At 38.4% G+C, this 72,089-nt stretch overlaps 1 protein-coding gene and 2 pseudogenes across 3 annotated transcripts; 1 reads left to right on the forward strand and 2 right to left on the reverse strand.

Moving 5' to 3' along the window:
• Nucleotides 1–9,057: 9,057 nt before the first annotated feature.
• LOC123250966 lies at nt 9,058–10,956 on the forward strand (annotated as a pseudogene).
• Nucleotides 10,957–15,605: 4,649 nt separating this feature from the next.
• Nucleotides 15,606–16,140, reverse strand: LOC123250973 (annotated as a pseudogene).
• Nucleotides 16,141–26,581: 10,441 nt separating this feature from the next.
• On the reverse strand, nt 26,582–47,914 carry C1H5orf63 (chromosome 1 C5orf63 homolog). Of its 3 annotated transcripts, none has more exons than XM_044657608.1 (4): nt 47,671–47,914; nt 31,178–31,296; nt 27,675–27,731; nt 26,582–26,882 (listed from the first exon to the last, which is right to left on the reverse strand). In XM_044657608.1, the coding sequence occupies exons 2-4, from the start codon at nt 31,289–31,291 to the stop codon at nt 26,712–26,714; spliced, it is 342 nt and encodes a 113-aa protein (XP_044513543.1). In that variant the 5' UTR covers nt 31,292–31,296; nt 47,671–47,914; the 3' UTR covers nt 26,582–26,711. The 3 variants fall into 3 exon arrangements, with proteins under 3 accessions (XP_044513543.1, XP_044513542.1, XP_044513541.1); XM_044657607.1 differs by having other exon boundaries at nt 47,649–47,914; XM_044657606.1 differs by having other exon boundaries at nt 47,855–47,888.
• Between the last annotated feature and the right edge of the window lie 24,175 nt (nt 47,915–72,089).

Raw genomic sequence — 72,089 nt, forward strand, 5'->3', positions numbered from 1 at the left:
TTTTTAGTATTTCTAATTTAGTTTTCATCTGGGGATTTTTAATTTGCTCGCTTTCTAGTTTTTTGAGTTGCATGTCCAATTCATTAATCTCTGCCCTCTCTAATTTGTTAATATATGCACTCAAGGATATAAATTTCCCCCTGAGTACTGCCTTGGCTGCATCCCACAGAGTTTGGTAGGATGTCTCATCATTGTCATTTTCTTCAATGAAATTGTTGATTGTTTCTATGATTTCTTCTTTGACAAATTGGTTTTGGAGAATCACATTTAATTTCCAATTAGTTTTTGATTTGCCTGTCCAGGTGCCCTTACTAATTATTATTTTTATTGCATTATGATCTGAGAAGGTTACATTTATTATTTCTGCTCTTTTGCATTTGTTTGCAATGATTCTATGCCCTATAACGTGGTCAATCTTTGTGAATGTGCCATATGCAGCTGAAAAGAAGGTGTATTCCTTTTTGTCCCTATTTATTTTTCTCCACATATCAATTAAATATAATTTTTCTAGGACTTCATTCACCTCTCTTACCTCTTTCTTCTTTATTTTTCAGTTTGATTTATCTACATCTGAAAGAGGAATATTTAGATCTCCCACTAGTATGGTTTTACTATCTATTTCCTTCTTGAGCTCTGCCAGTTTCTCCTTTATGAATTTGGATGCTATGCCACTTGGTGCATACATATTGAGCAGTGTTATTTCCTCATTCTTTATACTGCCTTTAACCAGGATGTAATGACCTTCCCTGTCTTTTTTAATCATATCTATTTTTACTTTGGCTTTGTCAGCAATCATAATGGCCACTCCTGCCTTCTTTTTCTCATTTGACGCCCAAAAGATTTTGCTCAAGCCCTGAACCTTAAACTTGTGTATGTCTACCCATCTCATATGTGTTTCTTGTAGACAACATATGGTAGGATTTTGGTTTCTAATCCACTCTGCTATTGGCTTCCGTTTTATGAGCGAGTTCATCTCATTCACATTCAGAGTTATAATCTTCAGTTGTGCATTTGCTGACATTTTTGTATCCTCCCCTATTCCTACCCCCTTTTTCTCATACTATTTCCTTTTAAACCAGTGGTTTGCTATTAAGCTGGTATCCCTTATCCCCTCCCTTGATTAACTTCCCTTTCTACCCCCTCTCTTATTATTTCCCTCTTTTTATTTTTAAAAGCCTTAATGAATTCCCTCCCCCTTCTTCTCCCCTCCCTTTCTTGACCTCCCCCCTCCCCTGCTCCCCTTGGTTTATCCCTTCTGACTTTCTCAGTAGGGTTACATAGAGTATTATATCCCAATGGATAATATAGCTACTCTTCCCTCTCCGGGTTGATTACACTGAGAGTAAGGTTTAAATATTACCTCTTAATGCTCTCTTCCTCTCCTTCTTATAATAGTATTTGTCCCCTCCCCTTCCCATGCTCTCTTTGTGTGTAATAGAATATCCTATTTTTCTTATTCACTCAAGTTTCTCTTGGGGTCCCCTACTATTCACCCCCTCTTTCCCATCCCCCATGTCATCTTAGATTATTTAGTGTTCCACCCTCTCCCTGTGATTATTCTTCTGATTACTATAATAGTGAATACTATAATAGTGAATAGAGTTCACTACAGAGAATTATACATAACATTTCTCTACATAGGAATACAGATAATTAGATCTTACTGAGGCCCTTAAAAAGGCAAATTTAAAAATCATGATTTTTCTTTCTTTCCCCTCTGTTTCTTATTTACCTTTTCATGTTTCTCTCGATTTTTGTGGTTGGATATCAAACTTTCCATTTAGCCCTGGTCTTTTCTGTGCAAATACCTGGAATTCTTCAATTTTGTTGAATGTCCATACTTTCCCCTGGAAATATATAGTCAATTTTGATGGGTAGTTGATTCATGGTTGCAGGCCCAGCTCTCTTGCCTTTCTGAATATCGTATTCCAAGCCTTGCGGTCTTTTAGCGTTGAGGCTGCCAGATCCTGTGTGATCCTGATTGGTGCTCCTTGATATTTGAATTGTCTCTTTCTGGCTTCTTGTAAGATTTTTTCTTTTCCTTGGAAGCTCTTGAATTTGGCAATTATATTCCTGGGCGTTTTCTTATCTGGATCGAATGTCGCGGGTGTTCTATGGATCCTTTCATTGTCTATATTGCCCTCTTGTTGTAGGACTTCAGGGCAATTTTGCTGAATAATTTCTTTTAGTATGGAGTCCAGGTTTCTATTAATTTCTGGTTTTTCTGGAAGACCAATGATTCTCAAATTGTCTCTTCTAGACCGGTTTTCTTGGTCTGTCACTCTCTCATTGAGATATTTCATGTTTCCTTCTATGTTTTCAGTCTTTTGACTGTTTTATTTGTTCTTGTTGTCTTGAGAGATCATTAGCTTCTAATTGCTCAATTCTAGCCTTTAGGGACTGGTTTTCGGCTATAATCTTTCGGTTTTCGGCTATGATCTTTTGGTTTTCCTTTTCAATCTGGTCATTTCTGGTGTTCAATTTGCTTATCAGTTCATTTGATTTCTGAGCCTCACTTTCCAATGGCAAGATTCTACCTTTTAAACTGTTATTTTCTTGCCAGATCTCTTCCATCTTCATCAAAATCTCAGTTTTGAACTCTTCCATAGTTTGTGACCCGTTTTCCTTATTTGAGGAGGGTCCGGGTGCTTGTTTGTTCTCCTCCTCTGTTTGCTCGGTTGTCTGGATTTTCTTCTCTATGTAAAAGTTGTCGACTGTTAAAGACTTCTTTTTCTTGTTGTTAATCTTTCTCTTCTGAACTTCCTGAGTCTGGGTAGCCATCATTAGCCCAGCAGCTTCTCAGCTTTATCCTTGAGCTCAGCGACTGTCTGTGGTCCTTTGGCTCCTGAGGTCTAGTTTTTTCCAAGGTCAAGCCCCCTGGTGGACCCCCTTGCTTGATCCTCTGCCGGAGGTTTCTTTACAAGTCTCAGGGCACTGCTTCCACAGTCATATACCCGTCTGCACTGGTTCCCCACTCAGGGTTTCAGAGCCTTAGCTTGTGGCTGTGTCTGCCTCCACCCGCTCCTCCGCCCTGTGCCTGTGCCCACGCTCAGAGTTCGTGTATGTTCTTTAGCTTTTTGTGGACCTAAATCTTGCTGCTCTCAGGAACAGGCCCTGAAGCTGCCAGTGACTCGATGGGTGCCCCAAACTTGCTCTATTTCTTTTTAGCTGGCTTCGACGCTATAGGTGGTGTGTGGAGGGGGTGGGGGGGGATGGTTGCTCAGCCCGCAATTTAGTGAGAGCTGTTTCACCCCTTTATAGCATGGAAATGTCCCGATTCCATGTACCTTCCACGCTGCACCCTGTTGTGGGGTTCCTCCGTTCGTCTGGACTTGTTTTTATGTCCCCTTGAGGAGTCTTGTGTGTTTCGGTCAGGAGAGGTTAAGAGCTGCTTTTTACTCTGCTGCCATCTTAACCCGGAAACCAGCATCCACATTTTTAAAGAAGTTAAATAAGCTACTAGAAGAAATAGACAGCAAAACTATGCTAGTGGGAGACCTGAACGTTCTTCTCTTTGTACTAGAAAAATCTATCCAAAAAATAAATAAGAAAGAAGGTAAGGAGATGGAAGAAAATTTTAGAAAAATTAGATATAATAGACCTGTGGAGAAAACTGAATGAGAATAGGAAAGAATATACCTTTTTCTCAGTACTACATAATTTTACACAAAAACTGACCATTTATTAGGGTATAAAATCCTTACAATCAAAAACAGAAAAATATAAAGATTAAATGCATCCTTTTCAGATGATAATGCAATAAAAATTACATTCAATAAAGGACCATGGAAACATATCTTACTTTTTCTACTTTATCTGAAGCATAATAGATTCTTTTCCAGGTCCTTACCTTTACTCTATATATGTCTCCTACCTTGAGATGTGTTTCTTATAAACAATTTTAGGATTCTGGTTTGAATTCACTCTGCTATCTGCTTCTGTTTTATGGATGAGTTCATCCCAGTTACATTCAGATAAGATGATTGTGTGTTCCCCCCATACTGTTTTTCTCCTGTTTATCTTCTCTTTCTCCTTTCACTCTTATCCCTTTTCCCTATCACTTTCCTGTCATATAAGATTTTTTAAATTAATTAATTTATTTTTAATTGATTAATTAATTTAGAATATTTTTCCATGGTTACATGATTCATGGTCTTTCCCTCTCCTTCTCCCTCCTCCTCTCAGAGCCAATAAGCAGTTCTACTGGGTCTGACATGTTATAAGATAGAGTTCTATATCCAAGTATACATGTTATTCCCTCTTTGAGCCAATTCTGATGAAAGTAAGGTTCAGATGTCGCTAGCCATTCAGTCTCTTTCCACTGTAATAGCTCCTTCATTCATGAGAGTTTACCCCATTCTACCTCTCTCTTCCCTCTTTTTCATCTTTTTTTTTTTTTTGGCCATCATTCATTATAGTCAACCTATTCCCATATACATATGTGCATATACACATATATGTATGTATATATTTATACCCATATCCATATGTTTGTATGTGTGTGTGTGTGTACTCTTTCTAACTGCCCAAATAATGATAAAGTTCTTACAAGTATCCTTTTCCCATGACAAAATGCTAACTTTATTGAATCCCTTAAGTTTTCTCTTTCCTGTTTACCTTTTATGTTTCTCTTGGGTCTTGTATTTGAGATTTTCCTTTTAGCTCTTGTCTTTTCATCAGTAATTCTTAAAAGCCTTCTATTTCATTAAATATATTTTCCCCAAGAGATTATACTAAGTTTTACTGGGAAGTATCCTATCTCCTAATACTTCTGGAATTTTATATTCCAAACCCTCTGATACTTTACTATAGAATGTGACAAATCATATGTAACCCTAACTGTGGCTCTATGATAGCGCTGGCAAACCTTTTAGAGATTACATGCCCAAACTGTACCTTCCAGCCTCCTGGGAGCCTCCTGGGGTAAGTGTATGAAGTGCTTGCATTGGTATGCAGGACAGAGCATGCAAAAAAATGTCCTTGGGCTTAATGGAGAGGGGAAATGGCATAGCCCCCTCTATGCCCCTGGTGCATGTGTGCCACATCTTTGCCATCACAGCTCTATGATATGTAAATTATTTCTTTCTGGCTGTTTGCTGTATTTCTCATTGGCTAGGAACTCTGGAATTTGACTGTAATGTTCCTGGGAGTTTTCATTTGGGATTGGTAGATTCCTTCATTTTCACTTTTCCCCTCTTATTCAAGATCAGAGAACTTTTCCTATTTTCCATGTCAGTTGTTCTTCTAATGAGACAGTTCACATTTTCTTCTGGATACTGCAGTACCTTACTGAATGGTCTTCCCTAAAGAACTCCACTCAGTTGTTAAATTGATTTTCCCAAAACATAGGGCTGATCATGACACTCCCTATTCAATAAATTTAAGTGGTTTCCTATCGGGATCAAATATGAAATTGTTTGAATTTTGAAGTCCCTTATAACTTGGACCTTTATTACCTTTCTGGTCTTAACACATTATTCCTCTTTGTGTTTTAAGAGGTAAAAAGGGGTTTTGGTTAGGTGGATATTACAAGGTTTGGTTGCCAGGGAATTGAAGAATTATCAATCCCCAATTAAAGAATAACCTTAAGTCAAAATGACTTTTATGGAAGTTTATTTACAAATGAGGAGAGGAAGAGAAAATCAGAAAATTAGAAAGAGGATAAGATAGGATAAGTAACCTAACACACTAGGTAATTTGTTCTGGTCCCCTACATTAACCCAGGCAGATCTAATTAGTCCTCAGTCGAGCAAGGCCCAGCCTTGAGCCCAAGGCCAGAGGCCCCAGAGGTGAAAGAAGCAAAGGCTTCAGTCACAGAATCTCTTTTGAAAGGGAAGTTCCTTAAGAGAAGTTCAGGAAGATTTAGTCTTTACACTCACCACATGAAATTCCAAAGGAAAGATTTAAGAACAGTCTCTCCAAAATCTCAGGGTCCCAGGTCGAGCACTCCTCCAAGTCCAACTCACAAACAAGAAGAAGTCCTTCAGGTCTAAGACACGAACAAGAAGAATCTTTCACATCTAAGACACAAAAAAGAAGAATCTGGCTGAAATCACTGAACTCTGTTTCAAAGGGGCTTCTTTTGCATCACTTCCTGTTCCTTCTTCCTAGTTTACATGTCCAATCACAACAGATGCTTTTCTTAGGACTACCCAGGAGGCAGTCAGTAAATTCTGATTCATCACTTACTCTAGTGCATGTGGGTCACAGACCTCCCAACTTGTGAGTTAAGTGGAGTTGTTTACACTTGTGGTAATTAGATTTGAGAATGGGCAAGGTAGATTCAATCTCATTATCATCATGTACTCTTTCATCCTTGCTATTACACTCACAACATACTCTGTCTCCTGATTGCATTTTCACTGGCTGTCACCAGTGTTTGGTATTTTCTCCTTTATCTCCTTCTCTTGGCTTCTCTGACTTCTACAAAAAAAAATCTTTCCCAAAGATCTCCAGGAACTGATGCAGAGCAAAAGGAGTAGAATCAAGAGAACATTGTACACAGAGACTGATACATTATGGCACAATCGAATGTAATAGACTTTTCCACTAGCAGCAAAGATCCAGGACAATACAGAGGAACTTATGAGAAAGAACGCTATCCACATCCAGAGAAACTGTTAGAGTAGAAACACAGAAGAAAAACATATGACTGATCATATAGTTCAACATGAATATAATTAGGGTTTGGGCTTTAAAAGATCACTCTATTGCAAATAGGAATAATATGGAAATAGGTTTTGAACAATGATACATGTATTACGCAGTAGAACTGCTTGTCTGCTCTGGGAGGGGGGATAGAAGGGAGGGGGTGAATCGTGTAACCATAGAAAAGTATTTGAAATAAAAAAAGGAAGAAAAAAATCTTTCCCATTCTCTCTCTCTCTTTCTTTCCTTTCTTTCTTTTTTTTTTTTAGCCCTTAACTTCCACCTTAGAATCGCTTCTAAGGCAGAAGAGTGGTAAGGGCTAGGCAATCAATATTCCCCCTTTCTTCTTTCAGTATTCCCTTGTTTGGGTGGGAGGTTCTTCCTGTCAGCTGCTGTTGAGGAGATAGAAGAAAAAATCTTTTTGATGTGCTCTCTAACTGCAAAGCTGTAAACTCCCCCTGTTTTGGTGTGTGTAGCAATCCAGGTATACATTAATCTTGATATTATTTTGAGAGTGCTCAAAAACTGACTCATGTATTGCTGTATGATTGATTTCTGTAACCTTGAGTAAAATTTAACCTCAACCTTGCCAAATTCCTAGCCCTTCCCTAAGGCTACACTTGGGAAGACTGGCCAGTTATCTCAGTCTCCTTATTTTACCTAAAACAATCAATTAACATATGTATCAAACAACTGTAGATGCCTTAGGCCATATGAACTCCTGATCTAGGTGTTAGCTCTACCTATTGTTTTAGGTTCCAACAGTTTGTATCTCCTGGTGATTTACCTCATAGTGCCAATGTATCAGACCACTTGTTTTTTCCCTTCCCCCTATACTGTTGTAACCCCAGTAAAAGAGCAGTATGTCAGCTAAGGGTTAAGCTCTGAACCATCTAAGCTCTTGACCATCAGAACTCTGAACCATGTAAGCACTTGACCACCAGAGCTTACATGCTGTCTGACTACCTTATACCAGAACTTTCTTTGTCTGTGTGTCTTCATTCTCACCTTACGTTCTCTTTCCATTAGTCCTTAACCCTTAACCCATTTTCTCTCAGTCCCTGGTTCCCCTTTCTGAGTGTCCTACCCACTAGGAATCTTTGTGGAGTTGGTGGACAGCTTTATTTGGAACCCAACGTGGGGCATGAACCCACGACCCTAAGATTAAGAGTCTCTTGCTCTACCAACTGATGTATACCTGGATTGCTACAGTGTGTAAAAGTAAGGACTCTGTATTACAGCCTCTTCACTAGCTTTGGTGTTAAGGGGATGAGAGGCTAGTAGGAATGTGACCCTTGTTGAAGGGGAGCCTGGCCCCAGAGAATCGAAGGATGCAAGGGAAACGATTCTCTTGGAAGATTGAAGGGGCAAGAGCGATTCTAGAGAAAAAGAAGTAAAAATGTGGCAATTTGTGTTATTTAGAATTTTCCTCAGGAGAGTAATGTATAATTCTCAGAAGGAAATGTATGTTTTATAATCTATAATGTAAAGTTTAAATTCTTTGAGAGTAATTTCAGGATAAGGATTGTGCCATCTCCCCACACCATGAAGATGCCTGAAGAGCCTTCACTGGATCATGAAGATCCAAATTTGAACTTTGAGGTGCAGTTGATTTGAACTATGGGGAGTTGAATGAGTTGAATGCATTTGTTTTGAATGTACACTCTTATGCCAAGAGGGGACTGCCCCAAATTGGCTTTTTGTCAATGCAGCTAGTTTTTATCGTCTTTTCTTTTATCCCCAATTTTCTGTAATTTAGAAGTTGACTATGATTTAAGATCCACCAAAAAAAAAAAAAAAACAAAAAAAAAAACAGTCTTTTTTACCAGATCTCAGGGGGGTAATGTGTTATTTAGAATTTCTGGCGGTTCCATTTAAAAGTATTTGACAAACTTCCTGTGGACGTGTGGGGGACTTTGAGAATACATTTTCCATGATCCAATGGGTTTCCGGTTTCTGACATGATGATGTCAAGCAATGGGAACCAACGTAGAGCGTGACTTAAAATTAGGGGTGGAGCTTGGGCTCTCTCTCTTGTGTACAAGACAGACAAGTTGGGAGAAGGTACCAGAGGCGGGATTTTTAAATTGCCAGGCACGTGGTCCGATTTTATTCTATCAACATGGGCCTAAATAAAATATTAGTTTTCCTCATAATATCAGCCTTTATCATTTTTAATCATTACAAGTTGTAGTCTTCAGCTTTTTACTATATTGGGATTCATGCCATGCAGGCGTGGAAGGAAACTAAGTATTGGAGAAGTCTCATTTACTTGAAGTTATGCAGAAGATGGTGCCGAAATATAGGGCATCTTTAATATCTGGGTTGATTCTCCTTCTCTATGTGCGGCTAGAGCAGAGTAGGTAGGGTGGATACTTTAATTGCTAGTACTGTGGTTTTGCTAGCACCATGGCAACAATGATAATTCTCTTGTTTAAATTCAGGGAAAAGCTTCCCAAGATCACAAACTGGATGGTAAAGGATACTCACAGCATTCACAGCACGAACCTGCAGTACCTGGTAGAGAAGATCATCTGGACTCTAATCTGTGAGTCCAAGTACTGGAAGGAGGAGTGCTTCGGGCTCACAGCTGAGCTTGTTGTGGATAAAGCCATGGAATTGAGGTTCATGGGTGGCATCAATGGTGGCAACATCAAGCCAACTCCTTTTCTGTGCCTGCCCTTGAAGATGTTACAAATATAGCCAGAGTAGGACATAATAGTAGAATTAATAAAAAATGAAGATACTAAGTATGTCTGCATGTTGGGGGCCCTATACATGAGGCTGTTGGATTCTGCCATTGACTGTGTTATGGGCAGTATGGTGCTTCTGGATTGGGCCTGATAGAGAGATGGCCTAAGGTCCTCAGATGGTATAAGGACCTAAGCTGAGTAAGGATAGGAAGCCTAAGTGAACACCAAGGTTGAGGAAGTGAACACAAAGTCCCCAAATATTTGTAGCTCAACTAAGCACCAGTTCCCACCTACAGTGCCCAGGACTAAGTGACTAGGTGAGAAGCTATGAACTAAATCACACAGCTTCCCTGGTTACTTGTCTTGGGGTTGAGTTAATGGATAGATGTTAATGATGAGGATAGATGTTTATGATAAATGGATAATATGGTTGACTGCAATTTAGCTAAAGTATTCCCTTTCCTCTTAGATGCAAGAATGTTAAACTGATCTTTAGGATTAACCCAGCCTTCACCTAAATGAGCTTTAAGAATTTAATTATAATAAACTCAGGGGAAGGATCAAGGTTGAGGAATGAGGTGTTGGGAATCAATTAATAATCAGGTTGTGTCAGTTAGCTGGAGAGGTTCCTCTCCCTCTCTGGCCTTGGTCAGGCCAGGCACCTTGGTCCTGACCAGATGGACTGAGGGTTGATGGTGTTTTTCTTGATAATCATGTAATTGGCATATGTCTCACAGCTCTATTCAGTAGCTGATGATGTGGTAATCAATGAAAACAGGATTGGAAACAGAATACAGGTAACTTGAGCAGGTTGCTTGGTCTACCCACCCAGCCACCCAGGGTCCCCTTCTCACAACTGAGAGATGGTTTGATTTAGCTTCTGCCTTTTTATAGGGCTGGCAGCAACTGCCTTTTGCTCCTTGGCTCATGGCATCTGGGTAAGTTCTAAATTCCACTGTTGGTTGTCACTCATCCTGTTCTCCATTTTCTTATCAGAAATTAATATTACAACTGTTATAAGTATCTAGAACCTCTTTACAATGACAATCAGGAAATTAAGAGCCAGAACTGAAATGGGGAATTTGAGCTGATGCAAGTAGATAAATTTATTGACGAGCTACTACACAGAGAGTGGGTTTGTGACACTATCCTGCCACGGCTTCAGAAGCTTTTCGTGTTGGAAGAAGCTGGGCAGCTGGAGTCCTGAGTCAGTGCCCTGGAGGAGGACATGGAGGATGTGGAGTCCATTGAGGAGGAAGAAGGGTACAATGATGGCAAGCTGGAGACAGCCCCAACCCCAGATGACCATCAGCAAAGTTACCAAGAATAGGACAAACTCCATCACTCCCCAACGCTGTGCTATAAGCGAAGCCAGAGCCCATTTCCCCGGAGATGAAGCCATTCTCCCAAAAGGAGGAGTCTACCCCCCCCACAACCCCAAGAAAGACATCACACAAAGAGCCAAAGATGCCACTGGAGCTGATCCTAAAAATGGGGCACCACTCCAGATCTGAATCTCCAGGCTATCATCTGGAGCCACAGACATAGGAGTCACTCAAAGGCACCTGAAAGGTTGAAGAAAAGCCACAAGCAGAGCCAGCTGGGGAACAAGTAGGTAATGCCCACCTGCCTGCCAGTATCCTAGGATCCAAAGGCACAACCCACAAGCCTGGCCTCACCACCCCTGTGGCAGTGGTCTTTGTGTCTTCTGCAGCTCTTCCTGCACTGCCCTGGTTTTTATGACTTTATTTTAACTTGTCTAAGCCAAGCCATGTTGAGTTTTTGTGACATGAAGACTTACTTTGGATCCTTTCCCATTCCTCTAGTGGGAGGAACAGGATGTTTCACCCTAAGGGCTTCCATGACTTCTTTTGTACCCCATTTTCTTTTTTCTGATCACATGAGGTTTATCTGCAGACAGTAAACTGTGATTGACTGTAGGGAATGATGTCCTGGCCCTTTCCTTTGGTAATTTGTCCTTAAGCCTCACATAGCCTGTTTGGCTAATTAATAGTGTCTTAGAGCATATTTTTACATGACTATACAGAGCTTTAATTACTTTGTCTGAGAACAGCCTGTTCATATCCTTTGACCATTTATCAATTGGGGAATGACTTGTATTCTTATATATTCAACTCATTTCTCTATATATTTGAGTAATGAGACCTTTATTAGAGAGACTTTAAAAAAATTTTTATACCATTATTTTTTTAAACCCTTACCTTAGAATGAATACTGTGTATTGGTTCTAAGGCAGAAGAGTGGTAAGAGCTAGGCAATGGGGCTTAAGTGACTTGACCAAGCTTACACAATTAGGAAGTGTCTGAGACCAGTTTTGAACCTAGGACCTTCTGTCTCTAGGCCTTGCTCTCAATCCACTGAGCTACCCAGCTTCCCCCACCATTATGATTATTGTGTATTATTCTCTATTCTATTCACCCTGTTTATGTTCTGACATCCTCCTCCCCCGACTTGCCCTTTTTTCTACCAATCTTACCCTTTTCTCTTCTCCTCCTACTTTCCCCATAGGGTGCGATAGCTTTCTCTATATCCAATGATTGCCTATGTTTTTCTCTCATTGAGCCAGTTCTGATGAGAGTAAGGTTCTGTGTGGTGAAAGTGAAGGGATGGAGGTAGGATGGTAGGATGGAAAGGAGAGAGGAAGGTAGAGAAAGGGAAAAGAAGAGGTAGCAGTCCCCAGCCCAGACAGGGGTGTTGTGAGGAAGATTAATTTAGTATTAGTGTTGGACCTAGCAGGAAGGGCTGGAGGATTCCAAGATGGAATGAAGGAGCAGGAAGTGGGGCTTGCTAACCCTGGGAGATCTCAGAGTTAGGGAAAAACTGCATCCAGATTCGCTGGGATCCTGAGAGGTGGAGGCTTTCAGCAGTGGACAACAGACCTGCAGAGCAGCACCAAGTGGAGAAGTGGTTTGTGATCTGGTGGACAGCATTGCAAACTCACTCTCCCTACCTGGTACCGTGGATCACCTGGTGGAGTTGGTTCTTGGCATCCTGTGACCATCCTTGGATTTTCCGTGAGACCCCAATTGAAAGCTATCCTCAGGCCCTTTAGCTGAGCTGACCAAACCTGGCTGGAACCAGGTTTGGAGGAGCTTTCCCTGTGACTTCAGTACTGCTTCCTTTGGGCCCTGCCTGGCTTAGGTCAATAGAATAGTGTAGTCAGGTCCTTCCCTTGCCCCTGTGGTTTGCCCTTAGGTTGTAAGTATAGAATCCCTTATTCCCATCCTTCATTATTATTTCCCTCAATTAAACTGTTATAAACTTTTACCTTTTGTCTGCTGGTTCCATAGACCCTAGGTGGGCTGAGTGACTGTTGGGCCTGTCATTCCTATGACAGTTAACAGCTTGGCAGTACACCCTGGTCTCCCTATCCTGGTTGGTCATGCCTCTCCTTCAACCCATGTGAACCCACAAACCATGTAGTTACATTTTAATAATAACATCCCTAGTGCCCCACTATTATAGGGGGAAATAGACTAGAGCCCTCAAATGAATGATCAGAGAGCAACTTTAGGGTTTGAATAGCTAGGTTTTATTTTAATTAGAAGGGGAAAGGTCTAGGGAAAACTAGGAGGTAGGAGGAAAGGGGAAAAGGTGCCAAGAGAGACATCAGGGTTCAGGATAGAGAGAGCTAGCAGGTTGAAAGAGCCCAGCCAGCCTCCAAGGTCCAAGAGCAGACCCTCCTGGGTAGAAAGAGCGCCCAGCCAGCCTCCATAGTCGAGAAAGCTCAAAGGTGCCAAACTTTCCCTTTTATACTTTCTCTGACACCTCCCACAAAGGAAGTGGGAGGTGTTGGGAAGTTGTAGCAGAGAGAGTCCTGGGAGTTGTAGTCTCCAAGGGCTTAGGATAATCCCAAATGACACACTTCCCTCCTCTTTTCACCCCCTTCTATTTTTCCTTTATCCCTCTTCCACTGCATTCTTTTTTCATGCCTTAATTTTATTTTATATCATCCTATAGTCAATTCACATCCTTGCCTTCTAGGTATACTCATAACTGCACTAATAATGATATCATTCTTAAGAGTTATTAGAATTATATTCCCATGTAGGTAAACAGTTTAACCTTATTGACTGTGTTTTGATTTCTCGTTTACCTTTTCATGTTTTTCTCTCCTTTTTCATTATTTTTCTATATTATTTTTTTCCTAACTCTGATTTTTAAAATCCTTTTTGAGCTCCTCTACTCTTGTTGGACTTGAGTCCAATTGCCATTTTTGTTGGAGGCTTTGAATGCAACAGTATTGACTTGATCTTCTCAGTTTGTTTTGATCTTCTTATCACCAAAATAACTTTTTATGTTTTTTTATTTTTTGCTCATTTTCCAGCCTTTTTCTTTTATTTTAACTTAAAAAAACATCCTGTTAGTGTTGGGCTCTGTACCTGTCTTGGGGAGGAAACACTGTTCCAAGCTTTAAATTCTTTTTACAGTTGCCTTCAGAGCTAGCTCTGGGGATCTATAAGTTTTCAGTTCTTCCAAGGTGGTCTGATTTAAGGAGAGGTGTATTTAATACTCTCTCAGGTTATGATCTGATCTATGAGTAACCACAAGCACTCTTTTCCATCTTGTAATTGTGACCAGGTTCCTCTGTGGCCATAAGTGCTGGTGTTAGTCTTCAGTATGGGCCCTTACCCCGAAATTTCAACTTAAATCTGTGTATGGGCAATGTAACAACCTCTTTCTGAGCACCTGTTTGTCCCCTGAGAACTACTGAAGCCTTTGTTACTGATTCAGTTGCCCCCAAGGCCTGTTGCCAAAGTGGGGTCTGCCTTAATGTGCTGCTTTGCACTCCACTTCCATCCCAGTATTATAGTTGTTCTAATAGTTCTAATGATTCTAAGTCGTTTTCAACCAAAAAATTATTTTACCTCATCTTTTTTTTTTAAAGATATTTGAAATACAACTTTATTATGATCTAAATAAAAAAAGAATGGGAATGACAGTAACAAACAAGATTCACCACTGAATGTGATGGGACTACAGCAGTTTTATATTTGAAACTCAAGGGGACATAATTGTATTCCAAAACAGCTAAATAGTGAAATAGGTATCTAAATGATACTAGGGTGGTATTGGGATTTTAGATGGTCAAGGAATGATTGTTAGGACCAATAATCAGAAGTATCTCAGGGTTTGAGAAAGCCAACAGGATAAATTTTACAGGATACCCAAATGATATAAAACAGGGTTTATTTTAAGGTAAGGGAAGGAAGGGAAGGGAATTGGGATGATCTAACTAAAGACTATAAAGAAACCGCCCACCAAATCCAGTTGTTATCTTCTTAAAGTTGGTAACTGCACTATCAATAACCTCTCTACCTAAAAGTCCCAGTTCCTACAATACATACATCTCACTATCCAAATTCTCCACCCCTACATGGTGAATAGAGTTGGAAAGGTTGGAGGTTAAGCAGGAACAAGGGCTCAAAGGGAAAGGATCTCACTGACAGATGGCTTTAGATGTCTAGCAGATCTTTAGGAATATCTGTCAATTAGAAGCAACCAGATACACACATAGGAACACATGAACACGCTTGTATCAGAAGGACAGCCACAAGAAAGGGCTAAGTGGTCAAACTCACATGGTCCACCCAAGGAGTTCAGACATTCCAGATTTTATCTGCTTCCAGAAAGAAGCTCACACTGTCACTTCTCTAGAATTTTGGAATCTTCCTGCTTCTCTGCCCTTCAGCAGCTCCTGTTCTTGTTCATTTCCTTATTTCCTTATGACAATACTCAGGTCCAAAATATGAATTATATATTTTTTAACTACCACATTCACTCCAAAGCCTATTCATCTCCTTTAGCATCCCAAAGATTAAGCACATGTTCTGCTCAGCTATATGATAAAGTGGCAAACATGCTGCACCACTGACATCACAGGACAGTTCCCTATTGTAAAGAGGAAATTGGAAAAAACCATCTAAAAATGTATATATTTCTATGGACAAGGGAAATGTATCAAAACTACATTTCCCTTGATCCAACATGGTCCAACTGGTTTCCGTTTCCGACGTCTTGACGCAGGGGAGCGCTTAAATCTCGTGGGTTAGGAGGGAGTGGGTCTCTTTGCCAGCAAGCTCTCTTCTTTGGCGAGTAGGAACTTGGCTAGGAGGCAGTATGGTGGCGGCAGTTTTGAATGCTTACAAGCGCGTGGTCTAATGATTTTATCTATCAACATGGCTTTAATTAAAATACTAATATATATATTTATACCAGCCTTTATCATTTTTCATATTTACACTATAAAACTAGACTGCTGATGCTGGGCTCTAGCTTCATTCCCTTACAGTTATTAGGGAGCTCAGTCGTCTGAGGAATGTGTAAGTCCTGCTCATACTGTGCTGCCAGTGCTGGGTCCATGACATCCTCTGGAGGTATAAGAGCAGGCATGGCAACAAACTCCAAACAACAAACTCAAATAAATTTTCTAGCAAGCCAAAATAAGGGCTTCCCAAAGTTGTAATTACTTTTGGCTGAAATGTCATAATACTGAAGATTCTTCTTCCTATGGAAGACAATTGATTTTGCCTTAACCTCTCTGTCCTTAACATCCACTTTGTTGCCACACCACACTATAGGGATATTTTCACATTCTCATACCAGATCTCTATACCAGTAGATACTCTTGTAACTCTTGATTTTATATCAAACATAATTGCACACTGAGCTTGGATGTAATAGCCATCTCTCAGACTGCCAAATTTCTCTTGGCTAGTATATCCCATACCTTAAATTTAATAAGACTTATGTTAGTATGGACCACAAGGGTATCATAAATGAAAAGTGAAATTATTAAATGTGATATTAATAAAATATTGTGGACAAACTGAACTGGACTCAGGAAGGAGAGTAGGCTGGATTACTTTGGGGAAATTGTACTTTTAATGGGCTCAAGATTTTCACGAAAGCAAAGGCAAAAAAAAGATTTTTAGTGCCAACATCTTAGTAGAATTGCTATGTGACAGGCACATGGAGAGCAGTGGAGAGACACTACTTAGTGGTTATGGGCAGGATCACCAATTGCCAAAAAAGTACAGGAGTAAAAGTGCATCATCTTGGCATATGACAAGAAGAAATAGTGAACTAGTCATGTAGCAAGATCAAGGAATGACAGGTGGACACTCAGATTTACTTTCTGGAACTCTCTCAGTATGGGGAGAAATAAAGGAAGGACTTCCTATAATGAACTTTTAGGAGATTATAGACAAGTTCCATAAGATGGGAAAACAGAGATTAATTGTGATCTGCATCAATGGAAGGAACTTCCAAATTAATGAAATCACAATGAAATCTCATTGCATCTTTTGTTTTTCTATTATCTATATTTCCTAGTCTTATTCTTTCCTTCTAGAGGAACCTTATTTATCATGAAGAAAGAAAAAGTTTAGCTAAAATAACACATCATCCAAGTTATTCACTCCATTGTTCTTCCTAGTATTTTTTTATGCATTTGCTTAATTTGCATCAATTTGTATTCTTTGTGTCAGTTTTCACTTGCTTCTCTGTATTTATACATCGTTTCTTTGGGGTGTTCTATCATTCAGTTGTGCCTGATTCTTTGTGACCTTGTGGACCCTTGTGGACTTTTTTCTTGGCAAAGATACTGTCATGGTTTGCCATTTTCTTCTCCAATAGGCTGAGGCAAAATAGAGGTTAAATGACTTATTTAAGGTCACATAACTAGGAAGTGTCTAAGGCTAGATTTTAATTGGTTTACCAGACTCCAGACCCAGCACTCCATCTATTAAGCCATCATTTCTTGTGCAGTGATATCTTATTATATCCAGGTCCATTTTGTTATGGGAAGCCAATAAGAGAATAGATAAAAATCCGAGACTCCTCTTTTGACCCCTTTTGTGATCCTTGTGATTTCTTGTTGAAAAGTATTGTGGCCTTATTGAAAAGCTTTAAGTTCCTATCAAACCTAAATTTAAAGGGCTAACACTGTTAACACAGCAAAGAATGCTGCTGCCTGTTATAGCCAAGGCCAAGATACTCCCCAACTTGGCTTTCTGATAAGAACCTAGTCAAAATTCAGCCTTGGCCTTAGTCTGTTCTGAAGCCAATGTTTTGTCTTTTGATGTGACATAATTTGTAACTTCTGCGCATCTGCAAAGATTCAGGGGGGTTCTTTTGTGTGAAATGAGTCTTGAAATATATATAATAAACTCCATGCTCCTGGAGCCAGAGCTAGAAGCATGAGGTAAAAGACAACTCCCTTGTCCTGTCCTTATTTCCTTATCAACTAAGCTGTCCTTATCAGATTATCAGAGATGATAAAGAGATCTCCACATTTTGTTACCTGAAAGAATTTAAATTTAGGTTTTATGCTATGTTTTTATTTTTGTTTTTTTGGCTTGGATAGATTTGCTTGCCATCCTTGACTTAATTTTTAGGTTAATTATTTCTGCTTTGAAAGCTATGAATTCTGACTTTTTTTCCTCTTCCTAACTTTTTTTGATGGATTTTGTTTCTTTTTTGAACCATTCTGGAAATTTTTATTGTTCCATTGTGTTGTAGAAATATGTAGAGATATATATTTAGCTAGCAGAGAGAGTGGACTTGGCTGGCAAGAGAATTTGGAATCTTAACACAGGGGACCCAATGACTCTGGCAGGCGGGCAGTTTGAAGCTGTCTGGGAGAGCCTGTGGACTTATGGTGGATCTGGTCAGACTCAACAACTCTGAAGCTGTTTCCTTGGATCTTGAACTGTGATATCTTCAATCAAGCCCAGTGAAGTAGTAAAGTTGAGAAGTGGATTTAATCTGGTGTGGTGGACACACAGATTATCTCATCTCCCTCTCTTCACACTTGGATCTAACTTGTTGGGGTTCCTGTTTTCCTGTACCAGCTTTGAAGAAATCATCTCTGAACATCTTTGTGAAATTCCCTGTTTCCCAGCAAGACCTTGCCCTTGTCTGCTGACAGTTTAGCCCAGTGATTGGCAAACTATTCCCCTGCAGGCCAGATCTAGGCCATAGTTTTCCCATCACATCCAGATGTACTACACCCCCACATCCAGATGTAATGATTAGGGAATTGCTTAAGGCAGTGATAAGCAAAATACTGCCTGGATCTGGCCTGCAGGGAAATAGTTTGCCCATCACTGGTAACCTATAGAGTAGTTTGATCTAGCCCTTTACCTGGGGTGGAGATTTAGAGATCTTAGTGGCAGTTTACCTGATCCCTTTCATTTCCCATCCCACTTATTCATTAAACAGTTTAGTTATTACAATCCTGCCTTGTATGTCCTTTCCAGATACTAGGTTGACACACTGAACCCACTGTGTATTGAAGTTACTTTCCCTGGTTGTTATTCTGTTTTCAGTTATCCCCAGCTGAGTATTGTTATCTGTTAATTTATTTACCCTTTTCAGTTCTCTTTAGTCAGTTCTAACTGACAACCCACTTTTCCCCACTTTAGTAAGTGACTTATTTAGTCACTCACTACACTTGTCTTTTGATATTTCACAGAATTCTATGCTTCATCTGGCATTGGTTCACTTTAATTTATACACAAAATAACCAGTAAGGACAATGATCAGTGTGTGTGAGATAGTAAATCCAGGACATTAATAGTTAGGATGAGTTGGGCAAATTCCAAATCTAATACACCCCTACAATACCTGGGTATGATTTTGAACCACAGGTATGGGATAGTTAACACTCCTTGCCACAACCCCAAGATGACATAATCAATCCAATCCTCCATCATTGTTCCCATCATTGCCCAAACCGACCAGCCACATACATTATCAGTGGTATTATTAGCCACAATTACTGACTAATAACAACTAATAACAACAATCAATAACAATAGACAACAACAATTACAATTAAGCACAAACAACAGAGAACAAAACACACACACACACACACACACACACACACAAATGATAAAAAACCCTTTCCTGGGGCTACTCCAGGCCTGATAGTATTTTGCCTTCCCACAGAGATTTTATGAATGACCTGGGGTGGGGGGTGAGCAGTTCTGAGCAGCTCACCACTGGTTAAGAACTTTCAGCTCACAACCAATGGCTGAACCCCTCTCACGGAATGTTCAAATCTTCTCAGTTTCCAGTGTGGCTCTGGCAGCCCAAGAGACACTTCCTGTCTACCTCCCTGTTACCCAGCCATCTGGGGTGTCAAAATGTTAAGGGAGAAACCAGGGAAAGGTGCCTTGAACAGTAAATATGGGTCCAGGTGGGTGTGAGATACAGGAATGACAGGAAGGGGCCCACAAGTAGGGAGACTAAAGTTTAACAGCAAAGGGGTGTCTGTTACTGAATTGGCTGTTAGGTCCAACTGCCACTCTGAAGCACCAAGATAGGCCTATGGTAATCAGCAAAGTAAAGGCCGGAGTTTATAAGTTAAGGCAGCACATTTAATCAAGGACAAACTAAGATTAAGGATGGGAATAGGGTTTACTACACTTAAAAACTAAGGGCAAACCACAGGGGCAGGGGAAGGACTTGACTACACTCTCCTATGATCTAAGCAAGACAGGGCCCAAAGAAAGCTGTACTGCAGTCACAAGGGAAAAGTTCCTGCCAACCTGGTTCCAGCTAGGTTTGGTCAGCTTAGCTGAGGACCTGAGAGTGGGCTTTACTTGGGATCTCACAGCTAATCCAGGGATGGTTTCGGGATGCCAGGTGTCAACTCTACGAGAACAGGCGATCCAAGGTATCCAGGCAGGGAGAGAAAGTCCACCAGATCACAAACCACTTCCCTACTCAGTGCTGCTCTGCAGGTCTAATGTCCTCTGCTGTAAGCCTTCACCACTCTCAGGATCCCAAGGAATCTGGATACAACTCCCCTAGCTCTGAGATCTCCCAGGTCAGCAACAGTTTTTGTCCCAACCCCCAAGGAGTCTCTCTCAGGCACAAGCCACTTCCTCCTTCCCCTGCATTCCATTCAGAATGTCCATGACCTCCAGCTAAGGTTTTTCCTAGCCTGCTTACACACCTACTTTTAAACCTATGCCTCTTACACCTTTCTATGGTAATGTTTGACAAGAGATCTTTGTACTCTTTTGGAGATTAGTACTTCCTTCTAATTTTAAGATCCTTTCTGTATCACAGTGTTGGCTCTAAACTTAAAAAATATATTTTGAAATATATTTTTATGTGAACTATACTTCCCATTATATCCCTCCTCCACCCAATCCTAGAGAGCCATTTCTTACAAAAAAGTATGAAAGAAAAAAATAGTTGCACCTGTTGGATTTAAAAATCAGTCTGGCAGTCTACTGAACTATTTCTGGCCTGGGCAAGCTACCCCCCAAGGTTTCCCAGTACAGTCTTCCTTATCTCCCCCTATGATAAGCCTAAAACTGAAGCCATCTTATCTGATGAATATTAACCTTCTTGAGGAATGTTTTGTCTATGTTTGCCTGCTTAACAATATTTGCCTACTTAATGTATGTTTGCCAAATGCTTCCAGACCCCTGACCCTGAAATCCCCCCTCCCCAGAGGCTTCCTGACCACCTGTCCCTGACACTACCTTGATAATTATGTATGTACCAACCCCCTTCTCCAAACATTTCTATATAAACTCTTGGCTAAGAATTCCAAGGCCTCGTTCAGGCATGCTTCTCTGCCTAGCGACCCTAGCTATTATTGCTAGTAAAGAATGAGCCTCTTCTTGCATATTGCATTGTCAGTGTGATTCTTCCTATGGCCACGAACCTGGGTTAGGTATTAAAATTTGGGTATAACATATGGGGGCTCATCCTTCATGGCCAGGAAAGGATCCACTGCCAGAAGAGCCAAGAGGGTGAGGAGATCTGGGATTGAGTGGCCTGTGCATGTGGTTGTGTGAATGTGTGCTTGCATTTGTATGAGGAGGGAGCCTGCCACAGGCTCCCTTCTGCATGTGGGTGGATGTGTGATTGAACTGATGGGGGAGGTGATGCCCTGGTAAGCATACAGCTAAGTGGTTCGGCTTGCCCCGCTGCTCCGGGATTGATACGGAAAAACCTAAGTCAAGCTTACCAGCCATGGGCACCCCTTCTACCTGTTTATGAGAAAGGACTGGGGAAAGTACGCAGTTCCTTTGATCCATGTGGACAAAGGTCGGAACCCCTGGGAGCAAGTGCTGTGTCTGACTGGCAGGCCATGTAGACCAATTGATCTCCCTATTCCCTTGGAATTACTACGGGAACTGGTGAAGTTCGAGGTCTCACAGGACCCCAAAGCAAAAGGTTCGAGTCCTGTCTTTGGAGTCCGCCTGGTTGGTTCAAGTCCAGCCGGATTTTCTTGGGGATTGAGACCCCAAGTCAGGGGTTCGAGTCCCCTGAGGAAGGCCAGTGGACGCACTGGAGGTGGGGAGGAGAGAGAGGACTGAGGCAGGATCCCCACATTAATTGTTTGGGATCTGTCTGGGCTCCCCCAGGCAAGTGAGTGTGAGTGTGCTCACCTTTGTCTTGTGTTGTCTTGGCCAGTCAGGAATCTGTCAGGTTTAAATCTTCCTTAGTTCGTCTTTTGTGTGTCCTGGTTGTGTCTGTCTTTGGTATTATTTCCGTCCTTATCATGAGCCAGGGAGTCAACCTGGTGCTTGCTGGTTTCCAGGCTTCAAGGGGAGTTCAGAGGGGAAAACTGCAAACATTCTGCAATTCCCCTCCCCTAGTCTCCATTTTCTAACCTTTCCTTACTGGAGAAGCTGTGCTGCTCAAGAAGCAGACAACATTTGAATAGGGAGAGGATTTTAAACAAACCTCCCAGACCTGGCTGCAGATTTAACATCTGAACAGGAGGGGATTTGAAAGTTCAAAGTTTTCCTTAAGAAACACAGCCAGCCTAATGAACAGCTCACTTCCAACCCCCCACTGTAAACAGATAGCAATTTGTTTAGGTGCTACAAGAAGCATTTTGTTAGAAATCACAGCCAAAAAGAGAGACAGGTTTGGTCAATCAGAGTTGTAAAGCACAGGGAGAGTTAGGGGACAAGGAAGTCAGCTCAGCCAATCAGATGGCTGATTGCTGTACCTGCGTACCCTCAGTTGAAGAGGCAGTGTGCTGCAACTGTTTTAATGAGCTTTCTCACTGCAAATATTTCTTTTTTAACCATGGATCCTAAAGAACTGATTTTTTCTTTTTAAAGCATGCTTGTCCTAAGGTTGTATTTTTTTTTTATTTTTTAATTATTTTTTATTGTTTATTGTTGTCTTTGTCACAGTCTCGTCTCTATGTATTCTTAAATTGGATATTACAAAAAAAAGAAGAAAAAAAAAGAGGGGGAGTTGAAAGATTGAACTTTCCACAGTCAAAAATCCTCAGCAGAGGACAAAAGCAAATATCTGTTCAATGATTTTTCCTCTTTCTTCCTTTGGATGGGCCCCCAAAGGAGTGAAAAAAAGAGAAAAATTCAGAGCAAAAAAGGGAGATTTTACTCCACAATTGGAAACATTTTCACTTAAGATCTGATTTTAAGGGTTGAGGATTGCTAATGATTTTTGATATGGTATAATGTAATTTTATTTATTGTGGTAACTGTTTTGTCAGTCAAATGTGAAATATTAACCAGATTTTATTGAGCACAAAAACTCATAGTTAGAAGTTTGTTAAGTCTTGGTTTCAGTGAATTGAGAATTGTCTAAATGTGGTTAATAGCCAGTCTAACACAGAGAGGAAATGTTTATTCTATAAGGTCAAAAATTGTATTGGCTACTTTGTAGATGTAAAAGTCATTCAGAAAAAGTTGTAATGTTATTATTGAGAACTTAATCTAGAATTTAAACTTGGGATTTTTCAAATGAGATGTTCTTTTGATGTATGTGCTGTCAGAACTAGCAACAATATGACACACAAGAAGTTTTTAAAGTGGTTAATCTGTGCCTGGGATTTAATAATACAGGTACCAAAAATTTGGTAAAAATGTGTGCAATGTATAAGAAGGAATTTGTGATCTAGAGATTAACATATATTTAGACTCAAATTGCTAGAAAGCAATGATGAATGAATACAAAATATGTATGCATTTGGACTATAAAAAGAATTAAGTTTTCCACTTGAATAGGTTAAGAATATATGATATGTAAACTGTATGAAATTAACAAGAAAAAATTTGACCAGCCCAAGAAGCTAATAGGATTTCATGCAATTAAATATAGTGCCTTTCCTCTTTTTGCAAGGAGGAGAAGCCAGAGGAGATCAGAGTGGGTATGCGTTCTAGTGCAAAATAGATACAACAAATGGTAAATCAGAATAATATTGATGGGATTTAATCAGTTATGTAAGCAATGCCTGAGGTAAAAGGAAACTGAACTAGAGGTTCTATTCTGTTTAAACAGAGGTCTGAAAGGAATAAAAGTAAATGGCTTGGAAATTCAGTTGTTTACATACTGAAAGATTACTAGAGGACTTAAAGTTATTTGGAAGTTGTGGAGTTCAAACTAAAGTTTGTTGAAAATAATTTATTACGAAGATTTTGGTTCATGCTAAATTTTAAATTGCAGGTGATCTCTCTTGGTAAAGAGAGATAAGAGACAAGGTTGTTAAGTCATAAAAACCTAAATCAAGCCAGGCAGCCTTAGGGTAAATTGCCCACAAGCTATTAAACTCTTCCTTGCAAATGGGAAGGAAAAAAAAGAAATACTTTTAATTGTTCCACTTTGGTACTTAGGAACTGATATAGCAACACAGTACATAAGTAAGATCTTAAAGAGTTTAAAGATGAGTATATTTTAATTGTATACTTCAGAGTTTTAAAGAGATGTTCAAGCAAGTAAAAGTTGATAGAAAAGTCATAGATATCTTGTAAAACAGGTTCTTTTTTTAGCAGTACAGTTGTTATAGGGGTACAAATGGTGAACCTCTGGGTTCGGGAAGGAGGCCCTTCTCAGGGATGAGAGGACTCCAAGCTTAGCAGTATCCTTTTCAAAGAGTATGGACATGACTCCTTGCACTCAGGCATTTAGTGAGTGGGGGGTCTGTCTGAGATCCTCTGGGCTTAGGCTATCAAGGTGTGGCCAGAAGTGTATCTCTTTAAAGTGTTACAGGGGCAGGAAGGGGAAAAGGAGTTTCCCTGTTCACAGCCTGCCTCAGTTAGGGGAGTTTCCTTATTCACAGCCTATCTGAGTTAAGGGGTGTAGGGTCCTTGCCATCTCTGCACAATGCCCATGTTAGTCTCAAGAATACTATTTTCCTCCTTATTTATCGTTCCATCATAAGAGTTTTAAAAATATAATAAGTTTAAGTATTTAAATTGATAAAAAATATTTTGGGGGGGTTTAAAAGTTATCATAAATGGTTTTCCATCTCAGTGTATTAAAATTGACTAACTTTATTATTAAATTTGATACCCTGGTCTTGAAAATAGATAAGCAGCCTGCTGGTCAAAAGGCTTTCTTTAAGGTTTATAGTGTTTAAAAGGTTTCAAATCTAGTAATTGGAAATAGACCATTTAATACTACATGCTTTATGATATTCCTTTAAATATGACTTTTATGTAAATTGTTGCTAAAACATGTGCTTTAAGTGTTGTTTGAATGTAAGCAAAAGCTCATTGTAAACCTGACGATACCATGGGTTTTGTTCAATACTCAGTGGTTACCTCAGTTTACCAATTTGTACTATGAACTGAATCTTATAATGAGCACTATGCTAAAGACATAGTGCCTCAATTCTTGGGAGTTATTGATTAGCATTTGAAGGGATACCAAATGGTATGTTTATTTTTGTGATGGTAATAGAGTCAGAGAAAGTGAAGAGGTAAGGTGTGTTGTGTTTGAATACAGAAGAAAGAGAGACTTGGATGCCCTGAGTATGCAGATTCGTGATGGGTAAATGGAAGTTGTGTTTTGCTTTTTAAGCAGAGGGTTTGAGGGAAAAAGAGAGAAGAAGGAGAGAAGGAGAGATGAAAGAGAACAGATAGGGAGGTGAAAGAGAATAGATCGATGTTATACTCTTATAATTGGATCCTTGACCTAGGGACAATTTCTAATATTAGTATATATGGTATTGGGAAAAGTCACAAATAGTTCTGGAATTCTCTTGAAAGTTACACAGAAGTAAGTATGTATGGCTTGTCTTAGTCTTTCAGATGGCCTAGGTACAGGAGACAATACAGCCCTGATTTATATTTACTGTGGAGCTACTCAGTCCAGCACTCCTGTTCCTTAATTCAGGTTTTGTGACTAAAGTGTGATATGTTAATTATTGCCAAAATATGTAAGAATAACTGAGTGATCAGCCTGGTAGGGATGTGAAAGGTTTGTTTGAGGGTATGGAAATTGTTTTCAGACTGCTGCTTAGCAGAATTTCTCTGAGCTGTAATGGGAAAGACTTGTCTTTTAAGGAAGGAGATGGCTTCTGGGATCCAGTAGTGATATAGTGCAAAAGACAGAGAATGTTCTGTGGTGGTTAGAGAGGCAATTCTAGGGCTCAACTTGGACTGGACCTCTTCTGACCATCTAGGCTACTAATGCTTGAGTGACACAAGGATGGCATGAGCCAGTGACAGCTTTGGCCTGTACATGGAGCCCCTCACTATGTGTCCCTTGGGATGTGAGGAAATGCTTTCCTATCTGCCTTCCCTTTTTAGAGCAAGTTCCCATAATCAGCACTTAATGCAAATTGTAAATTAATGTTTCCATCTCCCCAAACAACCTATTGGGTTAATAATTGAAAATTATCAAATTGTATGGGAACACACTTTGAGAAGTAGGTGAAGTTTAGTGATAGATGACTTGTAGCTTGCAGCCTTAATTTACCACAGCTGAAGTTTGGATCTTGACCCTGGAAATAACCCAGGGCTTTCTGGATTTCCTCCAGAATTTGGGATAAAGAAATTTATCTGTAAACAGTTGTTATTCAAGTACTTATAGATGCCATATTAATGTGGGCTTTGCAAAAGGATATTTTTTTTTAACAGAAATATCACATGCCAACTCTGCAAACAACTTAGGGATCAAATTTCCTAAAAGGTTTAATTCCTGTCAGAGGATGATTTCTGGGGATAAAATCTGTTGGCTAAGATACCCAAATGTTAATGTTTAGTATCAGTTTCTATTGTGCTAATTTTCTCCTTTTGTATCTGGTGTTCTAGTTTTTGCCCCGGTCCTAGGTTCTATACTTCTTGCCTATTGCATTGTCATTGTGATTCTTCCTCTGGCCACGAACCTGGGTTAGGTATTAAAATTTGGGTACAACACACAAAATAAATAATATATGAAAAAGTTTACATTTACATATATTAAAACTTTTTGTATTTTTTTTACAAAGCAATTAGAGGAATTATCTTGTCTCTTCTTGGTCATTTTACTCTTAGAAGGTAATCCTGCTCACATTCTTGAAGACTTTTATATTTTCATAGTGTGGGAAAACCACCTTGATATGAGTCAACCTCAGTTACTTTGCTGTTCAAGTTTCCTGAGCTGTTTTTCAAGTTTTGAGAAATTTACTCGATGCATCATCAAGAACTGACCATTCAAATGAAAGACAGGTATATCAAACTTGTATCTATCATACCATGCCGAATTCTCTGGAAGGGTAATATCCACCTCTTGCAAAATAAACTGGAAGAAATAAAAATACAAAAATACAAAAAATAACCTTTATGATTTATTACATGATAGCTGGCTACTATGAATTAGCACATATCTCATGCAATTGGTTTCTTTGGTTTGCAATTTGATAAATGTCCTTCATCTCCACACTTTGGTCAGTTTCACCCTGAATCAGTTACATTTCTAGTTTACTTGTTCCATATTTATCATTGGGGCTCATAATTTCTTCTTAGAACAAAATATCCCCTGAATAGAGTATCTCTTGAAAACTAGTTCAGAAATGTTTCTGAATATAAATTCAGGAAATGTGAAGATTTTTCGACCAGAAACATCAAAGGAATAAAGAGTTTTGAAAAACACTAACATTGTCCCAGCCAGTTCATTTTAGAATTTTTTAATAGTAAGCATCGATAGGTTAGAAAAATCAATACTTCTTAAATTTTATGAATTTTATGAAAACAGCAAAATGTGTAAAAAATAACAAAGGAAATTAGGGGGAAAAGTATTTAATGTCTTTTCTCTAAGAAAGAAATAAGGGGCAGCTGGGTAGCTCAGTGGAGTGAGAGTCAGGCCTAGAGACAGGAGGTCCAAGGTTCAAACCTGGCCTCAGCCACTTCCCAGCTGTGTGACCCTGGGCAAGTCACTTGACCCCCATTGCCCACCCTTACCACTCTTCCACCTATGAGACAATACACCGAAGTACAAAGATTTAAAAAAAAAATTAAAAAATTAAGAAAGAAATAAGACCATACTATATTTTATACACATACACACAGATACAGACATATATAAATATATTACCCTGTCTTTTAATGGCTTGAGAACTTCTTTTGCTTCATCACAAAGAGGACACAGGTCCTAGATAAAAGATTAAAATGAAGCTATTACACAAAAAGTCCAGCCTTCCTCTATGCTATATATGTCTTACTAGTCTTTGTCCAGCTATCAGATTTACAAATGTTCCATCTTTCATTACTGTGTATCTCCTTACTAAGGAAAATTTCATGACATCAGTTTCTTCTACTTTTCTTCAATCTTGATTTTTTTCTTAATATTTTTTGCTGTTTTATGGAATTATCAGTTTTTATTTCTAATTTCCAAGTAATCTGTTTCTAGCATAAGTTTTGTAGGTTCATCTTTATGTGAAGTGCACAATAATTTTCAAGAACCTGCACCCTTCAAAGATGTCATGAAAACAACTCACATATCATTCATATTCCATCTGTTTTAAAGATTGTTACACTAAATTCTAGTGAAAAGCCTTATGTAATTTTTTTGTGTTTTTTTTGTGATTTTTTTTGAGGAAGTTAATCCCTAAATTTATCTCAGATGTTGACAATAGAGATTATCTTTTCATACCATTACTTTTTTTAGACATTACATATATTCCAGATTATTTTATTTCTTTTTAAAAATCAAAGCATTTTTTCTGTCCCAACTTCTGTCTTCACCCAACTAAAAAGAAAAATAAAAACAAAATTCACATAGCCTACTCCAAAGAAATAAAATAAAGAGGAAAAGAATCTATATGTCCAAAAGATTGATAGCAGCTATTTTTGTGGTAGCAGAGACCTAGAAACTAAGGAGGTATTCATTGACTGGGGTTTGGCTGGACAATTTATGGTATATAAATATGATGGACTGCTATTGAGTATAAGAAATGATGACAGGCACAGTTTCAGAGAAATTTGTGAAGACTTGTATGAACTAATACAGTTAGGGATGTAGTTCTTCACAGGTCAAAGAAAACTCAGTAACAGAAATAGAGGTGGCAAAAGGCACCAGTGGGGTTAATAATCCCAAAATCATTTCCAGTGTCTAGAATTTGGAAGACTAGAGCTGAAAACTCTTGTCTTTAATTGTTGGATATACTTTTTCTTTTTCTTTTTAAGGTTTATAAATTTATTTTGTTTCATTTTCATTTCTGGCTATTCTCAGCTGAAACCTCTGCAACTCAGGTTACAACTGAGGACTGAAGAAATATACCTATTCAGTTTCTTTCAAGTCTCATTATAAATATAATCTCTTTCATGCCTTTGCTTCTATTTAAAAACCATATAATGAACTTTTGATAAATGACAACTGTAAAAAAAAATACACAAGATTAAATGGATTTTCCCTAATATGGTAAATAATATTTATTTAAAACCAAGAACCAGAATTAGATGTAAAGGTGATGAAGGAGGTATTTTCAGTTAGTTTAATGGTAAAACCAGGATGTCCACTATCACCACTATCATTTTGACAGGACTAGAATTAACTCCAACAATATGATAAGAAAAAGTAATTAAAGAATTAGCATAGCCATATAACTAACACTATATAAGCATAGTAAAAATTTAATTATTGGTCTACACAGATAATCATAGGAAGGCAAATAAAAAAGTTTTATTTGAAATAATAAATTTATCAAAATAGCAGCATATAAAATCAACCCACACAAATACTTTGCCTTTCTATATATTACTAAAAAATCCAGCTAGAAGAAATAAAGGAATTACAAAATCGATCACACTAACCAAATTCCTTACAAAAGAACTATATGATTACAGCCACAAACACAAAATACTTTTTATAGAAATATGGACAGACCTAGATAAATTAAGAAATATTAATTCCTTATGGTTAGGCTGTCAATAAAAATGACAATACTGTCTAAATTAATTAACTAATTTGGTCCTATGTCAAGTGATCAAAGTTATACTTTGACAGCCATAGGACTAAAAAATATTGAAGTCATTCTTTGATAAGAGCTAGAGAAAATATTAACCAAATTCATATGAAGGGGGAAAGTAGAGATTCTCAAGAGAAATAATTGGGGGAAAAAGTGGGAAGAAGAGAACTTAGAAATATTATCAAATTATACTACAAAACATTTATCAAAACTATTTGATACTAGACATGAAAAGTTGGTCAATGGAACAACTGTATGGTAGACAATATACAGGAGCAAAAGTACCCTACTTAATAGTCTAGTGTTCAACATACTCAAAAGACTATAACTATTAGTGTAATAAGTCACTAGTAGACAAAAATTGCTGGGAAAACTAGAGAGCAGTCTGGCACAAATAGATTTGGATGAAAATATCATGAACTCCCTGTTTCAGAACGGAAGGATATGAGATATGTGAGGAACATGGCATTGTTCCCAATATGCTGTGAATTAACATAAAAATCTCTGAATGGCAAAAATTTACTCTGCTATACTTCCTCTTTATGCTCTAATTTTTAATTCCAAAATGTGTCCATATTTTCTTTACTAGTACCTGTCATCCTCACAGCAGAAGTGAGAGTTCTTCAGTTCAGGGAGGGCCCATATACTCCATCCCCTGGGGAAGGAAATGGCAAACCACTCCAGTATCTTTAAAAAGAACCCATTCAGGGGAGCAGCTGAGTAGCTCAGTGGATTGAGAGCCAGACCTAGAGATGGGAGGTCCTAGGTTCAAATCTGGTCTCAGACACTTCCCAGCTGTGTGACCCTGGGCAAGTCACTTGACCCCCATTGCCTACCCTTACCACTCTTCTGCCTTGGAGTCAATACATAGTATTGACTCCAAGACAGAAGGTAAGGGTTTTTTAAAAAAAAAAGAACCCATTCAAGGTCATGAAGAGTCACACAGTATTAAACAACAAATATTAAAGTATTTTTAGAGGAAAGACAGATGGCATATATAAAACTATGGAGATAACTGTTTACAAGAATTCACTGGAACCTAACATCAAAGGAGGTTTTAAAAAGTTTTAAAAAGAGGTTCATCAGGGTAATGTCAAAGAAGGATGGCAAGGTTCCACATACTTCTAAAGGCATAATACCTTGTACCATTTGTATTGAGCCCCAGAGGTGTACCAACTTGTATATGAAATCTACAGAAATGCATGCACAGCAGCCACATCCTGGTAAAAATATCTTGGGAGGTGGACTAAACCAGACTGAGGGTAACCAATAGGCCTCAAACCAATCAGGAAATTGGGGGTATGCCTAATCCAAGTATGTTATGACTTCTGGAAGAATGGGCAAATAAGAATGATTCATTCTTACATCCAGGAAGATGATTGAAGCAGGCAGTGTTGTGCACTTAGAGCTTAGTCAGTCATAAAAGATGTCAAGTATATCCACCACATCCTAGGCCACTGCCTTTTGTCTTGCTGCTGGACTTCTTTGGAAGAGAGAGTGAAATTTTGTGCAACTCTGCCTCACTTAAATCCGATCCAGGAGACATAACCCATGATGTCATTATTCTTCTTTGAAAACAATGTTGAACAACTAATGTCTGTACCAAAATACTAATCCATTAGCTCTTTACCTTTGTGAACAGGGTCAGCACCGGCAGGGTTTTTGTAGAGGAACAACTTTTTTTGAACAATAATCCCAAGGTATATTGAACTTGTTGTACTCTGTTGCACCAAAAGAAAATCATCTTGACTGTTAAAATAAAAATAAACCAGTAAAGTGATGTGTTCCATATAGTTTTCTTTATAATTATTAACAATAAACTACAACAAACTTAATCAGGATCACAAGAAGCAAATTAATCTTGTTTCTAGGATGCTGGTTGTGTCACAGTGGTCCTTGGCAAATCTACAATGTTTTTATGTTAATTATGTTCCCCAAACAAGTGGAGTGGAGAAAAGATTCATTTATGCTGATGTGGAAATGAAATATGTAAAAACAGAAAAACAATTTATACTATTACAGCAACATTTGAAAAATCATCAATTTTGAAAGACTTAAGTTTTATTTGTTTTACATAATGGTGCTTAATGATAACAATCTGTTTTAAGTAGACTTTTTTTACAGCTCGATTCTTTTCAGTTAGCATCCCAGGCACAATAATTTAACCCTCTCCACAGAAAATGGCAAAAAAATTCTTCATTGTTTGAATGGTAAGGGCAATATTTAGAATTCCCTGCCATGGTGGCTGTGCTAGCATTTCCTAAGAACCTGTCCCATGTAGACTAGCTACACACAAATGCTAATATATGCAAGCATGAACCACAGTATTAACCATAGCATTTTAAAAGAACTGAGTTTTTGAAGAGCCTTTAATTTTCCTTAAATTCATCCAGGCTTTGTCCTTGTAAAAACAGACATTTTCCTTTTAAAAAATGAATATATGTAGAGACAGGAGGTCCTAGGTTCAAATCTGGCCTCAGCCACTTCCCAGCTGTGTGACCCTGGGCAAGTCACTTGACCCCCATTGCCCACCCTTACCAATCTTCCACCTATGAGACAATACACTGAAGTACAAGGGTTAAAAAAATGAATATATGATGTTGACTTATGATAGTATCTCATTATGATTCACTTCCAAAATGATTTCTCTAGGGTTGAGGAAGGAGAGGGGGAAGTTGACAGAATCAGTCAATCACTCCATCCCACTTAAAGTAACTAACAAGATGTTCTAATTCTGATACCTTTATCAGGTGAGAACACTTGTCAATTAATCAAAGGCACTAAATGAGGTCCAAAACTCATTAATCAAGTGATATCCTCCTCAGAAGCTTGGATGAAGCTGCTTATCACTAGACTGACCTAACAACACTGGAATGCTGGGTTTCATTTTCTCAACCTTCATGAAGACCTCACATCCAAGAGTTGTGTTATCCTTTTGCCACATGTGCCTGCTAAACTTTAGTATACTTTCCCCTGGATTCTCTATGCATTTGTGGAAGAGTATGGAATTTGGAGATATTTTTGCCTACTGTTCTTATACCACCTTAACAAATTGTTGTTTAATTGTTTTTCAGTCTTGTCCAACTCTTTGTGACCTCATTTGGGGTTTTCTTGGCATAGATACTATAGTGATTTGCCACTTCCTTTTCCAGCTGTAAGAAAACTCTTCCAAAGGGTAAATCAGAAAGGGAAACCCTGGGATGGTGTTACTATGGTTAGCCAAGAGTGTTGATTAGTTAACCCTCAGAGCAACCCTGACTGATCAGGGAGCCGATGGCTTCTTCCTGCCGGCTATCCCTCTTAACAGAGAACTAGACAGAATAGCTTGTTGTTTCTAACAGAAAAGGGGCTCCTTCTAGGAGCTGTTGGTTGATTCTAGTCAAGAGGGATTTGACTAGTATAAGAATGATATTAGAAAATAAGTATTGTTTTATTAGTTTAAAGATAAGCAGTAGGGAAGCTGGCTTGGGGAAGATTTGGAGTTTCAAATACAGCTGAAAGAGTGTTAATTTCAACTGTTGGCAGTTATATATAACCATTATTTTATGACTGTTTCACTGGCTGGGTGTGGCATTCCAGGAGTGGGATTCTAGCAGTGGACAGAGCCATATGTAGCTGCTTTCTCTCTCAGGGCTGGAGAAGATAACATCTTTGCCTCTCTCTATCTCGGTCTGAAGGAAAGGCTTGAAGGAGTGGAGTGTTTTCTTTTCCAACTTGGGAAACACCATACATTTATCTGTTACTGTCTATAGATTGGTTAAGCTGTGAAAAAAAACAAACAAAACCTGATCTTTGGTTTGGACTCAGAGTCTGTTAAGGCTCCAAGTCCTAACTTGATTCTTGTGGAGACTCAACCAGCTAGCCTTAGTTATTCTTTATAACTTAAAGGCAAAGTTAAGAGTCATAGTGGTTAGGTTTATTTAGAATAGTATAAATTTGGTTAGTTAGATCAGGGAGGATTAGTGTAGCCTGTGAAACACAGAAGGGGTTCCTTGTGGGACATGGGAGTTTATTTGGGTGGAGTTAGAATCCCTTTAGAATTAGAAATCCTTTCTCTCTTATATATATTTAAATAAATTGTTTGTTTTTCACAAACAAGAGTCTCTTTAGCATTCCTTGTGCCTGGCCCTGAAGGGAAGTTCATCTTTGAGCTTCACTTCACTTACCACTGAAGATACTTTGATAACATCTATCAAAAGTATCTAGAAACAATTTTGACCTTTATTTGGGTGCTTGCCTATTTTATTTTTACCCTAGTGGGCCTCAAGAGAGAAACCCCTTCTGCTGACAGAGAAGTTATAGCAGCTTTCTCTCTGACTCACTATAGTAGAGTGAAGATGGAGGGGCAGCTGAGGTCTGAACAGGATAAAGACACCAAAAGAATTTGAGATAGGCTTTTGTTCAGGTCTTTGCTTATTGCCTCAACTTCCCTGATGTCTCCTCCTGTGCAGTCCCAGCCGGGGAGGAGGCAATGACAGGCACCTCAAGATTCGGTGTAACTTCAGGTTACATAGAACCTTCTCCCCTAAGGAACCCTTTCTCCCTTCTGGCCCCCTTCATTCTTATAAAGATTACCTGACTGCATTTATTTAACTAAAGTAAGTTTAATACTAAATCCTAAAGGGAAAGGAATCAGGCTAGAGGGAAGTAGGGATTGCCCTAAACCTAAAGCACATAGTGGTTTCATGTCTCTCTCAGATTTGAGCCGAGCTCAGTGCTCACAGGCTTATGGAGGTTTTCCTTCTTCTTATTCTATGCTATATCTATGCTAGCTTTCTTAAGTTCAAAGTCTTTAGCAGTAGACAGCAAGAGAAAAGGAGATTCTGATCTCCAGGGCTGCTTTAGCCTGTCTCTCTATGCTGGTACCCCTAAAAGACAGATGTTACAGTTCAATCAGCCCCACTTGAATCCTTTTGTTCGATGGCACCATCAACAGGAATCCAGGTAGAGAAAACAGTTGGGAAAATCCCAGGAATCGAGGTCATTTCTATCCTGAGAGGCAGCGAGAGCTCCCTCCAGTCCTGAGGTCCAGGAAAGACTTTCTTCCGAGAGCAATTGTCACTCTCTCAAGTCTCTCCCCTCCAATGGCCTTCGTTGTCAATCAATCCTCTCTCTAACATTCCAAACTCTTTCTGTGCAATTTATCCCACTCAGCTCATTTTTCTGATGAGGTAGTTGAAGCAAACAGTTAAGTGACTTGCCCACAGTCAACACAGCTAGTAAGTGTCTGAGATCAGATTCAAACTCAGGAAGAAGAGTCTTCCTGACGCTAGCCCTAGAATTCTATGAACTACTACTTAGCTGCCAACCTTGGTAAATATCTCTAACCAAAAGCTTGATTAACCAATTAACCTTGACTGGATAATTGATATAAATGAATAGATAATGGGGTAAAGAATGGCTAATAGAGGCTTGTGAGCAATGATATTAGATAGCATTCCCCAGCATCTTGGGGTTATCCCAAGACTACTAAAGGGTAAAGAACCAACTGATTTCTGGGAATCCAATCTACTAGAGGGTTAGGAGAACAGCCTCAGAGCCTATACTATATTTAACTTAGTTTTACTTTGTAAAATATTAGCAATGAAAGTGTTCATAATTTAGTCAAGGATTTCTTCCTAGTGGAGTTGTATGTATTTTGAATTTCTGTTGTAATGTCTACTACAATATTGAGGCATTTCTACTTCCTGTGTTAAGTTCCTGTTATTAATAACACAAAAAAAAATGTTATGAGTTCAATTAGGTAAATTATCTTGACATGCTTGAGTTGTCCTACTTATGTGGATGATAAAGACGTTTAAGACTACCTGGGAACTGAGTAACTTAAAGAAATTGACTGTCTTTGAAAGTATGATCTAAATAGCCTGGCTGAGGTGGCTAAGGAAACAAGTTCTTATAGCCCTTGATATACTTGATTGGGCTCAGGCTCATTAGCTTGCAACTTATAGTCTTGATGATGAGATAACCAAATGTCCTTGCATTTCTCACAAAACATCTGATTTCATCTCTCTGTTAATGTGAGTCATATTGGAACTGTTTACTGTTATCATTTAACCTTGTTGAAGTACCTGCTAGTATTGATTCTGTACACTTTTTGTGTTCTAAGGCCTGGAAACATGATTATTTCACACAATTTTTTATCATTCTAGATAATGTTATTGCACCCCCCAAAATGTATATAAATGAAAACTTAATTAAGCTGCCCCTCATTTGTATTAGCTTAAGAATTCTTTTTCTTTGATATTTTGTAAATGTGTTATTTTAGTAAGAATATAGTCCCAGACAAGAGTCTATGTAGGTAACCAGATTAAGAATATAGTCCTAGGGTAATCTGAGTTATAATCTCAAATATGTGTGTTGTTACAATATATGCAAATTGTTATAGTAACTTTAAGCATGTGTTACCAAATTAATCATAAATTACTATGTTAATCCTGGGTATATGAACTTATTTTATAATGTACTTTATATCAAACTAAATCATATAAGAGGCTACAGGGAGCAGATGGTCACCCAAAGGTCATGGAGGACAGAAGCCCTTAAAGTAGTGATGGGGAACCTTTTAGAGATGGAGTGTCAGGTTCCATGCATCCCCCACCCCCCAGACCAAGTGCCCATGCCCCCCTCAGAGACCACATTCTGTACTCCTCCCCCCAGGGTGCTGGGTGCACCCTGCTTCCCCCCTTACTCCACCCAGGGGAGGGAGGAAGGACTCCCATTGAACTGCTGAGCAGGGGGTAGGTGATGTAGTCAGGCTTGGTGAGAGGGAGAGGCAAGGGGAGCAAGCAATTTCCTCCCCTCTAGTTATGTGCTCCACTATGAGCTATGATCTTCTCAAACCTAACTTCTCTTCAACCTGTGTAAAGTGGAAATTGATGTAACCTTAAAAATTTCAAAGCACACCCTCTTTAGCCACTATTCAAGGAACTGGAAAAACATTTCAAATGCAATGCTTTATTAAGACAAAAGAGAGAAAGAAAAAGGCAGCTAGAAAAAAAAAAAAGCAAAAAAGCCCCAGCTTACAGGAAAATCCCTTATTATAGGAAAATATACTCCTCAGATTAAATGACATCATCCTGAGACATTCATCCCATCATGTTCCTGCCTTCCTGAAGGGGGTATCCTCAAAACTAACACCTTTTTAGCAAATGGTCATGGGTCAGAGATGGGTTTTAATCTGCTCAGGGGTCTGCAACCTTTTTGGCCGTGAGAGCTATAAATGCCACATTTTTTGAAATGTAATTTCGTGAGAGCCTTATAATGTGTTTAACACGGAATACAAGTAAATATGTGCATTTTATGTAAGAACACTTTTAAAGTACAATAAGTCTCTGAACTATTTTTAATAACATTATTATGTGCTAACCAATGATGAATAAAGTACATTAATGTGACTTCTGGTGCTGCTTGGTTTTGCTGATTATTAATCAAAATTATTTTGATTATTAATCAAAAAACAAGACTTAATGGGGCACTATAGTACTGATATAACTGCACACATACATATAAAACTCCTTTACACTAAGAAAATTGCTGAAATAAAGAGAGAGAAAAATTCAGGGAAGAATACTTTTTCCTCTCCCTCTCTCAAGTCAAACAACAGGAGAAGAAAAAGCTGCCGGCCTGCTGGTTAAGCCATTTGGCCACATAAATTAAGTAGGAGATCAGGAGATTACAGAAAATAACATGACTTGTGTGCAGGCATTAGTAAGTAGTGGGGGAGGAGGGTACCTTTTCATGGAAAACTGGCCAGGACACAACATACACATTTCCTGGTACAGGTATTTATCAGTGCTACCTACTCAATCATTCTGCATCAAATGAAAAAACCACTGGGAAGAAATGCTTCTCTCTAATGAAGCATATGTAAAGATGTAATCTGACTATAGTTCCCCTTTAAGAGCAGGTAGAAAAGTTAAAAACAATAACAATCCCATGAATAGAGAGTGCAGACCCCATGAATGCACTGAGATAAAGCCATGTAAATCAGAGGCAGAGGGGTAGAGAATGTAGACAAAAGTGATCAATCACTATACAGAACCCCAAGATGTCAGTAACAGGTGCGGAAAGAGTAAAAGGAGGGCAGAAGGAGGAACACACAGCACACCTACCAAGCTGAACTGAAGACCAGGATTCCTCTCGCGTGGCAATATCAATGAGGAAGCCTTCTATCTTAGAAGATAGTCGTGGTACCGAAAGGATCACATGACGTATCACGTGATGCACGATGTCATGCGTAAACTGTTAGTTACTGTGCTGTGGTTGACTTTATGGCTCCTGCAGAAAGAGCCATATGTTGCTGACCCCTGTTCTAGCCCATCTATTCTCCTCAAGTAGGCACCCCTTTGAATGCAAATTGAACAGCCTGGGCTAGTAAGAGGTGAAGGGACTAAGGATGCAAATTAAAGCAGCCCAAGGATGCTTGTGAAAGAAACTGGAGAAGGGAGCTGTAAAACAGGGAAGAGGCTATTACTAGCCTCAGGTTCATAAAACTTATTCCTATATCACTGACTACAGTTTTAAACATTCTTAAAGTACAAACTCAAAAGACATCCCCAAATCCCCAAAATATTTTGTATAGTAAAGACACTGGTTGCTTCGGATAATAAAGTCCCAAGTCGTTTCTGTCTCACTCAGGCTAAAGGTAAATAAGAGGCGATTGTATTCTGAATGGGATGGGGCAATCTTGTCCAGCAAGGGAGGCTGTCTTGAAGAGACCTGCTTACTAACTCCTACTGGGGTCCTCAGAGTATTCATTTTGGAGATATTAATATTGCTTGAGAATAACACACTAATTTCTCACTCCACAGAGACTCCACCATGGGAATCTGCTGTCTGTACCTACGATGCACTGTGACCTTACTCCATCCAGGGGAGGAAGCACTCCCACTGGACTGCTGGGCAGGGGGCCAGTGAGCAGCCCAGTTGCACCTCCCTCTGGCTTTCTAGTTAGCAACTCTGGAGAACTCTGTGCTGCAGGGAAGGGGGCAGTGGGTCCTTGGCATGTGCCCACAGAGAGGTCTCTCATGCCATCTCTGGCATGTGTCCCATAGGTTTGCCATCATGGCCTTAGAGGGCTGCAGCCTCAGAGGCCTGGGGCTCTCTGAGGGCTTTGGGGGTTTGGGATGTACTTTGTTAAGAATGATCTATAAAAAAGCCCAGGCCAAAAGTGTTCTGATCTGTCCATGACCTATAAGTCACTATTGCTCAAATCAAGAGTGGTCTTTCTAAGTCTTCACCCCCCACTCTGTAAGTTCTTTTTGCCTTTAAAAACCTGTCAATGTCAATGATTAGGGCTGCAGACTCAGCAAGGGAATCTTCAGACCTGTGACCCTATTATTTCAATCACAATAAAGCAATATCTTTACCCAAAAGAGTCTCCCAGTATTTTATTTTTACATGTACTAAAGATTCTTTGTTTCTTATACCTGGGAATCCATCACATATAACACCTCACCCCCCACCCAGCAGCTGCCATTCCTGGGAATTCTCCATCTATACCATTGCAGATCCCTCCCTGGATTAACACTTCCAACTCCTTTTCCTGCCTCTCCTTGGCTAGAATTTTATATGTAGCCACTGACTAGTTAGACTTTGAGCTCTTTGGCAATAGGCTAATTTCCCTCACAGGGACATGTGTGTCCTTGCTTAATAAAGCTTTTTCTTAATTTTACAGGCAGTGTATCTCTTGGTCTTCCTCCTGTTCTGGGAAAGTGGGACCAAGGTCCCTAGGGGTCTGTGTTTGTCACAGTTTCACAGGACATTTGCTCTCCCTTGGGGAAAGAGAGCCTTAAGTTCGAGAGAGTTTGTATATCAGCTTATCCAACCAATGGTTATGATCATCTAGATTGTCAAGAGGCAAAATTGAGGATATGATGTAGTTTCTTATACGATAAACTTCCACAAATTTTTATTGATGAAATTCAAAATATAATGATAATTTGAATATAATTTTTTTTATAATACAGGTCTCTAAACGAGAAGACAAATTCTTTTTGGAGGATAACATTTTGCTTAATGGGAATACAAAGTAAGTGTTCCCTATCATCAAAATTGATTACAAATGTTGAACTGTGTTATTCATCTATAATGAGATTTTACCTATTTCATCTTTGAAAATACCTTTTCACACTGTCAATAATAAATAAATAAAGGTACTGTCAAATATTGATATCAAACCACAAGTATATGATTTTAATTTAACATATACATTATCTGGAAGGCATTTATAGAATTCTATTAGATTATTTCCTTGGCAGTCATCTTTTAATATAACATTACATTGCAGATTAAGCACCTTTGATTGAAAGGTACAGAGAAGTCCTACAATTAAACAGTATTGTGAAATATGAACTCCTTTTACACTTGAATTGAGATCTGAAAAACATGTATTTGAACTCAGAAAATTTATTTATTGCAAATTTGTGTGGAAATGAGCATCTCATTTATTATTTCAATTTTTGACTGGACAGAAAGCACATAAAGCAGTTTGACATTATCAAACAACATTAATTGTTATTAAATTGATTTTACCTCAGTCTATTTCATGTTTGCTACTTTGCCTTTTGATTTTAATAAGAATTTATTAAGAAACATTATCAGGTCTACAGCAAAAGCAAATTTCCAAAGTCATTCTTTTTTTTTATAATAGTGATTAGAAGGGTATTTAGAAAACATGGTTTTCAGAAAAGATAGTTTGTTCAGGAAAAATTGAATCTTGACCCTAAACTTAAAAAAATGTTTTTCTCTTATTTTCTTGCTTCAACATGATAGATATGTACTTAAGTTCTTTAAATGTCACAAGACAGTGGCCCTCATGGCACTTGAAATGCTGTTGTTACAGTCACTGTTGCAATTTTTCAACTCTACTTTTTACAACACAAAAAATAGCAATATGTAAACTAAGGAGTGCTCCTATGTTTCCCTATAAAAGATTAGTGGACACTGAAGTTTTAAGTTTCATATAATTTTCACATGTCATGAAATATTATTCTTTTAATTAAATTTTCAACACTTTAAACATATAAAAACCATTCTTAGCTCACAGGCTGTACAGAAGCAGGCAGCAGGCCATAGTTGGTCCATAGACTTGTTTCCCAAGGATCTCCAAGTCTTCTCTAGTTCTAACGTTCCAAAGTACTACAAAGTCTAGAGTTTGGAAAAGCTAATCAAGGTAGAAATAGGGGATAATTTACTTGAAGTATCTGGAAGGGACAAAACTAAACAAAAATGAGAATAAAGGATACAGCCTACAAGGCAATAAATTAGGATGCATTTTTTTAATATATTTTTTTAATCTTTTTTTTTTTTTAACCCTTGTACTTCGGTGTATTGTCTCATAGGTGGAAGATTGGTAAGGGTGGGCAATGGGGGTCAAGTGACTTGCCCAGGGTCACACAGCTGGGAAGTGGCTGAGGCCGGGTTTGAACCCAGGACCTCCTGTCTCTAGGCCTGACTCTCACTCCACTGAGCTACCCAGCTGCCCCCAGGATGCATTTTTGAGAAAGAATGAAGCACTGGTTGTAATTTTTATTTGAAAGAACAGGATGTCTCTGTATGGGAGGAATATGACTTTCTCAAAAGCATTTAGGACTAACTAATAAAAGCACAAAGAAGTTTTTTTGGATAATGATGGAAGATATTGGGTTTGCCTTTACCAGATATTTAAACCAAGGATTTTAAAATCCCTATTCACAATGGAAATTTGTTTTTAGCATTTTCACTATGAAAAAACACAACACATACTCTTGGTTTCATGTAAGACAAATAGTAAAGAAAACTGCTATTCATTCTAGTTTGTTGCAATATTACCTTTGCCAACCTAGAAAACCAAATTTAAGTTTTTAATGATGGCGTAGGCATTCTATTAACTGACATGGGCAGCTAGGTGGTACAGTGGATAAAGTGCAAGACCTGGAGTCAAGAAGACTAATCTTTCCAAGTTCAAATTGGACTTCAGATACCTATGATGTGCCTGGATAAATCTAACCCTTTCTGCCTTAATTCCTTATCTGTAAAATGAGTTGGAGAAGGAAATGGCAAACTACTCTAAGAAAACCCAAAAGGGGTCACGAAGAGAATATGGCTGAACAATGGCCTAGCACTTTCTCAGTTAGAATTTTTATGCTTTTTAAACCATTTGATAATGTTATATTTGTATTTCTATAAATGTATCTCCATGTGCAACTTTTCAAATGCATATTTTTAAGATACTGAAAAGTACACAGTTTAACTATATGTTAAATATATTTCATTGGGAAGGGTTACATTTTAAGCTATAGAGGGTCAGAGCCAAGACGGCAAAGAAGATACAGGGACCTAATTTCTACCAAATAACCATCCAAAAAAAAATGATATAATGCCTCAAAACGAATTCTGAAACAGCATAATTCACAAAGTGAAAAGGTGAAGTAATTTTTCAGCCCCAAACAACTTACAAGGCCAGCACAAAGGATCAAGTACACCAGGGTGGAGGTGAAGCACCATACGCCAGAGCAGGCCTCATGAAGACATGAGGCCTTGGGCATAATTGAAATATAGCCAGGACTTTTGGAACTCTGAGCCACAGATGATTAAGTAGGATTAGACTACTGTTCAGAAAGAGATTTGAGGGGTCCCTTTGTTGGCTCTGAGTACAAGACTCTTGTCACATTGCCTATACACAGAACTAGATCACAATCCTAGGGCACAGTCCCAGGGTAAGGAGGAGCACCAGCATATACCAGCACTTGCAACCACAGTGGAGCAGGGGACCCTGGTCACAGTTAGTTCCAAGGAGATAAAGAGTGCTTGGGGTTATTTGGACCAGAACACAGGTCTAGAAGGGTATTAAACAAAACTGTATTTACATCATACCAACTTAGAAGAACTGAAAGCAGATAATCCCCAGTGCTAGCTCTGAAGGCAGATGCACAAAGAACCTGAAACATGAAACAATATTCCCTCCACCACAGTTACAGAGCCCAACTTTTTTAAACTAAAAGAAAAGAAAAAGGTAGGAAGATCAGCAAACAACAACAAAAAAAGAAACTCAAAACAGAAAGCTGTTTTTGGTGAGAGAATGCAGAAGATGATAACAAATTCAATACTGTTGTATCCAAAGCTCCCAAGAAAAATATAAATTGCTTTCAAGTCCAAAAAGAATTAATGGAGGAGCTCAAAAAGGATTTTAAAATGAAATAAGAAAAGTAAAAGAAAAACTGGGAAAGGAAATGAGAGTGATACATGAAAATCATGAAAAAAAAAAGAGTCAATAGCTTTAAAGAAGGCACAAAAAAACCACTGAAGAAATGAATATTTAAAAAAAAAACAGAATAGGCCAATTAATAAAAGAGGCGCAAAATCCAATGAAGAGAAGAGATTTTTAAAAAGCAGAATTGGTCCTTTGGAAAAAGAGGTTCAAAAATTCCCTGAGGAAAAGAACTCTTTACAAAGTAGAATTGTCCAAATGGAAAAGGAAGTACAAAAACCTTTAAAAATAGAATTGGACAAATGGAAGTTAATGATTCCCTGAGATATTAAGAAACAATCAAACAAAGCCAAAAGAATGAAAAAACAGAAGAAATATCTCATGGGAAGAACAACTGATCTGGAAAATTAACCCTGAAAAGATAATTTTTAAATTACTGAACTACCTGAAAGCCATGATCAAAAAAAGAGCTTAGACATCATATTTCAAGAAATCATCAAGGAAAATTGTCCTGATGCCCTCAACCAAAGGACAAAAATAGAAATTGAAAAGAGTCCACTTGCTGAAAGAGATCCCCAAAGGTTAACTTTCAGGAATACGAAAGTCAAATTCCAAAACTCCTGGGTCAAGGAGAAAATATTGCAAGCAGCTAAAAAAGAAACAATTTAAAAATCATAGAGCCACAGTCAGGATAACACAAGACCTAGTAGCTTCTACATTAAAGGAACAGAGGGCCTGAAAGAGTATTACAGAGGGCAACAATGCTAGGACTTCAACCAAAAGTCACTTACCTAGCAAAAACTGAACATAATCGTATAAGGGAAAAAAATTCAATGAAATAGAAGACTTTCAAACATTCAAAGTCTCTCTAATAAAGGCCTTATTTCTCAAATGCATAAAGAAATGAGTTGAATATATAAGAATACAAGTCATTCCCCAACTGATAAATAGTCAAGGGATATGAACAGACTATTCTCAAAGTAATTAAAGAGCTTCCTCTTCTCTCCTAAATCTCATTACATCACTCAGATGCCTTCTGCCACTATCTCCTCCTTTATTCTTTCACATTGATAGGTGGCCTTTGCCAATACAAAGCCATCTAAACATATAAGTGTTTCCATTCCATTCCATCTTTTTCAACTGATGGCCTCCTTTATCATCTCTCTCACTTACCACCAATCTTTCCCTGTTTAGGAGAAATTATTTATTTCCTTACTGCCTACAAACATTCTCATGTACCCCTTATCCTCAAAAATCTCTCACTTGATCTGTCCATCTCCAGTAGTTGTCATCTTTCCTCCCCTTGAGGATAAACTCCTAGAGAGGGCTATGTGCAATAAAGGTCTTTAATTTCCTTTCCTCTCACTCTACAAACTAATGCAGAGTGAAGAGAGCAGATCTGAGAAAACAACTTATAAAATAACATTATAAAGGAGAATAACTTTGAAAGACTCAAGAACTGAGAAATGCAAGAGCAAATCATGATTCCAGAGAATCAAAAGAGTATGCTACCTACCTCCTCACATAAAAGGTGGTAGATTTAAAATGTAGAATGAGAAATATTATTGGACATGGCCAATGTGGAAATTTGTTTTGCTTGACTATGCCTATTTTTTTAATCTTGAAATTTTTCATTTAATTAATTAATTTCAAAGATTTTCCCATGGTTACATGATTCATGTTCTTTTCCTCCCTTCCTCCCACACCCCTCTCATAGCCAACAAGCAATTCCACTGGGTTTTACATGTGTCATTGATCAAGACCTATTTCCAAATTATTAATAATTGCATTACGGTGATCACTTAGAGTCTGCATCCCAAATCATATCCACATCGACCCATGTGATCAAGCAGTTGTTTTTCTACTGTGTTTCTACTCCCACACTTCTTTCTCTGATTGTGGATAGTGTTCTTTCTCATAAGTCCCTCAGAATTGTCCTGGATCATTGCACTGCTGCTAGTAGAGAAGTCCATTAGATTTGATTGTGCCACAGTGTATCCGTCTCTGTGTATAAGGTTCTCCTGGTTCTGCTCCTTTCACTCTACATCAATTCCTGGAAGTTTTTCCAGTTCATGTGGAATTCCTCCAGTTCATTATTCCTTTCAGCACAAGAGTATTCCATCACCAACAGATACCACAATTTCTTCAGCCATTCCCCAACTGAAGGGCATCCTCTCATTTTCCCATTTTTTGCCACCACAAAGAGCACGTATGCCTATTTTTTTAATAAGAGTTTCCTCTTACTTTTATTGATCCATGAGGAAATAGAAGGGGCAGAAAATAAATGTTTTCCATTTCAAAGTTTTTGGACAAACAAAACCAATAAAACTGGGATTAGAAGGGAAACAATAAACTAGGGAAATTTTTTATAGCAAATGTATGACGAAAGCCTAATTTCTCAAATATATAGAGAACAGAGTCAAATTTATATTAACAGGCAGTTCTCAGATGAAGAAATTAAAACTATCTGTAGTCATACAAAAAAATGCTCTAAACCAATGATGGGCAAACTACTGCAGGTCAGATGTGGTGGGGGGGGGGAGGGCCTGAAATGTTCTATCCCGCCTGGTGACATTATTCCTAATCTGACGAATACGACTAGGATACAATACAATGAAACTTCCAAAGAGTTGCCTTAGAAACAGACTGATAGATAAGCATTTCCTTTTCTTTGTCCCCCTCTTTAAAAAGTTTGCCCATCACTGCTCTAAACCATTATTAATTAGAGAAATGCCATTAAAACAACTGGCTATCATGGCAAAAAAAGGAAAATTATAAAGGTTGGAGAAGCGAGGGAAAATTGGAGTTATGAAATGATAAAATCATATGAAGAGCAATTTGGAAATATGCCCAAAGGACCATAAAACTGTGCATACCTTCCTTTGATCTAGCAATACTACTAGTTCTGAATCTGAAAGAAATCAAAGGTAAGGGAAAAAGATGTTCTTGTTCAGAAATATTTACTTCAGTCCTTTTTGTGGTGGCAAAGAATTGGAAATTGAAGTGATGTCCATCAATTGGGGAATGATTGAAGGAGTTGTTGGTATATGATTATAATGGAATACCAGCGAGCCATAAGAAATAATGAATAACACAATCACCAAAAAAACCCATAAAGACATATATGAAGTGACACAAAGTGAAGTGAGGAGAATCAAGAGAATACATAGTAACAGAAATAAAAAATGATGATTAACTGTGAATGACAACTATTATCAGCAGGGCAAAGATCCAAGACAACTCCATGATGGATGAGGCTATCCTATGGGCAGAGTGCCAGGCCTGGAGTTAGAAAGACCTGGGTTCAAATCTCAACTCTGGCACTTCCTTGCTATGTGATCCTGAGCAAGTCACTTAACCCCAGTCTCCTAGCGCTTACCACTCTTCTGCTTTAAAGTCTATTATAAGTTGGGAGGTAAGGGTTTCTAAAAAAAGAAAAAGAAAAAAAGCTATCCACTAGAAGAAAGTGATGGAATCTGAATGCAAATTAAAGCATACCACTTTTTATTTCATTTCCTTCAAGTGTTTTTCTAGTATTAACTACATGTGTCTTCTTACAACATTATAAACATGGAAATATGTATTGTATGACAGCACATGTATAACTTATATATTTTCTGACATCTTGAGAGAGAGGGAGTTGAGGGAGAGAGGAAGGAAAACATGGATTGTAAAATGTCAGAAAATCATTATTCAAAACTGTATCTACATTTAATCTAGAAAAATATAAATAAAAATAATTTGTAAAAATGTTTGTTAATATTGGTATATAGTTGTAATTTTTTAAAAAAAGCCTTTTGAACTGGTTCTATATTTTCCTCCGTGCTTTTTGGCATGGGATGGGAAATTAGAGGAGTAGGCAACTCAGTCAAGGAGAATATAGTTCAAGGATGGGGTTCTTCCTCAAAGCAAGTATTTGAAATAATTTTGATAGAAGTTCCTTAAATTTAAATCTGAGGGGGCAACTGAGTAGTTCTGTGCATTGAGAGCCTGGCCCAGAGACAGGGAGGCCCTAGGTTCAAATCTGGACTCAGGCACTTTCTAGCTGTATGATTCTGGACAAGTCACTTAAACCCCATTGCCTAGCCCTTCCTACTCTTCTGCCTTCCAATCAATTTTAAGGCAGAAGTAAGGGTTTAAAAAAAAATTAAACCTTAATTTTTTGGTGTAGTCAGCCAACCAAATGAAAGTTTTCTTCTTTTTTTTCCAAGCAATCATCCCATTTTGATCGTATATTTCCACTTTATAGAAATTTAATGTATAACCTAGTGAAATTGCTTGTCAACTCCGGGAGGGGGGAAAGGGGGGAGGGAGGCAACGGGAACTATGTAACCATGGGGAAAATTTTTTTTAAATATAATAAAAGAAATTTTAAAAATTTAAATAAAGTTAGAAAGTTAGAATTTTATAATACAGCTAAATCACTGATGGATGACCAGTAACCATAGGATGAACAAGAAAACAATGATTTCTACCATGATTTAAAAGGTTTTTCCACCTGTCCTTTGTTTATTTTTTAGAGCATTTCTAAATCTAAATACCTTTATATACATATATGGGTATCTAGGCGGTACAATGTAGAGAACTGTCAGCGTCCAGACAGTAAAATTCATCTTCCTGAGTTCAAATCTGGTCTCTGACACTGGCTGTGTGACCCCGAGCAAGTAAGTCCCTTAACCCTGTTGGCCTCAGTTCACCTGAAAAATGTCAAACCATCCAAAATCTTCGCTAGGAAAATCCCAAACAAGGTCACAATGAGTCACAACATATATCATACACACATATATTAACCTGTTCCCATTTTAAAATGATTAATGAACTTATGGTTCTCACTTTAATTAGTTTCTCCACGGTACCTAATCAAAATGGGCAGAAAGGGCGGTGGGAAGATTTAGAGAGGGACCTTTCTTACCCTTCTCATCTCAGTCACTTACTGCTCGGAATCCGTAGCCTGGAGACAGTGCGGAAGAGACCGCGGGACTGCACAAAACGAGAAGTACTTCCAGAGCGCCGGGGGTGGCCGGAAGAGAGCAGGGAATGCACTGGACTTCCTCCTGGGCAGCAATCAGAAAAGGTAAAAGAAAAGCCCCAAACTCAAAGACAAGGAAAAATGCGCACCAAGCAGTCTTGGAATACTCATATGCGGGGGGGGAAGCGCCCCACCTACGCTGCCGCAACTTCTCCAAAGCACAAGTAACCTCTGTCTTCGGATTTCAGAGCTAGCCTGTTCTGCTCTCTCTCTGGTTGCCGCCCCTAGTGGTCACTCTTAGGAAATGAAGTATTCTTGGACTCAAGCCACCTGGAAGGACAAAATATTTCAACCTGTGAGGTTTTAGAGATAAAAGGGACCTGATGAAGTGGTGCACTTCATAAAGCGAGTCGGGGCACTCGCTGACTCCCATTCATTGTTGTTCCTGGGATTTCAGTTTTATTCTTAGTTACCTAATGTTATTGATTCAGCAGGAAAAAAAAATCACATCTCCTTTCACCTGTTTCTCATCTCTCCTCTTGACCATGGTTTTGGTTTCAGATTTTTCACTTAAGATGTAAAAGCTCTAAACCAAACTAAAATTATAATATTGACTAATGAATGGTAATTCCTCTCTGTTTTGATTGATATTTGTGAGTTTTTGCCTTCTTTGAGAATATAAAAGCAGACACTAAGCAAGCAAAGATAAAAGATGGAGCACAAGACTTTGAGCCAGAAGACCTAGGTTTGAATTTCCATAAAGCTATTTTTGAGGATCAAATGAGAATAATGTATATAAAGCTCTTTGCAAACTTTAAAGTACTACACAAATACTAACTGCTATTATTGTTATTATATTATTACTGACTGTCTGGATGACTGATCTATAAATTAAAGGTCTGAATACAGAATATACATCTACTAGTAATTTTAAGGCCACAAGTATGTACATATATAAAACACATGAGGCAACCTAGTGTAGTGGATGAAGACAGGCATGGGAACCAAGAAGACCTATCTGTGTTCAAAGTCCACCTCTAACACACCCTAGACAACTCTTTTTTTCCCCTTATTTTATTCCAGTGACAAATTTACACGTAAGTTTTCCAAGATTACATGATTCATGTTTGTTAGGGACCAAGACTTTAAGATAAGATAGTCACTCTTCTAAGAATAGATATCATTCACTCTTCTAAGATAAGATATTGATCATAGGCCCAGCCATGCTTGGAGACAGTAAGACGCCACCAGAGATTTTCTATGCCCCCTTTCCGCGTTCCTTTCCCCTTAGTATCTGCTGACCCCCTTCTGCCCTCAGCCTATATATTCTTGTCATAGATCTGCAATAAACGAGCCTTGCTTCCATCCAAGCGACTCTGTCTTGCACGCGAGGTCTCCCCTCTTCTTCCCCTATGGGTTTTTAGGTTGCCGTCTCCCCGGACCCCTCGGTTGTGTCCGGCTGGACCCGGACACATGTTGTCCCCCTCCCCTTCCCAGTGTTGACAAGCAATTCCACTGGATTATACATGTATTATCACTCAAAACCTATTTCCATATTATTCATTTTTGTCTAGGCAAATCTTAAGACCATAAGTTGTCAAGAAGTACTGAGAAGCATTAGTATAAGGAATTTCTTTATTTGGGAGTTCTCTAGGCTAGTGAAATCACAGGATAGAGATATCCTTATATGTGTGACAATATGACAGTTGCTCTAGAAGGTTTTCTTTACCCAATTCAACACATAACCTTTGATTTCTAATCTCTGTCTTTGCTCACATACTGTACCCTATTCAAAGAATTTAATCCCTCTCCCCCTTATCTTAGAATCACAAATCTGGAGCTGAAAGGGAACTGAGAGGTTACTCCTATTTATCTATGAGTAAACTGAGTTTGAAAAAGATTAAGTGACTTACTCTAGGTCACACCCATCCTTAGAAGCCTGACTCACATCTTCCTTTCTTAATTCCCAATATATCTGATTGAAATCTTTTTAGTGCAACCTCAATGAATTTAAATTTTATATCCACCTCCCCTTCTTACCTAGGAGACTAGATGATCTCAAGTTACTTCCATCTTTAATATTCTGTGATTCTGTCCTAAATATGTTCCATCCTAGCTCACTGTAGCCACTCAATGAAATAAAATCATTCAATATCACTAAAAAAAATCTGGGCCACTCAATAAAAATAATCTCAGTCATGAATCTCCAGTAAAACAGAAAAGTAAAATTTAGAGTCTATAACTTTGCCATAGGGCCCCAACAGTAACTAGAGCGAAAGCTATAACCCCTGTGGAAAAAGATATAATAAGCCCCAAACTGACATTTTCTCTGGGTATCATCTTTGTTGTTTTAATATGCTGGTGTTTATACTATTTACTTACAGGTATTGGGCTTGCTCCCTGTAGATTTTATCAAGGGACTACAAATTGTTTTGTTGATGAACTTATGGCACAACTGCCATTGGGAAGGGGCTGTTCCCCTCCCCCTCTTTACACTCACTAAGGGCATTTCTCCCATCACCCACCCCTCTGCCCAACAGCCCAATGGCAGCACTTCCTCCCTCCCTATCTGGAGTAAGGGGGAGGCTCACATGTGGTGTGAGGGTTGCAGTTTGGGCACTAGGTCTCTAAAAGGTCATCACTGGCCTACAGGAAGAATGTAATCTTGTTCCCTAAATCCATTGGTAAGGGATTCTTTCCTAATTTGTGGAGATCAATGCCCTGTGCCTGTTTGAGGAAAGGGAAGTTGTTGATGAGAGCAGGAAAGAGGTGAGTTCTTCAGATCTCTTCAAAGTTGAGTTTCTTCTGGTCTCTTCAGGTACTTCTATTTCCAGCTTCAAAAGAGAAAATAAATGAGGTCAACCCCGTTTTAGGTTGCTGAAGGAAAAGCCTGAGAAGACATGAGAGGAAATGGAATTCTTGATTATGTCCTTATCCCCAGCTTACAACATCAGAAACATCATTGAATCTATCAGGTGAGATCTAGGACTCTTAGCTGAATTGAGTTTCCCAAAGAGAGAGCTCCTGTATTGTCTGGTTTATATTCGCATCCATAAGCACTCATTTTCCATGGTTTCTGTTTCAGTTTGCATAGGACAGATACTATGAATAGAGTGCTGTATCTTCAGTCAGAAAGACTCATTTTCCTGAGTTCAAATCTAGCCACAGACACTTACTGGCTGTGTGACCTCGGGCAAGTCACTTAACCCTATTTGCCTCAGTTTCTTAATTTATAAAATGAGCTGGAGAAGAAAATGCAAACCACTCCAGTATCTTTCCTAATAAAACCCCAAATGATGCCTGAACAACAACAAAATTATTTGGTTAAATCTTTGACTACCTGCTGGGTATGTTCACTGTAGAACTGGTATTTGTTGAAAAAGAGATCAGGCCTTAGATATAAATCTTGGGTTCATTTCTCTGAACAGCAAATCAGAAATTAGCTTGAACCTGAAAACCATATCATAGACCAATGATGGCACACAGAACACTCTCTGTGGGCACTTAGCTGCCCTTCCCAAACAGAGTTCATTACTAGAAAAGCAGTGGGACTCAGGCAGAACTGCTCCCCTCTCCCTCTCCACCACAGATGATGACATTTTTTTCACATCATCCACCTTCTGCCCAGCAGCCCAATGGGAGTGCACAGTGGGTAAGGTGGGCAGCTAGCCAATGGCAGAGAGGGGGAGAGGAGTAGAGTGCTGGAACCACTCTTCTCCCCCTCTCTTTACTTGCTGAGGACATTCCTCACTTCACCTGCCCCTCTGCCCAACAGCCCAGTGGGAGCCCTTTTTCCCTCCCCTTACCTTCCATCTTAGACTCAATACTGTGTTTTAGTACCAAGGCAGAGAAAAGCAGTAATGGCTAGGCAAGTGACTTGCCCAGGGTCACAGAGGTAAGAAGTGTTTAAGACCTGATTTGATCCCAAGAATTCCTATCTCTGGCCTGGCTCTAGGCCTGGTTCTAAATCCTCTGAGCCATCTAGCTGCCCCCCAGACAAATTTTTAAAATCCCATAATCAACCCACCCCCAATCCCAGTTAAATTCGAAAACTCTGTGAGTCAAATTGGAACAACTTGAAAGAATGTCTCACTTGAGAGGAGGGCTGGGAACTTTGGAATTGAAACTACAGAGACTAGATATTAGTTTCATATTTGCTATTGAAATGACTAGAAATTATTGTAGAAAGAGGCATACCCCACAACCATCACTCTAAAAGCTGTTTTTGCTTTTTTTTTCCTTATATATTCTCCAATTTGAGTAAATTAGTCCAACTTTGTAGTTGTATTCAAGTGTTTTTGTTCCTTACATTTTCAGATATAAATTTTAAAATATTTTCTTACATAGAAGAAAAACATATGATTTATCACTTGTTTATATGGGTCTCTGATTTGGGGTGTGGGTTTTAGAAGATTGCTCTATTGCAAAAATGAATAATATGGAAATAGTGTGATAACATTTGTATAATCCAGTGGAATTGCTTATAGGCTCTGGGAGAGGGAAAAGAAGAGGGGAGGGAAAGAAAATGAATCATATAAACATGGAAAAATATTTTTAAAACAAAAATGTAATAATAATAATAAAATATTGTTTATTCACTCTAATCACTTTTTAATCACTTTTTTATTCCATCAAAGTTATGGTTTTCCCATTTTTATTTTACTTTTATTGTGGACATTGATAGAAGGGATTAAATGATTCACTCTGGCAAGGTCCTCTGTGATATCACTTTTCTCCCACTTAAAATATAAACATTTTAAGATAAATGATAAAATTTGTACATACTCCAAAGATTTATGGTGAATAAAGGTTATAATCCCCTTACCACTTAGTAGATAAATAATTGCTGTGGCTGAAAATTTCACCACCTTCTAAACAATGTGGCCTTTGGGAGCTTTTATTCAGTTAGATTATACAATTGAAGAGTTGAGTTAGTCTTTCCAAATAGGATCTAGGAAACTCAATAGGTAAAGAGGACAAGAAGGGAAGATCCAAAACCAATCCCACTCTTCCTCATCCTACCTCTCCCTCCTTTACAGGCCCAGGGGTCTGGCTCCTCAAAGTGTTTGGCAGTTTAACTCAGAGCCCTAGAAGTAGTTCAAATTCTTTTAACAAATCCCAACAAATTTCTTGTGTGTCTTTTGATCAATAAACAGCACTTTAGTCTTTCCAAACTAAAAGACTTCTAACGACCTTGTTTACAATTTTGGTAGCTTCTATAACCCAAAGACGTTATCTCACTTGATAAAGGTGCCCGGTGTCTTGTAGTTAACATTAATTGCAATTTAGGGGTGAGGGACAGCCCTTTTCCACTATTGTAAACTGAGGTGGTACAGAGGCTGAAGGACAGGTGGGTCTCCACCCTCTGACTTGGCTTTCTTGGCTTATCCTATCTTGCCCTCCTTTCTCTTACATGAGCTGTGTCTCAGCTCTAGGCAAACTTCAGGGGCAGGATGCCATTACCCTGAAAATCTTCCTTTCCCCTCAGCTCTGCTGAAAAGCATTTTTCTTTTCACTTTCTAAGAGTTTTCTTATTTATTACTCAACTTTCAGTTTTCCTTTTCTCCTCACTTCTACTATGCCTTTCCAACTCAAGTACTTGTTCAGAGGTTAGATACTGTCTTCCTGCCTTTCCCCTCAGCTTAGTCTCTGCGTTTGCAAGAGCCCAAGCAGCTGGCAGCTGGCAGCTGGCAGCTGGCAGCTGGCGTGGCTGAGCGGCTGTTAGAGTCGATATATCCAGAGTTGGTCGGAGTCCAGTGTCCCATGCTTGAGCTGTTGTTGATATAGCATGAAGTCCGAGGCTTTAACTCGCTCACCCGCCCCGTCGTTCTGTCTAGCACCTGTGCGGACTACTCAGAGCTAGGAAACTTGTTCCTGTTACTTTGTTCCCGGATAAACATACTGTACCCTCCCTTTTACCACTGGCAGCCTTATTGTTCACAAATTTTGCTATCCTACCACGCTGGACTACCGGATTTGTCTATTCACTGGTTCCAGTTGTGGTGTTAAATGGGAGTTCCGAAGGCCAGTGGCTCGTAATTTATGCCCAGGCCTGGAGGGAAGGGGATTCGCGATTGTTATTTGTAAGGATCCTGAGGAGGGGGGTGGGAGAATTGGAGGAGCTGCGGTTGTTTAGCAACAACCTCTAGGACTGGCCCAACTGCGGGAGCAGCTGCAGACAAAACTGCTTACCGAACAAGCAAAGTATCCTGGTTCTTGCTCATCTTAGCATCTCGGAATATACAAAGGAAAATGTGAAATTGTCGGAAACAAGAACTAGAAGAAGAAATAAACCACTTAAACTTTGTGTACTTCTCCCCTTCTCCTCTCTCCAACTGCTGGCGTTTCCCCACTTCCCTTCTTTTTGTTTAAATGGAGCACTCCCAAAATGTTTTTTGGTCAACAAAGATACTGGTTATAGAATAAGTCTATTTTTAAAATCAGAAATTGCCTTGGAGGCTAAGAGTGAAGATACCCAAGAAGGAATTCATGTCGTGAAGTTTATGGAGTTGGAAAAACTCATCCTCTTTTGACCCGGTATACCTTGCTCCTGGACCTTTGCCAAGGAGGTATGTCTGGAAAGAAAAACAATGGTATCATTAGTAAGCTGCTCCCAAGTTATATGGGAAACCAGGGAGAAGGGGATGTTGGTGATGAGTATTGTTTCAATTTATCTTCCAAAGTTTTTTGTTATTATTTGGGGCTTAGCCAAAATTTTCGAAAGTGTTTCATTTGGACAGACAGTACTCTCTTTTCCACACTCTTAATCGTGCAGTTATTTTTATTGTGTATAATAAATATATCAATACTTGGAAAGATGGAAGAGGAAGTGCTGGCTTTCTCTGTTAGGATGTATTTTCCTTACCTAACATCTTTTTGTCAGTTAACTTTTCTCCTTGAAAATTTAGTATTATTCTCTATCTCTTTCTTCCTTTACTTGCTTAATATATTAAGGATGTGCTGGTAGTGGGCAGCAAAAATACCTTTTTAGCAATAGGTAGAGAAGATGTCAGACTTAGCTTTCAAGTGTAAATACAGTTGTCCTAGGATGTTTGTTCCTGTGGGTCTCCATTCCTCCTCTGTGGAATTTACTTGATTCTTTGTGAATATTGCCAAGGTTTTTTTTTTTAATCATCTATCCTAAATTCGTATGATATTTTCAATAATTTCTTATTGATAACTTTTTTGAATGAAGCCCTGTGCCTACTTACTAGCACTAGCTCTATTTGTGCCTGTCTGTCGCTCTCTATTTCGATTATCTGTTTATCTCCATTTCTCTCTCTCTCTACATTTTGGAGCTTACAGTGGTACTTTAGAGTCAACAAATTAAATATATCATCTCTTTAAAGATCCATGATTCCCTCTATGACCCATACAGATGCAGAGTACAACCCTTTTAAACTTCACTCTTAATGAATTCTTTGAACAAAACATTGTGGCTAAATGTACCATCCTGTGGTCAAATACAACACTGTATTACATTTGTTTCAATTTCTGGAAAAAGAAATAAATGTACCTTTTAACTTGTAAAATGCCTATAGATTATGTAATATGATTTCAAGCAAGTAAAATCATCTGTAAAATCAGTTGAGAATCTGTATGACAGGCAAGACACGTGATAATACCCTGTGTCCTTTGTATTTAATCTGGGTTTTGTTGCCTTTTAATGGAGTTTTTGCTTTTACCCTCTATATTTAAAAACAAACAAACAAACAAAACTCTTTCTATATTAGATCCAGTACTAAAGTATCCACTCCAGGGCAGAAGAGTGGTGAAGACTTAGTTGTAGTTAAGTGACTGACTTGCCCAGAGTCACAGAACTAGGAAATGCATGACGCCACATTTGAACCCTGTACCTCCCATCTTCAGACCTGGCTTTCTATCCCCTGAGCTATCTAGCTGCCCCTTTCATTCTAAACTTTGTATCTATTCATATAGATCTCATGCATTTCTCTGAATTCTTTGTATTTGAATTTTCACATTGTGCTATAATATTACATTAAATTCATATGTTGCACACCTTGTAGTCTTCTCCGAGCTTCTAGGATACCTGTGAGTCTGTACTCCTAAAACTCATCACTCCCCACTTAAGAGCTTTCTTTTCATGGTTTAATTGTATATAAACACAATTTACTCAAAGCAAATTTATTAGGATGGAGTAAGAACAATAACTAAAGATCTTTCCTTCTATAAACCTGCTATATATTCTCCTACAGATATGCACAGCATCTGTGTAAAGGGTGAGCACAAATTTAAAATACAGAGGTAGTGAGGTAAATATAAGGCCAGATCACCTTATGCCTCCAGTACACTAGCGCTTTAATATCCTTTCCTCTTTGAGTCTTCTTAATTTTCCTCTTCACTTTGTCCCATGTCTCCCCCAAATCCAGCCCCAGCACAGTGTACCCATTGCATGTTTGCTCAACTAGATGCCCAGGGTCCAATTCTCTCCACAGTTTTGACTTAAATTACAAGAGCTAGTTCTCTTTTGAGTTCATAATTATTCCCTCTCACACTTTTTTTTTACAGAATAATCCATTAGAGAATAGCTTTCAATTTTACACATTTTATTAAGCCTTTTTTTTTTAAAGCACTTTTAGGTATGTTAGGACATGGGTTGGTGTATTTGTAATCACAGCAATATTGATGAATTAATTTCAAATTTAATTTTATTTGGGTATTAGGTTCCTAATGCCAATGTCAGGTATTCAAGCAACTATCATTTATACAGATTTTACATCTTTGCTTCCTTTCTTCTCTTTTCTGCTGCTCACATTTTGATTATTTGAATGGGTGCTAAAAAGGATGACAATTGGAGCAGAAAGAAAATATTTAAATTCAATTATGCAACTTGGTAGTAGCTTGGGGTTATCTGCTTAGAATCTGGATAAGACCTTAAGCCTAACACTCATTTTAGAGAGTAGGAAATTCAGGGCCTAAGAGATGATATGTCCAAAGCTGTAATTAGATGTGTTTATTCCTAGTCCAGGATTCTCTGCACTTCATTTTGATTATAGTAGTTTCTGTTTGAGAAGTGGAGAAGATTTGTGAAAATGAGTTATAATGGTTATCTGTGAATTTTTTTCATTCTCTATTATAATCCAGAATTGGTATAATGCGGAACCTTTTATAATCTAGAATTTTGGTAATGGTGATTGCTATTAATATGTGAATTGGTTCTTAAAACTTCTTTGAAGTGGGATTTAAAATATAGTACATTTCTTTTTTATTTCCTCCTATTCTTTCTTTCTTTTTCCTTTTCCCTCTTCTGGAATAAGTGGGCAAAATTAGACATTTTATGGAATGAGAGATTTGGAGATAAATGTTTTGAGTTCAAGGGCTCTGATTAAATGGACTGACTTGAAAGAAAGAGATTTTGAAAATTGTATTAAATGACCTAGAGAGAACCATTTAGAATATCTGGTTTGTGTGAATATATGCTTCTCTGTCTTGGTTTCAAGTGACAATAGTTGAAACGCAAAACTGCTCATGTGATAGCTGGACAAAAGGGTTCACTGTGTGGGGTTGGCTGACATTCCATTCAGCTTCAGCCAGAAGTCTTAGGTAGTCTTAGGGAAATGGAAACATTGGTTTTAGATACATGTCAAAAAAAGGAAGAGGGAATGGAAAATAAAGATCAACATCTCTCTTATATAATCTGTTTATATGTCAATATATTGTAAATTTAACCTGGCATAAGTTTATCTGGGGAAAAAAAAGTAATTCTGTGAAATTTTCATTCACCACTATTACTATGTGTACAACTTTTAAAGGTAGATTAATTTTTAGGCCACCTAATTTTTCTTTATTAATAGAAAAATTGTTCACTAGAATGACTGAATAGCTTCTTAGCTTAAAAAAAGTGTTTTTCTCTATGTGCATGTCCATCAAAGATTTTTAAAAATTTATATAGATATATTTTTAATCAGTAAAATCTGCCTTCTCTCCCTCACAACCTAACCCTTCTATTGACAAGAACAACAATAACGTTAGAAATATGAATCATTAAATAAATAAAAATTCCTTGTTAAAAAATATTAAATGTTAAAAATAAAAATAAAAATAAATAAAATGTTAAAAAATATATATATTGGGGGCAGCTGGGTAGCTCAGTGGATTGAGAGCCAGGTCTAGAGACAGGAGGTCCTAGGTTCAAATCTGGCCTCAGACACTTCCCAGCTGTGTGACCCTGGGCAAGTCACTTGACCCCCATTGCCTACCCTTACCACTCTTCTTCCTTGGAGCTTGTGAGATAATTTTACCTAACCTTTTATCTTCCTCCTCTTCCTCATGTAATCCTCTCTTTTTATTCTTCAGTTAAGATCATCAAGACATAATAAGAACCACTTCAGGCCTTGGCTAATTAGACTGGTTCTTGGACCACTTATGGCACTAGGATTCAGAGGAGACAAATATACTTTCCTCATGTTAGAATGTAAGCAGTTATCTTGTTTAGTCTTTTATCACTGTTTACTGATGTTTACTTTTTAAAAATATGTTTCTCTGAATTCTCAGAAGTGTTTGAACTTCAAAGTTTCTAGCTTTGCTCTTATCATTAACAATGCTTTGAAGTACTCTTATTTCATTAAAAATTCATCTCCCCCCCACCTAGGATCATACTCAGTTTTTCTGAATAAGTTAGTGTTGGCTATTGTTATTGTCTATATTCTTTTCCTTCTAGAATATTTTATTTCATCCTCTCTGTTCCTTTATAATGGTACCTGTTGAAACATGTGTGATCCTGATTGTGGCTAGCCTTCGTACTTGAATTCTTTCTTTCTGTGGTATTTATTCTTGACCTAGAAGCTCTAGATTTGGCTCCTGGGAGTCAAAAATTTTTGGTTCCTGGAAGTTTTCATCTTTTTTTTTTTTTTTTTTTTTTTTTTTTAGGAAGTGACTGGTGGATTACTCCTATTTCCACTTGGCCCTCACTGCTTTCTTTTAAGATAACTTAAAATATAGGCATTTTCTTCTTTTTTTTTTTTTCAGACTTTTGATTTTGTTTTAGTATTTTTTATCTCATAGAATCTTTGGCTTCTATTGGCACATTCTAGTTTTCAGAGAATTTGTTGTTAGGCAAAAATTTTTACCTCTTTTACCAAACTATTAATTCCCTTTCCAATTCTTCCACAGTTCTCATTTCTTTTCCAATTTTCTCCTTTATTACTCTTATAGCATTATAAAAACATTTTAACTCTTGTTTCATCTCTTTCAGAAATTCCAATTCAATTTATATCTCCAAGCTATGTTTTCCTTTGAAACTTTGCTTATAGATGTTTTATTTTATTTTATTATTATTTTAGTTTCCTCACCTTTATTTTTTTTTTAAACCCTTGTACTTTGGTGTATTGTCTCATAGGTGGAAGATTGGCAATGGGGGTCAAGTGACTTGCCCAGGGTCACACAGCTGGGAAGTGGCTGAGGCCGGGTTTGAACCTAGGACCTCCTGTCTCTAGGCCTGACTCTCACTCCACTGAGCTACCCAGCTGCCCCTTTATTTTTTTTAATAGAAAAATTTTCTATGCTTACATGATTCATGTTCTCTCTCTCCCCTCCACTCTCACCCCCATCCCCCACCCCCGTAGCCAACTCCTATTTCCACTGGGTTTTACCTGTGTCATTGATCAAGACCTATTTCCATATTATTGATAGTTGCACTACGTTGGTTGTTTAGAGTCTACATCCCAAATCATATCTGCATCAACCCATGTATTCAAGCAGTTGTTTTTCTTCTGTGTCTACTCTCATAGTTCTTCCTCTGAATGTGAATAGCATTCTTTTTCATAAATCCCTCAGAATTGTCCTGGATCATTGCATTGCTGCTAGTAGAAAAATCCATTACATTTGATTTTTACCATAGTGTGTCAGTCTCTGTGTATAATGTTCTCCTGGTTCTGCTTCTTTCACTCTGCATCAATTCCTGGAGGTCATTCCAGTTCACATGGAATTCCTCCAGTTTATTATTCCTTTGAGCAAATAGTATTCCATCACCAGCAGATACCAAAATTTGTTCAGCCATTCCCCAATTGAAGGGCATATCCTCATTTTCCAGTTTTTTGCCACTACAAAGAGTGTGGCTATAAATATTTTTGTACATGCCTTTTCCCTTATTATCTCTTTGGGGTATAATCCCAGCAGTGGTATGGCTGGATCAAAAGGCAGACAGTCTTTTAAAGCCCTTTGGGCATAGTTCCAAATTGCCATCCAGATTGGCTGGATCAATTCACAACTCCACCAACAATGCATTAATATCCGAATTTTGCCACATCCCCTCCAACATTTATTACTTTCCTTTGCTGTTATGTTAGCGAGTCTGCAAGGTGTGAGGTGGTACCTCAGAGTTGTTTTGATTTGCATTTCTCTAATTCTTATAGATGTTTTAAAGTCATAGTCTTCTTCAGGGTTTATGTCTTAGCTGTTACTTTCTCTTTAATAGCATTTTATGGTGGGATTCTTTTTTTAATATTTTGTTCATTTGCCCATCGTTCCAGCCTACTTTCTGACCTTGTACATAATGTTAGGACTGAGCTTTAAATACTTTTAGAGAGAAGGTCTGAACTAGCCCTTTGTTGTTTTTTGGGGGGCGGGGGAGGGTAAATTGATCTCAGAATATCAGGAACAGCTCAGAATAGGGACCTGAAACTTTCAGTGATCCCCAAAATGGTCTGATCCAGGGCAAAGTCTGATTCTTTCCCAACCTCATCTGAACTCCTTAAGTTTCTGACCTGGGTTTCAATATCGGCAATTATTAGACTGCTGTTGGATTTAGCTATTATCAGCCAGTTAGTAAACTGCACATATTCAGAGTGACAGAACTACAGATTCCCCTTTGGTCTGGGATTCCTGGCAATTATTCCTCTTTACAGGCTTAAGACTGTGCTAGAAGCTGGAGCTGAGATCCTCATTTGCTCTTGGGCTTTGAGCCATACCAACTCTATTTGCTTCTGAACCTTGTTCCTTCCTTGAAATATCACTCAGGGCCTCCTTCCACTTCTTACAAATAATGTTATACTCTCGGGTTCACAGGGCACTTCCTCATTTTGCCCTGAATCCATGCCTTTGAATTGGGTAACAAAATGGGCAATGAAGATGTCACATAGCACCTATTCCTATTACAGTGCCCTGATATGGGTCTAGGACCTCTTACCCAGTCTTTCCTGGGTGCTGGAGGGCTCCATACTTGTATCACTCTTTGCTAGACATTGTCCTAAGGGTTCATAGATTTCTTTGCTCATCTCCTTGTGCTGACTTGGGTTGGAAAAATAACTCACTGTGACTTTTTATTGAATTTTTCTATTAAGATTCTGCCTGGTGTGTTTTCTATATCTGTTGGGAAGAAGTTTTGGGAGAGAAGAAAAGGGGAAAGTTTGTTGTATAACTTTCTGTTCTTCCACTAGCTTGGTTCTGCCTCTGATTCATGTCATTTCTCCATCCTTCCAAATGTCCCCATATGCATTATCGGGATGTGGACTGGATCTATGATTTCATAGCTACTGTTTAGAAAACTCCTTTTACTAATTCAGCTCAGCTCCTCTGTAGCTTATAAGTCTATAAAGTCTATAGACATCTGACTTCGGGATGGACTGGGATAGGCAGATGCTAAACACAGATTCAAAGCTACTCTGTGGGTCTGTGGTCTTAAAATTATAGTCCTTAGACCTCCACAAATGCATTTAAATCCAAGTCAGTCAGTAGAAACAATTAGCTCCAAGCAGAGACCTATAAAGTGGCTAAAAATATTCACCAGGAACCTCTCACTTAATTAAACAGCCTTTGTGGAAAGAGTGGCCACAGACTTATAGTATGCTAATATTAAGACTTAATAAATTGGGGCAGCTGGGTAGCTCAGTGGATTGAGAGTCAGGCCTAGAGACAGGAGGTCCTAGGTTCAAATCTGGCCTCAGACACTTCCCAGCTGTGTGACCCTGGGCAAGTCACTTGACCCCCATTGCCCACCCTTACCACTCTTCCACCAAGGAGCCAATACACAGAAGTTAAGGGTTTAAAAAAAAGACTTAATAAATTAGGAATAAATGTGGCTAAAGTAATTCATACCATGGATTCCTCCTACACTCTTCTTCTGGACAAAATTATCCTGGACAGATACTTCAATTGGATTTTTTGTGTTTACTCCCCTCCATAGCTCAACTCTTAATTACGAGGGCTAATTCTTCCTCAAATCCATGTCTGGATCTCTTCTCTGTTGCTAGAGGTCTATGCATCTTGAAATTGTCTCCTGCTTTGAATGGTGTCTTTTCTGTGACTATGTCTGGTTAAACAGTGTGTGTCTATGCTCACTTTTAGATAGTGTCTGCTACTGGTTCAATAGCTCTGATATAAGATACCATGGCTGATGAAGAAGAAAGAACATTTCCTCACCATTCACTGTTTTTTGGTAGAGCTGTAGGGATTACATTCCACACAGTTGTTTCCTATTCAGAATTTCTGTGGAGCACTCCCCCCTCATCTCCCTGTGAAAACTTGTCTGGCATTGAACATCAGGAAAGGATATAGTGTAGGGCATTGTGACTCATATGGTCTTCAGAAATCCACTAAGTCTGAAAGGAATCCAACTGCCTGAAACTTTTATACCTTCGAGTGACCAAGAATTGCATTAGGGAAGCCTGAGCCAGTCTGGTACTGAGGACAAAGGAACTTTTTCACCTTTAAGGAAAGCTACTCTCTAAGGGTTAGGGAAGGAGGAGCCTAATCCTCTGCCTGTTATCTATGAGAGGAAAGAAATATTAATCCTCCCTCAGGGGGCAAATGATAGCTTAATTTTCAACATTTGAGTTTAAGGTGCTACTGACAGATCTAGGTGAAGATCTGTAATCAGACGAAGATATGTATCTGGCTCTCAGAATATCATTTATCTTACACCTCTATACCATGCCATCATCCTGACTTCTTCCCCTCAGGAATCTGTTCCTGGAAACATTTTAGATTTCATCCAACCTGCCCTAAAATCAGGCCTTCATCCAGTTTTTTAGCCACCTTGCTTGAAGTTCTTTCTTATGTTTTGTCTACACCTATTAGAATGTATAATCCTTACTGGGCAACTGGACCAGTGTATTGAAGACCAGTCCTAGAGACAGGAGGTCCTGGGTTCAAATGTGGCCTCACATACTTCCTAGCTTTGTGACTCTGGGCAAATCACTTAACTCCCACTACCTAACCCCTTCCATTCCTGTGCCTTGGAACCAATACACAAGGTAAAGATTTTTTTTTTTTAAACCCTTGTACTTTGGTGTATTGTCTCATAGGTGGAAGATTGGTAAGGGTGGGCAATGGGGGTCAAGTGACTTGCCCAGGTCACACAGCTGGGAAGTGGCTGAGGCTGGGTTTGAACTTTTTTTTTTAAAGAATGTAAATACCCAAGGACTGGGATGAACCATCTTGCTTATATTTGTGCAGCTTGTATAGTTGCTGGCCCACAGTAAACATTTACTGTGCTCTCTCTGTTGCTGGTTTTGTCTCTGTCCCTCTTTCTCTGTACTCTACCTCTCTCTGAGATATTTCCAATATTTCCATTTAAAAGATATCTATTTAGAATTGAAGCCTTTACAAAGGAAGTGTTTGAAGACAAATTCTTAGGTAATTCAATAAGTTGATAAGAATTTATTAAACATTTACTATATGCTAGACATTATGCTAAGCATGTACTGGAAAAATGGAGAATGCAAAAACAATATCAGAGCTCAAGGAGTTCACTTTCTAATGGGATAGACAATAGGTAAACAACTGTGTACATACAAGAAATATACAGAATTGATGGGAGATAATCTCAGAAGGAAGACACTACTGGACAATGAGGTGGAAAGAGGGGTAAAGAACTAGAAAAGGAAGTGAAATGTGAGCTAAGTTTTGAGGAAACCTGGGAAGCCTCAGAAGTTTCCAGTGGGTGAAGGAAGCCAGTGAGTGAGGAAGGCAAGCAATCCAGGTGTGGACCTGGAAATTGGAGTATTGTATGCAAGAAACAGCAAGCAGGCTTAATACAATTAATAGATAATGATGTTCAATTGTGTTACGATTAAAAATGATAAAAACTGATATAAATATAGAAATTAGTATTTTAATTAAAGCCATGCTGATAGGGATAAAATCATTAGACCACGCACCTGTAAGTAATTCAAACTGCCGCCTCAGCCATTTTTTTACCTTTCGTACCTTCCCATGCCTGCTAGCTAAAAAGAGCAACTTCCTCCTCACCCAGGAGATTTAACCCCTCTCTTATATCATCATACTTCCTGTTTGCCATGAGGAATCATGGGAAATGTAGTTTAAAAGTCCCTCACATGTCCATAGGAAATATATAAAATACTTTTAAATGGCATCTCCCAAATTCCAATTATACAGTTCCCCCTGAGATCCAGCAAAAAAAAGGTTGGTCCTTTTTCTTCACTGGATCTGTAAACATAGACAACTTCTAAATTTTAGGAATTTGTGGAATAAAAGAAATAGATGAATGAATGGATAAAACTAGCCGCATTGACAAAAAAAAAAAAAACAATTTGGGGGCAGTCCCCTATTGGCATAACATGTACAATTAAAACAATACATTCAATTCAATTTCAACTCCCCATAATTCAATTAACTGCACCGCAAATTCACTTTTGATCTTCATGGTCCAGTGAAGGGTCTTTAGGCATCTTTTGGTGCCTTCATCAAACAGGTCCATCGTCTGGATTCTGGGGAGATGGCAAAATCCTTATCCTGAAATTATTCTCAAAAGAATTTAAAGTTAACATTATAGATTACAAAACATACATTTTCTTCTGAGAATTATACAATTCCCCCTGAAATTCCTCCTAAAAGAGTTAAATATACATATATTTTGACATTATCGAATTTTAAAAAACTTGACACACATCCCCCTGAGGTAAATTCTAAACACACCTTTTTTTCATAAAAATGGGTACCTCAGGTCAGCTAAGAATGAGTGGCTGAGTCGCAGGGGTTGTATGAAATCAATTGGCAAAAAAATAAATAAATAACAAGAATAAAATTCAAGAAAAAAGAAGAAAAAATTAACTTGTGAATGAAATGTAAAATGCGCAAAAAATGTAGGGAAAATAAACTTAGACCTTTGAATGAAGGCCTAATTAAAGTGAATTCAGCAGTTTGCAATTACCCATTCAGGGCCAGGACCCAAGGGAAATGTCTCTCTCTGATCTGATCTGCCATCAACCTTTTAGGGAAGTGAGCCAAATAAATAACCAATCTTAGGTGCTGGCCTAGGAATTTAAGTTGAGGGGACCCACATCCTCTAAAGTTTTAGAAAAGACTTGGACTCCAGGACTCAAACCCCAATTTCCAAGCCCTAAAGTATTGGCATAGAACTCTGCAATCCTGCAGATTTTTTAGTCAAGTCTCTGACCATGTGCTTTCTTAGCACTATTAACAGCTCTCATGTTCCCTCTTCCTAGAATCAGACAGAAAGGCATTAAATCACAGTCCTATAGGCTCAGGTATTTGCATTAAGCTTATATCGCTGTAGAATCAAAAAAAGGATAAATAATGATTATATATGTACTTCCAGTACAAGATGAGAAAAAGGAAAAATCAATGCTCGGAAAAAAAAGAATATTTTAAAATCAAAAATATATATATAGAGGGGCAGCTGGGTAGCTCAGTAGAGTGAGAGTCAGGCCTAGAGACAGGAGGTCCTAGGTTCAAACCCGGCCTCAACCACTTCCCAGCTGTGTGACCCTGGGCAAGTCACTTGACCCCCATTGCCCACCCTTACCAATCTTCCACCTATGAGACAATACACGGAAGTTAAGGGTTAAAAAAAAAAATATATATATATATATATATATATGCAGCTTAGAACTAGAAGGGTTTTGTTACCCAAAAATGAGATTTTCTGTGAGAGAAAATGGATCTTACAAATAGCAGATTCACAATGCACATTCAAATAGAGTACCATAATTTCCAATAGCACATTTTAAAACAATAAACAATGATGTTAAAAAAAATCATATACTTGTTACAACTTGTAAATCTTAGCTAAGAGTTTCTCAACAAATTGTGTTATTGCTTCCATAGCAAAATCTGATATTTAAAAAAAGAAACCTTCTGGTCTGAATTATCCTCAGATAAGAATATACAGGAGCTCCTTGGCTTCCTGTTTTAAAAAACAATCCCAGGTAGGAAATTTTATGCTTCTACCCATTTAAGGCAATAATTTCTCTTATAATAAAATATATAAAAGCTTATCCTTTAAGACAACAATTCTCTAGGATTCAAAGTAAAAGTTAAAAAGATCTCTCATAAAAAATTACAAGTTAATTCTCAAGGCACGGAAACTTCCAAGGTTCTATACAATTACCAAGACAGAATAAATTTTAAAAGACATGTGCTCTATAAATCCAGTATACATAAGGCAATTTACAACTTTAAAAATGTGTAGGAAATATAATGTGAGTATCAGATTAACAAGCTGGTCAAAACCTCTTACCAGTTCTAATAGATTTCTCTCATTATTTGGGAGTTACAATAAAATCACAAACAGAATTAATCTAGCAGCCACAGACTTCATTAACTTAAAATGATTCAGCGTAACAGGAAAATCAACGAAATAAGCAAGATTAATTTACAAAACTAATTAGCAAAATACAGTAAGATACAGTCTCTTAAAAAACAGAAATAAAACTCATTCAGTTCCGAGGCTTAAAAGTCCACCCCTGGTTCAATTTAAGGTTCTTTTGATTAAGTTCTGCTGAGTTTAAGGGGTTATTTAAAGTTCAAAGTTCTGAGTAGGTATGGGGGTGAATAGGCCATGCGGCCTGATTAAGGGTAAACTCTAGTTCAAGGTTCAGACGCTAGGTCCACCTGGGGTCAGGTCGTGGGCTCGGGGCTAGAGAAAAGCTTAGGTCAGTTTTGTAGAAAATCCCACGTGTAGAGCTTATGGAGGTGGGGGGTACCTAAATTAGGTCTTTAGAGAAACACGTGGAGGGCTAGAATGCAGGCCATTACCAAGAGAGTGGGGGTGGGTAGGACAATACCAAATCCTAAGCAGCAGAGGCAGAAGTCTCTGAAGATCTCGGCAAGTCAGAACCAGGTGGTAGTGAAAGTGGCGGCAGCTCCAGCAGTCTCCACATCAGGGCAGGATTGTAGTGGAAGCGGCAGCACCAGCACCAGGGAAGCAGGATCGAAGAAGTGGTCTGCTCCGGTGAGTCAGGAAAAGCAGCGGAGGTCAGAGTAGGTAGGAACGTGAGGCAGTGGTCTGTACTGGTGGGCCCAGAAGGGATGAAGTCCAGGTCAGGAGTCAGAAGAGGTGGCAGAGGCACACTGGCTGGGTACCGCCATTTTGGTTTTAAAGCCAAAAGCCAGAATCGGCTGGCCTGACCTCCCAAGGTAGTTTGGGCTGGACTGGCTGGCTGAGTCCCACCTGAGGCAAAAATGTGCTGTTGCTTTTAGCAAAAGCATGGTGAGGAAAGCCACTTTCCTTTTTTTAAAAATTGCCCCAAAAAGCTGAGCAAGATGGCCAAAAAACAGGCATGGCTCTCTTTAGGCTATCTGGAAAATTGAGAATTCGAACTCCAAACTTCTGGTTGCCATAATTGTTACAATTAAAAATGATAAATACTGATATAATAAGAGAAATTAGTATTTTAATTAAAGCCATGCTGATAGGGATAAAATCATTAGACCACACACCTGTAAGTAATTCAAATTGCCACCTCAGCCATTTTTTTACCTTTTGTACCTTCCCATGCCTGCTAGCTAAAAAGAGCAACTTCCTCCTCACCCAGGAGATTTAACCCCTCTCTTACATCATCATACTTCCTGTTTGCCATGAGGAATCATGGGAAATGTAGTTTCAAAGTCCCTCACATGTCCATAGGAAATATATAATATACTTTTAAATGGCATCTCCCAAATTCCAATTATACAATTGACAGTCTTCAAAATGAGAAAGGTATTGAAAATCCTATTGTGTTTTCTATTGGGCAGATCAAATTTTGAACTTCTGAGTTTAGTTCTAGGACTGGAAGAATAATGATGAACTGAAATGCATTCAAAGAAGGATATGCATGATGGTAAGGAACTTAAAATCATGGTCAATTATGATCATCAAATCAGTTAAAGAAACTGGCTATATTTATGTAAGAGAAAGCTTATAGGGGACATTGTAGATGTCTTTCTTAAATCAAGGATTAGGCTTATTCTCCTTAGTTCCAGAGGCTAGAATTAGGAACAAAAAGTTATGGAAAGGATATTTCAGATTATAATTGGCAGAAAATGGAGTGAAGCCGAAATGAAAAGTAATGAGTTCTCCAATCACAGTGTTGTTAGGTAGGAGGATTGGTCTAGATCAGTGATGGGCAAACTTTTTAAAGAGGGGGCCAAAGGGAAGGAAATGTTCATCTGTCAGTCTGTTTCTAAGGCAACTCTTTGAAAGTTTCATTGTATTGTATCCTACTCATTGTATTCGTCACATTAGGAATAATGTCACCTGGTCAGATAGAACATTTCAGGGGCCCGCTGGCCATAGTTTGCCCATCACTGGTCTAGATCAGTATTGTAAAACTCAAATAGAAATGGAAACCACTAAACTAGGACATAAAGATCTCTATAAGTCACAGATTGACTTAAAAAAACTACATCTTAACATTGTCTAGATTCTATTGTATTTTGTTTTATTTTGTTAAATATTCCCCAACTAGACTTCTAAAAAACCCTTCTCTTTATCTTAGAATCCATACTAAGCATCCATTCTAAGGCAGAAGAGTGGTAAGATCTAGGTAACTGGAATTAGGTGATTTGCCCAAGGTCATACAGTTAGGCAGTATCTGAGGCCAGGATCTATCTCCAGACCTGACTATCCACTCAGCCACTAAGTTGTTCCCCATTGTACCTTGGAAAACATCACCCTGTTCCTGGGAATTCTCTGCCTATACCACCCCAGATCACTCCATGGATTGGCCCTTTCCAGCCCCTTTCTGATCTCCCTTCACTGAGAATTCTAACAGTAGCTGCTAGTCAACTATATACTTTGAGTGCTTTTTGAACAATTTGCTCCCATGCACATGTATGTCCTTGCTTTTAAATTAAGATTATTTTGTTTTAAAGACATCATATCTCTCAGTTATATTCCTGTTCTGGAAAACTGGGACAGATGTCTCTAGGGGGCCTTGGCAGCCCAGGGTGCTTGCTACCCCTTGGGGGAAAGAGAGATCTAAGCTCCACAGGGCCTCAGTTTGCATTCCTGTACACTGGGGAGTGTTGTTGTCTGAGCAGTATTAGGCATTTCTGGGCCAGTTGATCTCTAAAGTCCTTTCCAGCTCTAGGTTTCTGTGACTTCTGGGGCCCCATTAGTACAAATTTGTTGCATATGACCCTGTTTGATTCCTATTCCTGTTAGGCCAAGGTGTGATAGTGCTGAGATCTGTACCATACCTCCTTCTCTCCACATCCAGAAAATAAATGTCAACAGAGTTCCTAGCACAAAATGAATATCCTTGCCTCTCCCATCCCAGAAGAAGCAGAAGATGCAGATTCTGACTATCCAAATGAAGGTAAGGAGAATAGAAGAAGGAAAATAGGCCGCCTAAGCTGTTGCATTGGACCTGAGGGAAAGGAAGAGAAACTCAGCTGGGACCAATCCTCCAATCCTGGAGGTTAGGGCAGGAACTGGGCCCAGTGAATCCTCCAAACATAGCCTGACAAGTCTTGAAGGACTCAGGGATCTCACCATCCATGAAGAGGAAAGAACCAGACTTGGGATGACTAAGAAAATAACTAAAAGACCAAAAAACCAAAGCTATTGAGAAAGTTGCAATAAAAGCTTAGCTAACAAACAGACCAATAGAGAAAATCCTAAGAATAGAATAAAAAACGAGCAAATTTGCAAAAATAAACCAAAGTATATTGATAAACAATTACAATTTGAAGAAAAGAGAATACACGTATAGTGATTTTTTGCAGTCAAAGTAGGAGGCATCTAGGGAATAGCTACATATTGTGTTTTTTTGCTATATAATTCATTGAAAAGGGCCTCTTCCTGAAATGAATGTCAAAGCTATCTGTTGGAACCAGGCGGAAATTTAGAAAGGGCAAGGCGATGGTGGGGAGAGGAAGCTGGGAAGCACAGCAGCAAATATGAAGGTTCCATTCCCATCACAAACTCCATCAGACTTCTCTAATTTTAACCTTAAAACTCCTTCCCATTCAGCTTAATGCCAATTATTTTCCAGGTGTTATTTTACCTACAAAAATCCACTTCTTTGAAGGATATAATACACACACACACAAAGACATTTAAAAAATAAAGAAATGTATAGAATTAAAATTAATCTCGAACAAAATTTGTGATATATTAGGTCAATCCAAGAAAGCAAAGGTTGTAATCAGACTATCAAAAAATAGCAGATAACTTTGGAAAACTAATGTGGAAATTTGTTATTATGTATAATTGGTAAAAATAAACAAATAAATAAATTTAAGTGTAGCAGAGACTGGACTTGACATTTATTTGGTATAAGGAATTCCTGGATAAAGGAATTCCCTTTACCAAGGCTAGTCAGCACCTTTCTCTGTAATATAGTTGCTAAGAGCACTGAGTGCTTACATTACTTAATCAGTCACACAACCAGTTGGTGTTTGAGGCAGTAATCTGAACCTAGGTCTTCCTCAGTGGTTTTTATCCACTACATCATCCTGCCATGTTATCATATAAAATATCAAAATTCATTATATCAAGAGACATAAACAGAAAATTGAATGATAATATAAACAGTGCAACTTACTGTATCTTATAAATATGAAAAATAATTATGACTGAAATAATAATATATATTAGTAATTTAAATTAAAGCCATGCTGATAGATAAAGTTATTAGACCACGCGCTTGTAAGAATTCAAAACTGCTGCCTCCATTTTGTTACCTCTTCCTCAGTCTGCTGGCCAAGAGGCCACTCCCTCCTAACCCAGGAGATATAAACTCTTCTCTGCCTGGAGACGTAGGCCTCCCCACGCCCAAAGAACTGGAACCGGAAACCTGTTGGACCATGGGAAATGTAGTTTGATACATTTCCCATGTCCATAGAAAATATATATACTTTTAGATGGCATTTCCCAAATTTAAGGTTAGTCCTTTTTCTTCGCTGGATCTGTAAAAATAGACAACTTCTAAAATTTCCAGGAATTTGGGGATAAAAGAAATAGATGAACAAATGGTTAAAATTAGCCGCATTGACAAAAAACCAATTTGGGGGCAGTCCCCTATTGGTATAACAGTGTACAATTAAAACAATACATACAACTCAATTTCAACTCCCCATAGTTCAATCAACTGCACCCTAAAGTTCAAAGTTTGGTCTTCATGGTACAGTGAAGGCTTTTCAGACATCTTCGTGGTGTCTTCACCAAACGAGTTCGTCGTCTGGATTCTGGGGAGATGGCAAAATCCTTATCCTGAAATTATTCTCAAAAGAATTTAAACTTTACATTATAGATTACAAAACATACATTTTCTTCTAAGATTTATACAATTCCCCGTGAAATTACTCCTAAAAGAGTTAAATATACATATATTTTTACATTATCGAATTTTAAAAAACTTAACAGATATCCCCATGAGGTAAATCTTAAACACACCTTTTTTTCTAAAAAAAAAGGTACCTCAGGTCAGCTAAGGATGGCAAAATACAAAGAATAGAATTCAAGAAAAAAGAAGAAAAAATTAACTTGTGAATGAAATGTAAAATGTGCAAAAAATCTGGGGAAAATAAACTTAGACCTTTGAATGAAGGTCTAATTAAAGTGAATTCCGCAGTGTGCAATTACCCATTCAGGGCCAGGACTTAAGGAAAATGTCTCTCTCTGATCTGACTTATCATCAGCTTTTTAGGGAAGTGAGCCAAATAAATAACCAATCTTAGGTGCTTTCTAGGAATCTAAGTCGAGGGGACCCACGTCCTCTAAAGTTTTAGAAAAGACTGGGACTCCAAGACTCAAATCCCAATTTCCAAGCCCTAAAGTATTGGCATAGAACTGCTGCAATTATGCAGATCTTAGTCAAGTCTCTGACCATGTGCTTTCTTTAGCACTATTAACGGCTTTTCATATTCCCTTCTGGAATCAGAGAGGCATTTAATCACAGTCCTATAGGCTCAGGTATTTGCTGTAGAATCAGAAAAAGGATAAATAATGATTATATATGTACTTCCAGTACAAGATGAGAAAAAGGAAAATCAATTGCTCTCCATTAAAAATGTTTTAAAAATCAAAAAAATATATATAGCTTAGAACTAGAAGGGTTTTGTTACCCAAAATGAGGTTTTCTGTGAGAGAAAGTGGGTTTTACAAAATAGCAGATTACAGTGCACATTCAAATAGAGTACCATTATTTCCAATAGCACATTTTAAAACAATGA

The sequence above is a fragment of the Gracilinanus agilis genome, chromosome 1 (assembly GCF_016433145.1).
Source record: "Gracilinanus agilis isolate LMUSP501 chromosome 1, AgileGrace, whole genome shotgun sequence".
Classification (NCBI taxonomy): domain Eukaryota; kingdom Metazoa; phylum Chordata; class Mammalia; order Didelphimorphia; family Didelphidae; genus Gracilinanus; species Gracilinanus agilis.

Coding starts and splice junctions, on each gene's coding strand:
- C1H5orf63 (XM_044657606.1), bottom strand. CDS start 47,876: ATGAGTATTCCAAGACTGCTTG. Junction 27,732..31,177: donor TGCTGACCCTGTTCACAAAG/GTAAAGAGCTAA, acceptor TCTTTTATCTAG/GACCTGTGTCCTCTTTGTGA. Junction 26,883..27,674: donor TCAAGCCATTAAAAGACAGG/GTAATATATTTA, acceptor TATTTCTTCCAG/TTTATTTTGCAAGAGGTGGA.